Here is a 72,089-nt window from a genome sequence, read left to right on the forward strand (position 1 = left end):
TTTCGTGTACACGTTACAGATCTGTGCAAATAACGATGCTCACGAGATGCGATGCCCATAAAATATTAAACGATAATTTTTCGTCTTTCTGGTTTCCTGTCCTAATTTAGAGTACGATTCTGCTTTCAAAGTAATTCCAGCTGCTTTAAAATCAATGACCAAACACGAACTGTGCTTTGAGCTTGATTCAAGAAGGTTCTTTTGAATGTTCATGTAGTTCAACCTTAACACGAAACATTGGGGTTATGCTTATAGGAATCTTTGACGAAAACATCTCGTTATGTGAAGGATTTCGATTGAAGTGAAATACTTGGAATTAAAAGGTAGAGAAATGTGATGTTCACTCTGGGGATATTAATTCAGTCAAGATGGGGAAAGAGTATTTGAAGTAACTTCGCGACCAATTAGGAATGCATCGTTAAAACAATACATTACGCAAACTGCTTTTGCATTTTGCATAATGTACATTTTGTGCCATCTCGAGAATAATGCTCACTTACAACAGATTATTTGCGCATGAAAAATTCTGAGCTGTTTTGATTAGAAATTCATCACGTTGATACATTTTGAGAATCGTAAAAATACTTTGTGAGTAAGAGGAGTCAAAACATTCCCTCCCGCCCCCTCCAAAAAAAGTGCAGCCAACATCATCCGTTCAATTCGTAGCGCTTCCACTCTACAACCGTTGGAATCATACTGCCGACGGGAATGTTTATGAATTCTTTATGTGGGGGATAAATTTTAGTGCGTAGTGTGAACCCATCACCTTGCCTATTGGAGGACTGAAGTGGTATGAAATATTCATGCCAATTCAGCCCTCCAATAAGCAAGGTTGTGGTTTTTATTTAGCCTTTGGAGCAGAGTTCAGGTTTATGTATCTTTTTCCTCCCCTCCACTCCCCTCATATTAATATTAATGTGCCATAATAGATAAACTAATAGCCTCTTATGGGGGGGGGGGGATTCACATTAAAAAAAATGACCATTCCACGTGAAGGGAGCACAGAAGGCCGTGGATTTATGTTATGTCAACAAAAATCAACAAGTTGATAGGCAGCAATATGAAATTTCTTGGTCAGAAGAGCAAATCTTAATTTCATCAGTGCGTGCTAAATAGGTTCAAACAGAACAACTTCATTCAGCTCATTTTTCTCTTAATCACGTGTTCGTTCAATGTGTGGTATCTCTTCAAATCGTAAGAACTCAGTTTTTTAAAGGCTTAATTTTTCTTTTACGCAGGGTTGTAAGCGATTTTGATCTCCTAATGGAGGCGATGAAACACGGTCTTGCATCACAATTCCTATTTAATGTTACGCTTGGCTCACCCGCAATTCCAGTTTTAATAGGTGGGATAGAAGTGTTTAGAAAAACCTGATTCCGATCAGTTTATTGTTAAAATAAACTTGAAAATGCTTCCTGAGACAATACGTGAAACGTAAGCGACAAGAAAATATCACTTTGATAATAACATTTTACCATCTTAAGAATTATTGAGAAATGAAGCGACAATTCTTATTATCGGCAGATCTGAAAATTCGAAGTCAAGTGATGCAAGAAAGGTAATTATTGCAAAAATAAAAAATAAATTACAATTTGCTAGTCCTCTGTAAATGGCTTCTATAAAGAATAAAACTTCACTCTTACTAATAAATTCAATATGTAATGAAATTGGTTTTCAATTTATTTTAATTTAATTTATTATTATTATTATTCCAATCTCTTAACTACGTTATCGACAGAGTCTCATGCAAAACATCACAAGATGTCGAGTCCACATCCGGTCAAGATGACGTTTAATATTTTAACTGCTTTCTGAGCATGCATTTATTATACGTAAATATGCCAACAAAGCTTGTAATTTAACTGAATAGAATATGGTTTTTGTCTAACGTGTCTGCAACGGTAATAAGTAGAATTCATTTTCTTCGGACGTCATCTGAATGATTGGACTATTGGATTGTCTTTCAGCCTGATTCATTTGTCAGTGATACACACACACACACACGAGCGCGTGCTGGCACATATTTTGTAAACTTTAATTCTGTCTGCCGGTTGGATGGAGAAGAAATTTAGCATTCAGTTTCCTGCTGTAACATTTTAACGTGATTCGAAGGTTTGAGTGGGCCCCTCTTTCTCTTTGGGGAACCGATAATCCTTTGCGTTTTTACTTAAACAGCGAGAACTAGATCGCTGAATTCGATGTACTGATAACGAAAACTTCCGGTTATTATATAAGGGTTTTGTGGTGTATCTCTGGAGGATGTCACATTATTGGATGTTGCTTTATGTAAATTGCAGTTAATTACACCCACCCCAGTACAGCCAGTCCTCGAGTTACGACGTATGCGACTTACGATAGCCGTCCCATTAAATATTCGCCAAATATCACCTCACTCCTGCAACCATAGACCAGTGTGTTAGGATAAGTAGTACGATTGCTTTGGAGATGGTGAATTACTGTATGTGTCGCTGCACTGAGAATGAGAATTGGGGGGAAAAAGCTGTGTTTTCTTACAAAGAGAAAAAATTACAAGCGCTATAATTAACAATGACATCGCTGATTTTTTATTTATTTATTAATAAGAAACTTCTTCTTCCCCTCATGTTTTCTATGCGTAATAAAATGGTTACGTTGGTTTATAGGACTGACGGTTTCACTTTCTGTTTGCGTTTTCCGCGTGGCTATTACATCATCTCGAAATTGGCTACCGTAAGTAGTTAAGTGGAAAGATGCTTACTCCTAACTTGAAAGCACTTCTGCGTTAAAGTCCAACTTTTCCCATTAAAAAAAAAAAAAAAAAAAAGACAGCGGACGGCACTTTTAAGAAGAAAAGAGACTTCCAAACACAGGAAGCAACTCTTCTTTAGTGTGGGTGGATGTGCATTTGTGTGTAATCGACTATTCGATTAATATTTTGTTTAAAACCCCATCATTATCCTTACGTACAATAAAACAAACTGCCACAAATGAAATGTTTATTTATTTATATCTGAATCACAATCAAAATCACTTAACAAAACAAACTTCATTCTAACAAAAACCATTGTGAAGTATCCTTTTATAAATCATTCCGTGTTACTTAATGCGCTATTCTCTTGCCGCCTACTATTTCCCAAAGTTTAATTTTTGACAACTGCTTATTTACAGACTTCATTAAAGCCTTCTGCAGAGATTTCGTAATTTTCGGTTTGAATTTTGTAAACAGCATCTTGCCAAGGATTCCTAGAAGCTTATTAATTACTTTTCCTAAGGCGCTCCCTCCTAAAAGGTTTTCTAGATCAAAATTAATTTTGCTGAAATTTAGATCCACGACACTTTTTTCTAACTTCAGATATCCATCAGAATTCAAAGACAGACTGGAATCAATGCCTACATCAACGCCATCTATTTGGAGATTCATTTTCCCATCTCCATCGAGAGGAAACACGCTCAAAGCAGTACCATTCAACACATATCTTTCTGCCTTTGCGATAATTTGTGGGATCTGCAGGACAAATGAGAGCGAAAGAGCATTGAGATTGGCATCTAATTTTGGCGTAGAAAAATTCGAAAGACCAGAGACACGCACATCTCCAATGTTCAGAGATACATCGAAGTATTGCTCCTCTTTATTGACGCTCATGCTTTCAATGGTCAGAGGTTCCAAGACGGGCACGTTAAGTTCAGGGATTCCAGTTTTCATTTGGCCTCGGAAGTTTTCTAAGACTTGAAGTATGTACTCATTAAAAGACTGGTCATTGTCGTTATGGGCTGCAACAAAATCATAATTTTATTAGAATGTTGAAAGAATACTACAAACAAGCATTGTTAAAATTCTCAGGAAAGTTACGTAATTCGAAAAATGTTTTTTAAAAACCATTCAAAAGAGTTCCTGTGGATTTCCAGAATAGATAATAGAAAATATGAAATCTTATACCGTGTTTTCGCTCAATTAATTAACTTCCCGGTAATAATAACCTTTGAGGGAAGCTCTCTCCTCTCCCAATTCAGTCAAATGTCTTCACTACACTAAGCAAGCCGTCAGATCAGCAGCATTGGGGGTTAGCGCAGAAACAATTAAGGCGCAACGAATTTGCTTCTTATATCTGTCAACTGCGCAAAGTAGCTCACGGAACACTTTCGAGGCAATACTAAAATAGATCCGTTCTATTTTTGGGAGCTGTTGTTGCCTGGATACTGACAAGTGCAGAGTCGTGTACTGAAAGCAGGGAACTGGGAGATGCAGGTATAATGGCTGCTCTCATTAGCAGATAGATACTACGCAATCGTGTGATAGAACTGTCAATAACGCAATGGCAAAATACAAAATTTTTGAAGTGGTTCATCAGCAAAAAAGCAGAACCTTAATGTGAAAGTAATCCTTAACGCAGTGGGTCTACAAAGCACTCGGCCTATCAAAACACGAGCTGAAAGATGCAGAAGCTTCTGCGGAGAGGCAAATTCATTCCCACCATCATTAATATTTTTTTGCTTTAAAAGGCTCAACAATCGCAGTGAAGTGTTAGAGTCATCAGTGATGTAATGCTTCGGGAAAATTGCGTGACATCTGAACCTACTCGAAGAAACTCTGCAAATAATTGATCGAAAAAATTCACTACTTAAAATAGTGAATTTTGTCATAAAGGGGAAGTAAATGACTGATAATCGAATATTTGAAGCTGTTCACGGCTAATGAGAGGAATGACGTTACGTAGGCCCATGGCTCAGTAAGGATGCTGGCATCCCGTGGTGATGGGACTGGGATTAAGAGTAATGATAAGCAGACCAGAGCAGATTTCGGCTACTTCACAAAGATATTTGTAAATTAATTTTATAGTAATCTCCATAGATCCAGAAATATTTACAAATACGTATAGAAATTCTGACGGTAATGGAATATTATTATTACATAACACCTCCAGGGAGTCTAAGGACTCATTGAGGGAGGGCACCTGCTCTCCGTCTCCACCACTCCACTAACCGCAGCTACCTTCATCATATACACCAGCGCCACCTACCGCTGATCTCCACTACTATTTTCACAGACAATCACAAACATCCAGGGCAGGATTCGAACCCGCAGACTTTTGGCTGGAGAGCGGATACGCTAACCACTCGACCAACCAGGCCGGCAATTATATTAATGTGAATTACCTGCGAATTGCTTCCGGAAATATTGTATAAGATTCGGGTTCTTGCAGATAGGCTCACATTGGTCAGGCTGGAAGAAAATGTAGATATCGTGGCCAAACAAAGTCTGGTTTAACATCGCACGCTTCATGTGCAAGCCACAGCATGGGGTGGTATGCAGCTCAAGAACTATTCCAGTGTACTCTTTGGGAGAAGATTTCTTATTGTGCAATTTTAAAGAATGAAGAAAAGTTATTCGCCCTTATGAACGAGAAGGAGCGAGAACCTCTTGATATGAAACGGATTTGAGTTTGCATGACATGTGCAAGGTGGCTCTCTTAGAATATTGCAAGTCATTCTCCTTAAAGCATATTTTCTTAGCTGGGTGAGTTCACTTGCTGTAAAAAGCGAGTGATTCTGATCAATAAGATCATTTTCAGACAAGAGTTTATGCGTTTTCAAAAAAGATCTGCGCTAAACCAGCAACGACGCAAGCTGCCTCTTTGGAAATGGATCCTCTGATTAAGTGTATAACTATAAGCAGCTGGACTCTCAATAATAAATAGTTTAAATCATAGTTTAAATGAAGAAAACTGGTTAATAAACCAGCTTCTCTCATTAAACAAGTTTGCTGCTACTTACTAGCGTAACTTATCTCTTTGGCACGGATGATTCGGCACCTCTAAACTTGTTGCGTCAAGTGGTCGATATATGGCGAGTCCAATGTATTGAAACGTCGTACTCTCTGTTAGATAATCAAAGTGACTTTATCTGCCTGAATGTGAGTGGAAACGATTATTTGTTTCCACTCACATCAGAGGTGTAAATATACCTTCTCTCAATGCAAACTTGTGTTCACTTATGAATCTCCTAATAAGGCCTCGTGGACTACCGGGTATGGACGCATCTGTGCAGCTTACAGCATAGCTTTAAGATTCCTGATGGGAAATCACTGCACCGTACACCTCGCTTAGGGAACATATTTAAAATTTTCACTTTTAAAAATTCGTTATAAACTATTTTTAAAAGCACCATCTGTGTTTAAATTGTAAAAAGATATAGAAAACTTCGTTGCACGGTGTGATATCATTATCCTGTTTATTGGAAACCGGAAGTAGTTTGGAAAAGTGCCCTGGTTTTACTAATAGTGTTACTAATGCTAATATAGTTTTACTAATACAGTGTTTCTTGGGTGGGATTCGCATAAAAAGGGGGGAATACAAATTATGATTTGATTACGCCTTGGCAAATACTAATAAACACATCGAAAAAAACTGTTGTTTGTGTGGGAATTACTGAAAGTTTCAGTAGTGTATTAACAGTGGAACAGTGAAGCTGATGTGTTGATTCGTTGCTATGGATTCAGTCACAAATTGTGAGTAAAATGTAGTCCTAAAATAAACTTTTTTTTTTATTGGAGATGATAATCATTAAATCACAATTTACAAGAAAAAAATTTGGAATCCGCTTTCGGACCACCAACCCCATTTCAAGTAGCAACGCATTTAGACGTAATGATAAATGCAGAAGCATCAAATGCTATGAAGCAGTTTATGCCTGTCTGTCTGTCAGTTGGTCGGTTTGTCCAAAAACGACTTTTCACGAACGAAAACTTTTTCACTTAGCCCTCGAGAGAATTATTCGAACTTAAGATCCAGACAATGGTATTTGGTGAGAAGAACATGAAACAAAAGAGACAAGTGGATGGAACTGATATAGAAACTGTAGAACAGTTTACATATTTGGGAAGTTAAATGACATGTGACTTGGACTCTAAAAAATAAATAAAGATCAGGATTGTAAAAGGAAGAACAAATCTGAAGGCGGCCATGGATAACATCTGGAAAAGTAAAGGGATCAGCCTGGAAACAAAAATAAGAGTGCTGGAAACATGCATCTTTAGCGGTGGACTGTATGGATCTGAAACGTGGGTGTTAAATAAGGAATCAAGAAAAACATTTTGGCATTTGAAAGAAAACTTGTTACGGGAAGATTCTAAGAATAGGATGGGTACAGAAAATCACATCACAAATGAAGAGCTCTATCGGAAGATACAACCAAAGGAGAGACTAATGCAGAATATTATAAAACGGAAGCTGCAATTATCTGGACATATCTGCAGAATGAGCGAGTATCGGGAGATAAAGAAGAGGTAGACCATACAGAGAATGGACAGACGACATAAAGGACTGATGTGAAATGGGGTTACAGAAACTGAGATACTGTGTATTGGACAAAGAAAGGTGGAAGAAGATAGTGAACTAGGCATCGGATACCAACAGGCAGTGAGCCCATGGTTTGTGATGATGAAGACCCACCTTGTCCTATCTCTGACTCTTCAAAGAGACGATGAGACGCAAATATATTTCATCAGTATTATATGTCACTTCAGAAAACATTACTGCTGGCTCATTTACAATATATATATATATATATATATTATTTTTTCCATTCACACAGATCGACTTACGTGTATGAGATGTAAGTCGACTTTGGAGCAATCTTAGTCGTCAACGATTTTTACGCATTTGTCCCACCAAGACATTTATCCGATATAAAAGAAATCGGCGTTGAAGTGTCTTTAATCAGGAAACGACAGCGAATGGCCCACCTCTTTCAGCTGCAAATATCGCTTGCCAATCAAGATGCTCCAGAGGACCGGAGCATATCGGAATATTGTCCGATATTATATGATGGCGTACGGCAAGGTCAGGAGGGACTGTTAAGTGGGGCTCCAAAACTCTTCTTCCAGTTGTGCCGCAAACACTCGGCTGCGATGACAGCTTTTGTGCTTTCGCATCATCGTCTTCCTGCACGGAGTTTGCAATGAATGGCGAGCACTGCTTGATCCGTCCGTTAATGCACAGAAATCAGATCACCCTGTGCACGTCTACATCTGGTTATTTTTCGAGATGATGAAGTGCAGCAGCACGAAGCACATTTGATGCCAGCAAGCAGTCGTCGGGGGCAGAAGATGGTGCAACCGCTTTCTTCATCCATTCAAACTAATCAAATTAATGCTAAACTGAAAGCTGAAGAGATGGCAAGGGAGAACGAGAAGCTGTGAAATAAATAAATATAATTAATATCTCTAAATTTATATATTAACGTATTAAAGATATATTAAATATATATGTTGTATTTTTAAAGATTTTTTAAATATTTTAAAAGTAAAATATTTTTTAAGATATTTTAAATTTTATGATATCACCTTGTAAATGGTTTCTTTCATGGAAATAAACTCCCCTCCTTGGAAATAAACAACAACGAAAGACGAAAGTGCGCGTCAAAAATAATAATTGAGATTCAAAACTTGCTGATGAAAGAAATAAGAATTCAAGCATGCGAACTCACCTTGAAGAGGTTGGAAATATAACGTTGTCAAAACCGCGGACATCAGCTGAAATGTGATATTCTTCATATCTTGTAAAAGAGCGAAGAATAAACACTACAAATAATAATAAAGACAAACACAAATTTCTTTCACACTTAAAACTCTATGGCGAGTCTGAAGAAATAAGGGACGAATTGACACTTTACTTTATCTTATCGTCTTTCTTGCGTGTCTTCTCACAGGTGTGAAAAACAATGTGAAACTTCCTTGTTTCTTCGCTGAAACCGTGACACACACACACACACACACACACACACACATACACAGTGATAACCTAACTAAAAATAGCGTTAACTTGCTATCTACTTTTAGTGCAGAGAGCAAGCTAACGGAATTATGGCGTCATTATCTGAAGACATATTTGGTATACCCCAGTAGGGTTACTGACAAATGATTACTTTAAATGTCATCTCAGTGTGTTGATTATCTACAAATGAGTTCAATAAATGCACTACTTAAAAGCTTTTTTTAAGATGAATTTTCCCCCACCAGGTCCCACTGGATGATTTATGATGTCGCTTCCGAAAAGAAGCAAAAGTAACTTGATAGTTCCCTAGAAATTCTATAGAACGCTTTGTATTGCAGTGAGAGGGTTGAGGTTTAGGTGATCCAAAAGGACTGATATCGTCTAGGGATCGAACACAGTCGTTTTAGTGCCATTTGGAGCTTTCACGGATGAGGTGGTGTCACACCGGGAAATAAAAAGTATCTACCGCTTAATCACTACAAATATCCCTACGGCAACGATAGCAAAACGAAGACTCAATCCAATCAGCTGCCGTCAGTTTCACCTGTCTGAAGCTGCTGTTAATTTAAATTTTCTAAAGAGGTGCACTGAGCTCCATTTAAAAGGCTTCCGATACAATAATTTGTGCAAATTAATAATTTTTATGGTGATTTGTTAAAAGATATCAGTCCACACCATTTTTAAGTAGCGCATATGTAAGTGATGAGAAGCGCACTTGAATATGGTTGGGGGGGGAGACGTAATTATGAGTTTCCCACGGCATTTAATATTAAATGCAACTGTAAGCGGCAGCACTCTCTGCTTCAAATATGCAGCAATGAAGGCAACGAATAAGAAAAGAACAAGTCGAAGATGATGCTCATTAATAATATTTAGAGATATGTTGCGGGGTAAAAAACTACTTCAAAAATTTAAGTCTTATTTTTATTTTAGAATTAATTTTGCTTCTTGATGGCGAAATGCAAAAATGCGATTGGGAAATAGTTTCCTGTAATGTGTAAAGATAAAACTGAACAAACACAAATTTCAACATCGTTGACCAATTCTATCGTGCAGTTGTTGGTTCGACATTCTTAATATAGAAAAAAAAAAAACACGAAAGTAATACTTTCGTGTTTTTGGTGGCGATTACACCAAAAGTTGGCGATCAAACGCCAACTTTTGGTGGCGATTAAACTGGAAACGAAGGTTTCTCATTGGATTTCAGGGCTGCTGAACTCATTTAGGAAATCGAGTAAAATATTTTGACAGATCCAAGTGTATTCTTTCAGTTGATCATTCAAGGGGGAAAAAACGTTTTTAATTTTCTTTAAAAATTTCTTCTACGAAATATGACTAAAAGTTTCTTTCCGGATTGATTTCCCCCTCCTAACAGAACATGTACCTACTGTTCCACGCTCGCCCCTTCGCCGTCCCTAGCGAAATAATAAGATAATTAATAAGATAAATAATAATTCAATTATCAATATTGTTTAAAACGTGCCTTGGTTTTTTTTTTTTTTTTTTTTTTTTTTTTTTTAATCGACAATGCTACGAAGTCAACTTCCTTTCAGTGCTAATTTCAATTTTCTCAAAAGAAAAAAACTCACACCTGGGGATAACGGAAAATGGGAAACAATTTTCCGATGTTTGTCGACAGAAATTTCAACGCAGAATCAAAGTTGAGGTCGAGTTTTGTTGTGGTGTAGAAATTCATCATGTCCACTTCCCGAAAGTCTATTAAAAGAAAAAGAAAAGCAGCACGCACACATCTTGATAAGAAAGGAAGAAAGTACATTCTTGAAGTATTCTTTAAATTTATTCAAATAAAGTAAATTTTAACATCGAAAATTTTTCTGTGGCACTCTTCCATAGTTTAAACACAATGCCCAAAGTGTTGTCATGCGAATTCCTCCTTTTTATAATGTAGGAAATCGAACAGAAATACAGTCCCACTTTATAAGGTATTACTTCTCCTTAACAGATTCTACAGCTTTGAAATAAACGATGACTGACTGCACAAATTCCCCACCTACACCTAGGCGAAGGAGCTTTGTATTAACCGCAGTAGAGTCAACTGGAAACAGTGGGTTTTTGTTTATTTTTTTATCACACATCATACTTCGACATTTTTAAAATTAAGTGTCAATGATACGCAATTTTTGAATTGAATTGAACACACTGAAGTCCAATGTTTTTCTGCAACTTTTCAGTGCACCCACAGGTTTCAAACTTATTACATATCTCAACATTGTTATTATTATTATTATTATTATTATTAATTACATTGCAAAGAACATTTATAAGCTCTTTTCAACTAAAGGTGTAATAGTTAGTCTCATGAAAGGAGGTAGGTTTTATATAAAGGAATATCGGGTTTTTCATCCGGCATAGCATACAAAGAAGCCTTTGAACATACTCGTTTTACAAACACAATACACTCGTTTCTTAACTTTAGTGAAAAAGATTCACTAACCAATCCCTTTTATTACTAATTAAATAGTCCGAGGAAAGTTTGCCATTTTAATCAATTCCTTTATGCACCAATTTTTACGACAAAAATTTTTTTCCTGTTCTTTAACTTTTTTTTTTTATTTCTACATTGTTCTTTAACTTCCTTTTTTAATCTTTACATTTTGTGATCTCTGATTGGTTTCAATGCGGAAATTCCACTCATTTTTTGTTGTCCATTGTTTTATTGAATGTATTATCTCTCTGATGCTGAATGGTCTCATTTCTTATTTTATCTTATCTGATTTTCCAAGAGTTTTTGGTAACGAATTGATGTGTTATTTAAGATTATTTCGATATCTCGGCACCAGTTTCGTTAAAAGATATGTTCTGATATAATTTGATTTGCACCCAAAACAGTTGTTAATCATTCTGATGTCAGAATGAAATTAATAATTAAAAAGTGCTTTACAGTGTCGTTTCAGATTTGTGAGTTTACTTTCTTGCTTTTTCTTGTTTCTAGTTTTCTTGCTATTAATGAAAAAAAAAAAAAAGCAATATTCGCACCGGATTAATATTTGCGATCTTCTCTTCTAATAGAATTGAAAATATTAAATTTTATCTAAGTCGAGGGAAGGGAATCTACCGGTTCTTGTTCCATCCCATCTTGAACTAAACACTCAACTCTAATTACCTGTCACGACCAAGTAACCTTCCTGGCTTTGCGTGAACTAACTGACGCTGTGAGTGAACAGGTCACCCAATCTCTGTAGTTCGCTGTGTCTGTTGGTGCGCTTACTCGGTTTGATGTGCCAACCAAATGGTACGTCAGTCTCTCAACTATACTACGAAGACACCGAATTTGTTTGAATATTAAAAACAACCTACACACACACACACACACACACACACACACACACACACACACACACACACACACACACACACACACACACACACACACACACACACACACACACACACACACACACACACACACAAATAAAAATAAAACATCCAAAATATCACTAGCGTCAACTAAACTTCAGACGAACAGAATGCGACAATAATACACAAAACGTCGTCCTAAAATTCACAACAGCAAAGCAATGGGGAAAAAAGTGAACAGATAACGTGAATAAAAAAAAATGGCCAACAACTTTCATTTGTTAGTTGGACATGGAAGGAAAAAAAAAACAGTAAAAAGGTGATACAAAATAAAAAAAGGCATGACCCGCCTTATTCTCTACACTCGGTTTCGAATGGCTTCTGGCCTTTTCTGAATATGTGAGGCAATAAAAAAAAAAATCGCATTGAAGACATTCAATTCAAGATGTTGCAGAATTCGAAGTAATTACAAAAGAAAAAGAGTCCAGAAATTATATAGTAGACACTTCTCATCTCCAGGTATCAGGCCACCGCCATCATGTCTATTAGAGGTCGAGAGTGGTATGAAAATTGTTTGAGCTCTAGAGAAAGGGGATCGGAATTTCCTCATCTTTTGCCCATCATCCACAGTGCTAAATGAATCACTGATTTACAGCCTTCCGTGGGTGATTATCGCATTAAAATCTAATGTATGTGTGTGTGTATATATCAGGGGCATATCAGGAGCGTATATTCAGGGTATACGAGGTGTGTGGTGCACACCCACTAAATAGCAATTTCACCGATATTACATTTCTGCATTAATTCCCGTTAAAGACTCTTTTAATTGTTTGCTGGCTTCGCGTGATTCCTAAAATTAAACACAGTATACTATTTTTTTTTTTTTTTTAAATAACGAAACCTGTGGTGCGTTCATAATGAGAAGAAACACACGTATAAACTACAGTGAAAATTATTTAATTGTAAATATTTCATCCTAATTTAGGATGAAATATTTACAATTAAATAATTTTCACTGTGGTTTATACGTGTGTTTCTTCTCATTACAGTATACTAATGCTCATGAAGAGGAGGCGTTTCGATGTGTAAACATTGCATCACATTCGTGTTAATAGCCTGGGTGTGAGGTCACAAATACGGACACCTTTGAGCCCTTTAAAAAGACGTGCAGATGGCGCAGCGGGTCAAATTCTTAGCGTTAGTGATTTTTAAACGGCACAGAAGGTAAGGCAGGGTGTGCGCCGAGACAACAGCACCCAGAAGTCGTTAGTGGCTCTGACTGGTTATTGTGTGAAGCAATCCATTTGAACGTTGTCAATTGTCATGATTTGCTGTGTTTGCTTTCTGAGTTTCATCTGTTTTGCGTGAAGCGTGAACTGACGTCTTTATGACACTGATATAGAGAAGTTTTTAATATTTATTTATAATTTTCTATAAATAATTTATAACATTTTAGCTCATATTTACAATGGGAAACATTGTAAATATTGGAAACAGTGTTGACGATGTACTGAGTGTCCCGTTTTCTTCCAGCGTTTTCGTGGATTGTATAATTATAGTCGAACTTGTGTATAAATAAATAAAATGAGTTATTTCAACCTTTCTTTGGTTCAGCCCAGAAAAATAATAATTTCCCAAGTGCATACTTTTTCCGATTTCTGTGCGTATATTATGGCTGTATATTATTTAAAAGTGATATCAAAATTCAAATTATCCATGTCTCATTCCAGTGTTTGCCAATGATAATCTAATCACACCACGAAGCGTAAATCTGTGCTTCTCACATAAACGGCGCGTGTGAAACATAGCAATTCAAAATTATATGAATTGATAAATTAAAGTATTCAAAGTTATCCTACAATTAATTGCATTGGACCAATTAATTCACTTCATCTTAATTAATTCAATTCACTGATGCACTCTTAAATCTTTCATACATCGATAAAAACACAACACTATGAAATTGAAGTGAATTTTTTAGCGAAGGTTGCATTCGCCACACTACTGAACACCCAAAGTAAATGGCACGCGTCGCCACTGATATATATATATATATATATATATATATATATATATATATATATATATATATATATATATATATATATATATATAATTGTCGTCACTACTTTATTACAAGTGTATTGTGATAAAAGTGTGATAAAATGCATCCGAAATCTTGAATTTTATTCTTCTAATAATTATCAAAATACGTAGAAACCTTTGAAGATTAGAATTCTCATAACGAGTTGGTGTTTCAAACCGGAAAAACCATCGCTTAAAACATTTTTGTTTTTTGTTTTGTTTTTTAATAAGCCTTTCTTTTACAGTATGACATTGTTTCCCATACGCGTTTCCTTGTACGGTACCGAAAGTAATTCATGAAGATGTGTTAATCTTGTCTGCCTAAGATTTTTAATGCGAAAAATTCCTGCTCCCTTCAGAGCGAACTGTGGCACTGCTTTCAAAACAGTCAACTGGAACACGTGTTACGTCTCCTTCGCAGCTTTCTCTGTCCCACATCGCAACCTGATGACGTCACTGGAAGTCCAACGACCAGTATTGCGGGAACATAAGCCACCTGTTTGCATCGATCGCTGCGTACGACATCAGTAGGAAATTCCCAAAACGAAGTCTGTATTTTCTTGAAATAAATAACTTCCAGCGCATGCTTGCTGCGAGATGTGACTTTTGCCAACAGGCTGTAGTACTGTGGGCAAAAATCCTAAATGAAATAAGTACTGGTTTCCTACCGTTTTAAAAGCAAACGGAAATATAAGATCCTAAAAATAAAACGAGTAATGAACAAACGAAAAGTTCGTCGATAACAACATTTTTACTTAAGTAAAAAGAGCTAATAAGCTTCATTTCGGCAATGAAAACATTACTTAAATTAAGTAATGTTTTCATTACTTAAGTAACTTAATGGTTGCACCTGTAGAGTACATAAGTTCTTTTCGCTATACACTTTGGTATTAGGTCTACCTACTCACTGATGAAGCCTCAAAAAAGGCTGAAACCGGTCTGGGTAGTGACCTCCCTCCATAATGTAATAACAGCATACATTTCCTAGGAAATGTGTTTTTACATTATGGAAACTACCTAAGAATAGCGATCTGAACTTCCTCCACCTTTGCAACGAGTTGTCCGGTATTGTACTACGTACTAGGATCACTTGCATTGGCTAACGCTAGTGTCGCTGATACTTTATAGTTTACTATACTCGGCAAGAAACTCTCTGATTCCAATCTTTGAGTTTCTTATTCGGTTTTAAAACTATGTGGGATTTAATATCCCCTTAATTTAAGTAAACAACATTTTTAATTAAAAAAAATTCAGAAATGCACCTGAATAAAGAAGAATGCATCTAAATTCATGACCTTCTGGTAAGGTTTTATTTATTTATTTATTTAGCCATTTAAAAAGGTTTGTCACTATCCTCATCTTAACCAACGTGTCAAACCTTGCCAATCTTAGATGTCAATCATAAACGTGTGTGTGACAAAATGACAAATGAGTGGAAAAGGTGTAGACAGATTTAATACAAAAAGGATTCTTCAAGACAGATAGCAAACTATAGGGTGATTCGTAATTTATTAAAATATCGGAAAAGTTGGCTGAGGGCAAAACCCTTGAATCTGTGAAGTATGACACTTTATCGACACCCACGACTTTATGAAGTATTGGTCTTGTCTTAATAATTTACTAATTTTATACAAAAAATCACAGTTGGATAAAGGACATGGATACACTATGATATTGTTATTGCACTTTGCCAATGCATTTGAAAGGATACTTCAGTGAATTCAATTATTCATGGGATTCATTAGTGGAGAAAATAGGGACAGACATGAAGCTGGTATCATGGACAAGAGGGTAGCTGATTGACAGACATCAAATAGCAATGTATGGTGGACAAAATACACCAGTGGTTTACTAATTATTATAATAAATAAATTATAATATACAGATGAGATTGCACTTACTAGAAATTGTTGAGGATAGTATGGACGTGATTGGATAATTAAATTTCACTTGAATGTTGAAAAACGGATGACTAAGCAAAGGATAATGAAATTGTTCTCTCTCTCTCTCTCTCTCTCTCTCTCTCTCTCTCTCTCTCTCTCTCTCTCTCTCAAGGCTTGTTACGGCGGTGTCTGGACTTCTGTGTTGCGATTTGGTCACCTGAGCTACTTGAAGATGTGGGAGAAGAATTAAAAGCAAGTGGCCAACATGGAGACTGGTCTATAAGCGAAAAAGAGGGGATATGAACACAAATATAAATGGTTTTATAGATGCTGAAGAAATGTTTCAGCACATGACTTGTAGGGGTGAACAAGAGCCATCCCTGGAAGTTGTATTAATGTGCAGTTAAAACATGCATGAGTAAGACATGTTTGTTTTGCATGGAGAGCAGTGAATGGGTGGAATTGTCACAGTCGACCGGGGGAATTTTTGGCCATGAACGACTTTAATGAGCGATATAATAGTCATCGTCTGAATAACGGTTAACGTAATCCCCAGTAAATTCTTGCTTGTGTGGGTATTTAATTAATTCCTCTCTGAGAATGTGACGTTGGTCACTTGTTGGATTATAGCCTACTTAAAAGGCCAACTTGTAAATCTAGCTGGTCTAGTGAAAACAGCTTCTCCAACAAACAGATTCTTGTTCAAATCTCACTGTGGTGTGGGTGTGATGTTTGTGAAATCCACCACCTAATGTGCTTAGGCTGTAGATGAAATCTGCACTACATATCTTGGGGAACCAACCTTTTGTGGATGAGAAGACACTTAAAGGCATTTGCAAGATTTTGTATTTTTTTAAATTAGAGTGGATTTAGAGATCTGCTGTAGGTAGATTTTGCGTCAACAGATTATGCATGAGCTTTTCATTTTATTGGTGAGTCGGTTGCAACTTCCTGAATTCAGAATAACAATCCTTGATTATCCATTTTTACGAATTTTACCACATGTTCAGAGTCAGGAAATAGATTACTTGTGGCAGCTGATCTGCTTCCGCAAACTTTCCAGAGTTTTCTGTTTTGTTGTCTGTGAGATCAAATAGAATGAGAATTTTGATGAACGTCGCGTAGTGAGCCGAACCATATGGCATTTTTTAAGTGATCGTGTTTTAGAATGCAGAGGTGGTGGTGTGAGGTGGGGGGGAGGGGGATGAGCTATCAAACTTAAACCTGTAAGCACAGAATGATAACTAAAATAGAAATGGTGTTGACAAATTTTTCATTATATTAAAATTATTAATAATGTTATCATTATTAATATTAATTTTATAGAGAAGAGTCTTCAGTCAACGAGTTCGGGTTTCGGATCTTAATATTTTTGGTTTCAAAAATATTAAGACATTAACGCATAGCACAATTTGGAAATTTAAGAACTATTGAGTGAATACAATAGTTATGCAAAATAAATATATTTGTCTTTCGCTAAGTTTATAGGTTAGTATAATTTTAAGCTTTAGTTTCTAAATGTATTTTCTAATTACTGATGAAAATGCAAATTACTAGTTTTTATTATTGGTTTTCCCCACCTATTCTTAAATAGCCATCGACACTTCCTGAACAAAGCCCGGGGATATTTCGTCATATCCCGGAAGCAATGAAATTCTAATAGAAGCATCGCACAAGAATTCTCATGAAACAGTTTATGCAGCTGTGAGAACTTGGCGTATACAGCGGCTAACGAAGAAATCAAGGGCAATAATACGACAGAAGATTACGCAAGGTCAACCAACATACAAATCCTTGATTTCAAATCGTTGCACTGAGTGAGGTTTAGGGGAGAAATGCTCAGTTCCACTCACCTGATTTACTTCCTTCTATAAAGATCAGCAGATGGACTTTGATGCTTGTGCAATCCCATTCTCGGAAAGGAAAAGACAAACTGTACATTTCTTGCTACGCTTCTCGCACGGAAGTAAACATCCTTCTTCATATAAAATGCATCGACGTTTCGTGACTTGTCAGCGTGCGTGTTTTTATCCAACAGGAGAGCGTTCCTATTTCTATAGGTTGTTGGTGTTATATACGATAACGTGTACAGCATCTAACAAATCTTTAAAAAACATCAGAAAGAGTAACTAAAAGCAAAACTCGACCTGTTATAATGGAAGTTCGATTTGTCTTTTTTGTCGGGGTGCTAATGCTCTTCGGAGTGCCCGAGTGCATAAAGGGTTCCCGTAAGTATTTTTGTCTTTAGATTTTCACATAAAGCCTGTAATGCCAGTAGTTATCAGCGCCATCATAAGTCCATGTTGCTCTCTCTCTCTCTCTCTCTCTCTCTATCTTTAGCAGAGACAATTACAAAATGGATATCAAAAATTTGAATTACTTTTACTTAATAGGTCGCACCGCCACTAGGTGGCGCGATCTGTCCCACAAAATAATAAGTGGAATATAATAATAATAATAATAATAACTGTCCGCAGAAATGACATACTCTTAAGGTCCACGACCTGTCCAGATTGGCTTTCGTTAGCATAACTTTGGGATCAGATGTTCAGTCTTATGCTTAAATATAAACTTTTGTGCATGAACTGCGTATTCTGCGTCTTGTTTGCGAGATTAAAATCCCGAGTTTCGATAAACAGAATATACTAATATATAATTGGATAAAGTTGCCATCGCGAAGCATTGCCTGGTTCAAATTCCATGTGCAATGAGACAATTTTTTTTTCTGATTCCTCTTCAAGTGAGAAAGTAAGAAGCTAAACATAAACAGCGGAGGAAAAAAACGGATTTTTTAATGCAAAAACTCTTTTTTTTTTAACTTCTTCCACAGAATGAAACCAGTCCATTTGATGGACCAGCATACTGTAGAGCTAACCACCTCATGAGCCTAATCGATTAGGTTTGAAAGCCCGTTATTTGGCCTTAAATAGGTCACTAGGCCGATACAGAAAAGGAGGCGCGGAAGAATGTAATCAATAAATATGTCTCCGATGAAGAGCTGAAGGCAGAGTTATTACTGCGTGACATCATCGTTTACAGTTTCTATTTTATTTATTTATTTATTTATTTATTTTTACACTAGTCGCATATTTTTTTTCAACAGATAAAAATGATGCACACATTAACATAGCTTAACATGATTTTATTTCCCCATAAAATGCACACAGCTTCAGCTAAAAATTGCAGTGCACAACAGAAAGGCGTAAGAGCTTTAATTTCTTACTTCCAAGTCGCATTTTCGTTAAATTGGGAGAAAAGAACTGCTTGCGATGCGCGCTGCTTCGGCATACAGAAGAATTTCTTGCTTCTCATGTAAGAGTGTGTTATATGCCTAAAACAATTCTGCGGACCACTAAGTTACAGAGGCGTAGCTGGGGGGGGGGGGAATCCGCCCCTGGCGGCACTTTTTTGGCGTTTATGAAATCTTGCCTTACTGTCTATAAACAGCAACTGATTGATGAAATAGACTTCGACACTGTGATCGACGATTTTGCGAACAGAAAAGCAAGAAAAATAACATTTTAGAATGTTGGAATTAAAGTTTTTCTTCAAAAATAAACATAGTGATTTTAATTTATTTCCCTATACGTCGTTTTGACTTTTTGTATTTTCTTTAAAAAAAAAAACTATGTGGGAATTACCAACATTTCGGAAAAATTGTGCCATTTATAACATAATAATTCTAAAAGAATGTTTCGAAAGATATGGCAACATAATTAATTAAATTGGAAGTAAACGATATCATCATTGAACAAAGTTTTAATTTTTATTAAACAATAAATAATATGATACAATTATATTACTACTTATTTTTAATGAGATGGATGAGCTTCTCGGCCATTGCAGAGTTGCTGGATATCTGGCTCAATATTGGTCAACTTCAGTCGAAGATCGGCACACACACGAAGACGATTTCTGTATTTTATTTTTATTTGAAGTAGAGATGAAATTTCTTTCTCACAAAGACAGGTTGTAGAAAACCGCATGAAGATTTTCAATTCTTCTTCAGATAATTCGGGAAATTCACTTCTCACTGAAGACGAGATCCAGAATCGAGCCAAACCAAGATCACGGAATTGCATTTTAACCCCACTGTCACTTGAAAGCTCAATTAATTCGTTTTTCGATAACGAAAGGTCGTTCTCGTGACTGCAAGCCTGAAATGGATCGCGAACCCACAGAAATTTCTTATAAAAGTTTTTCGGAAAATATGTTTCAAAATTCTGTTTCAGATTTTTGAGGTGGTCACAAACCCTTTCCATGAACTCAGAATGAACAAAAATATTATTTTCCACTAAAAAGGATTCCAATGTTGGAAAAGGTGCAAATTGTCTGTTTTTTTACATAAATCCATAAAACTAGTTTTTTCTCGAATGCCTTTATTTTGTCGTAGGCATCAAAAACAGTTAAAGAATTTCCCTGAAGGGAGAGATTTAGTTCATTTAATTTCGAAAAAAATGTCTGAAAGATAGATAATGTTGATAGCCATGCTTCGTCAACAAGGAGTGATGCAAAATCAGAATTAAAACACAAGGTTATTTCAATTAAGGCACTTCTTAATTGAAATAACCTTGTTAGTACTTTGCCCCTGGAAAGCCAGCGAATTTCAGAATGAAGCAAAAGTTGTGTATATTCACTGCCCATTTCATCGCAGAGTACTGAAAATAATCTGTTATTTAACGGTCGAGCTTGAATAAAATTAACTAGTTTGACAACGCTGTCAAGCCGTGCTATACAACGCTGTATAGTACGGTTTTAAATTCTGGTGGCATTCCCTTGGAGGCTAACGCTTCCCTATGTATGAAACAATGCACCCAACTCATATCCGGAGCTACTTCTTTGACCTTAGAAACAACCCCACTATGCCTGCCAGTAAGAACGCGAGCTCCATCTGAAAAGAAGCCCATACATTTTCCCCACGGGATCCCTTTGTGTATTATGTAATTATTGAGAGTGTGAAATATTTCTTCTCCAGTTGTTCGGGATGACAAAGTTCTACAAAAGAAAATATCATCATGAATGGTGTTATCATGCGCATATCTTACGTAGCATATTAAATGCGCATCATTTTTAACATCAGTAGTATCGTCTGTTAGTAACGCATAATAACGGCTCTTCTTAACTCTTTCGATTAACTGAGATTCTATGTCACCTGCCATGTCATTAATTCTGCGACCGACAGTGTCATTTGAAAGAGGAATCAAATCAACATATTTTAGTAACTTGTTGCCAAACATAGTTTTTACCACATCTTTTATAGCTGGGAGTAGTTCCCTGTTTTCGCTATGCGCAAACTTAAGAGATAGGATGCTTCCAGTGCTTTGCTATTAATGGAACCTATGGCTGAAATTATATCTTTCCCATGATTTCCCATGATCTGTCCCTAAGCGTCTCTGAAAAAATTCAACTGGCTTATTTTTCACATCACAATGTTTAGTTTCTAAATGTCGTCGGAGTTTCGCAGGTTTCATGCACTCGTTCGACAACACTTCATAACACAAAACACATTGAGGTTTCTGTTCACTTTCAGCTCCACACCAAGTAAACCCGAATTCTAAATATGAACTGTTATATTTCCTTCGGTATTTTTTCTTCGAACTGCTTGTTTCTTCTACTTTAATAGTATCAGATTTACTGGCTGTTACAACACGTGTATTACAATTAGGGTCAGCATCACCTGTTTTATTTGCCCTTCTTTTCAAAGTCCTAGTTCTAAGCCACTTTTCAATTATTAAAAAACGTTTCCGAAAAATATATAAATACTGAGGTTAACTCACGACACACTTTGTTCAAGCATCACTTAGCACTTCTGAAGATATACTGAGCCTTGGTTGAAGGAGGGAAACCTTCAATAATAAAAATCAATGAACAACAAGCAATTGGTTGAAATGTGGATAACACATGTTTACTTCAAATCTGACAAAACAGCAAGGGAAGGCGGAAGCAATAAAACTATATTGTTTTTCACTTTACCCCTCCTTTATTATTCGTCATTCTGCAGCTGCAAATTTAGCGGTAGAATGACGAATAATAAAAGAGGAGTGAAGTGAACAACGATATAGTTTTATTGCTTCCGCCTTTGAACATTCTGACGCTATTTGTTGGTTTTTTTAAGGCTCCATTTGATTTCAATAATTTTTACTTACTTATTCAATTTTAATTTGTTTTGTTCGGATAATTAAAAAAATATATATTTAATTAATTAATTTAAGTCTGCCTGCGGACCACAGGTTGAGAAACACTGCTATAGATCATCACTCATTTGAGAATGTGTGTTAACTCGTGCTCCAGGAACAGTGAAGAAAAGAAGCGAAGAGAAAGGTTATGATTGGATGTTTGTGCTGTTTCATCTTCTGTCTAAAAGATGCTGCATGGACAGTGTTATCTACATTCTGCTGACGCATACAGCCTCTTTGTTATTGGAGATCTGTTTCAACCACCTCATCTCTAATATCGCAAATTTTTTGGGTGCAACTATCTTAAAGGAAGGTTATAATAGTCTTATAATAATAGGAGAGCCTGTGTAGCTCAGTGGATGTGGCGTTTGCATACCACGGCGCTTAGCCGCACGAAGGAAGACTTGGTTTCGAGTCTAGTCGGTGACTAGAGGAAATTTTTCTAAGCCTTCTTTCTACCGGTTCCCGAGTTAGTCGATCACTGGCACGGGCAAGCCGGTTTTTCGTCCTGTAAACTCAAGAAAATCGACCGTAGAATCCACATTATTTTCAGACATTAAATATATTGTGTTAGGATTAGGGACCAAGAGATGGCGGCACATTTGAGCCGTCTCTCTTCACTGTGTACCGCTTAATTAGTGATAGCCTTGGGCCATCTATCTCTGATTGGTACCAGTGGAGATTGAACTGCCCACTCAGTCTCCAAAAAGTTAGATAAGGCTAAATGCCCTCGCCTACTCCCCGTATACGGGAATAAAAAGGCGTTAGCTGATTTTTTTTTTTTTTATAATAGTCTTAATTTACGAAGCCGTAATAATTATGATGACTAATAGTGAGAGACTTATATTGGCTAATCACTTAAAAAGAGGTTAGGCGGATAGTATTGTGGGTTGCTGGTTATCACTCTAAAGGTGACCAGAGAGCGAAGGAAGGCAACAGTTAAATAACTTCGTTCTCTCATCAAATAACACCTTGCTAATACGACAATCTTCCTTCAATTGTTGATAAAAAACACACTATTTATTTTCTTCGCCTCCTTCTCAATAATGATATGGCAGTTGTTTGTTCTACGCTAGACTCTCTCTCTCTCTCTCTCTCTCTCTCTCTCTCTCTCTCTCTCTCCTATTCATTTAAATAAGGCTTCAACTCTTTAGTACTGTTCTTTCAATGTTCATTGATAAGTCAGACAGATGATTCAAGAATAATTCATCCCTTTATACACAAGATTAGATTTTATGGAAAACTAAAAGACAGATTATTGCAGTTTAATTTTATCCTTTTCATGTTCGAAACTACACGGTTGAATTCAAATAACTTCTGCTGTTACATTTTTCTGAATATCACTATGCTGTCAACTCGACATCCTTTCAATTTCAGTTTCAACTAACGAAACCAAAATGCCTTCTCAAGGCAGTAAAGAGGGAATGCTTGATTACTATAATTTGCTTGTAAGCTGGAAAGTCTTCGCGTTTCTCGTTGTATGAGCATTATCTTTCAGCTGTCAATTGATTCTTGCCATCAAACATTCCAATTGCTGTACGTAGTAATGGCTAGTAACAGTCCTTTGTGTCGGAATGAATTCATGATGGATTATCTTTTGTGACCGAAGAAAACGATCAGTCTGGTTTGATAACATTTTTTTTTTTTTTAAATACGAACCTTTTATTTTATTTATTTATTTATTGTGAGCTTGGTGACTATCATTCTGCATTTTGTCTCTTGGTGTCAGGATCACATGAGAAACACGAACTCTCTGCGCGTCAAGTGCTAGTAAACTGGGAACACCATTTAGGGACTACCGATAGTGGTGTCTACTTCTAGGATCATCTGCTACATATATACAGTATAATGCCCCATCTGATAAATAAATAAACAAACAATGAGCTCGCATTACTTGGGACAAGCGTTATGTTCTTTTTAAGATCAGTCTTGTATTCTAAAAAATAAAAATCAAATTAACTTTTGCATTATCTTTCACGAGCATGTTAATATAAGTTTACTTAAAGATGGGAGTTCTTCCCAGTGATATTGCAAAATCATTAAGATCATTTCAATTTAACAATTCTGAGATTTTGATTTACTTTTTTCGCATATAATGCAAATAATTCATTCTTCTTACTCTTTTTCTAGATGATCAAGAGGGAGATAATTCTTTGAAGCAGTACATGCGTCTAGTTTTGAATAATTTTCGGGAACAGATGCGATATGGAGTTCCAGAACTGAAAATACCAGTCTTAGAGCCCCTTCAGTTGGATGACATTAAAGTCCATCAAAAGAAAAAGTCGTTCGAAGTGAATTTGACAGTACAAAATCCTCAAGTCGAAGGACTGTCTGGATTTTCCATTCCCCAGCTGGACGCCAGCATCCGTAATTTAATGCTCAGCTTCGAACTTAAGATTCCGAAAATTAGCGTCAGGAGCGACAACTACAACATGAACGGAAAAATTGCCCGAATTTTCCCTTTAACTGGTCACGGGAAGATGACGCTGACCGTATATGATCTCGTTATTAAACTGACTGCTGCTTTAGTGATAAGTGATGGAGTCCATTTGCAAATGAGCGAGAGCGCCACAACCATAGATCTTAACTTCAGCCGAATCAGTTTTGACTTAGAAAACCTCCTGGGAGGAGGGTCGTTTGGAAAAGTAGTAAATCAGATTCTCGGGCTCTTTGGTAAAGGGGTTTTTGAAAGAGTGAAGCCAAAGCTTATGAAAAGACTTCGTGATTCATTACTGAAATCTGCAAATCGTCAACTAGGGAAATTTAAGTTGGATGATATTCTTAACGGGAACTTCGGTTAGCTATACGCCATTGCCATCTTGGAAAATTTTAATTACTCTTTGAAACTTTGACGATTTAACTGAGTTGTGTTCGATTATGTCGCTGTCCTAGTCATTGCTTTGTATTAGATTTTTATCCAAACGCATTAAGATCGATTGTATCTTAATTTATTAGTTTGCATTTGATTGGAATGAAAATGGACGATTTTATTACTGGAGACAAACCATTGCAACGCCCGCCTACACTTCGCAGTGACTTTTGGGAAACTCTGTACATTGGAAACAATTATTTTCGGTTCAAATCCCATCTGATGAAATTGATGAAGGTAGCAGGAATTTTTTTCTCCTGTACTGAAATGCACTAAAAATGTCCTTGTTTCTTAATGAGTATTTATTTTTATTTACACCATTGAAATAAAAGCTCTTCCTGTTTTGTTTGATTTATTTATTTTATGAGGGAAGACGGACAAAACAATTTGGGAACGTTATGGCAGCATCTCCCAAGATAAACGGAGGAAGCTGTTTTCTTGGCAATGTATAGCTACATAGCTGTACACATTCATGCATCCAGGCTACCTACAAATACAGCAGTTGTAAAAAAGTAAACAAAAGTACAAAATAAAATAAAAAAATTCCGAAAAAAAATCTCTTAGCCCACATAAAAAAGTCACATAAAAATTCTAGTGCGTAGTTTGCTCTGTCTACTCCAGTCCATTCTTCTTGCACGTGCATCTCCAAAGTATTGCGCTTGTTGAAACTCAACAAGCGCAATACTTTTAGATCCCTCCCCATTGTATTTATTTCCGCTTAGGAGATAATCATGTGCAAAACATCCTCAGACATGTTGTGAAATCTGCAAAGCTATCTATGAGGCAACCATTCAGAACGAGAGAGATTATGCACCTGTTTAGATAAAACTGGATCGATAACTTATAAACTCCTTACAACAGTTGAAGACCTCAACCTCCAATTCACTTTATAGCTCGCTTTACCGTATTTAATTTTGGCACAAAAGAAAAAGGTGAGTGTATATATATATTACTCTGTCTTATGACAGAAGACCGCCCGTCATGAGATAGAGTCAATTTAGAAATTATGTTTTTTGAATAATAATGCGTGAACAAATAGAACGTCCCACTTATGCATCGCCCTGTAGGAACCAATGGGTTATTTTTTTTTAAATGTTTTCTGTACGAAGGCTATTCACTAAGTTTTGTATATTTTGCAACTTTTGATAAAATTATATATATATTAATTTTTATTTATTTATTTATTTTTGTTCATTATTTAATATCATTGCCGAACCTGTTGGCTGAGTGGATGTTCGAATCCCATTGTAGCACATGTTTAGTGCATGCATGAAACACTCTGAAAAATAAAAGTTCCATGTTTAGTAATTATCTAACCGTTAGCCACGGTACTGAACATAGACTGGTTTACAACTCTTTTCGTACCGGATTCAAATAAAATATTGTTTTGTTTAAAACAAAAAAGTCGCGATTAAAAGACATTCTTTATCTCTCACTTTTCTTTTCTTCTTCTTCTTCTTCTTCTTCTTCTTTCATGTTGCACAACATGAAAGAAGAAGAAGTGGATTAATGTACTTGTTTAGTTGTTTAAACAATCCCACTTAATGCTAAAAAAACTATACAATTATGAAATATAGTTATTGGGAAAAATGTTTATGTAAAATAGTTTCTTTTCTTTTTGCATTGAATATGATCGTTCTTAATAAGCAAGACATGGGCTAGAATTATTGTAATGAATCGTTATTCATACTTTAAGTTAAATGTATTTTATTATTTTTCTTCTTTATATGCGAAAATTTATTATTTTAATGCCGGAAAAATTATTTAAAATTAACTTAAAACTATTTAAAATCACAGGAATTAGACTGAAACTATTTATTTTATTTTATTTTATACGAATGCCTTTCATAATTTAGCTCTGTTGGTAGTTGCTTTATGCTGCTTTCGACTATAGCAGAATTCAAACAATTTTGTAAACACGTCACTTCAATCACCATAGAAAAGAATGATGTCGGTCATTGGCACGCAAAGAAATCATTCAAAATCTGTTGGTTAATTCCTGCGTTAAAAAAAATGTATCTGTAAAGATAAAATATTTAGACTATGGGACGCAATCTGGAGAGAAAGAGGAAGATTATACTGAGGTCGTTGACTGCTTAAAAAATATTCAAAAACTATTATATCAGCGTGTATATAGTTATGTGGAAATGACGCTTGTATCCGCCCAGCTAGACCTCCAAAAAAAAAAAAAAAAGAAGAAGAAGAAGAAAAGAAAAGCCGTTAGATTCGATTCTGGTAACCACTAGAGGAATTATTTCTAAACCTTTCTTTTGCCTTTCTCTTAGTTAGTTGATTCCTGGACTGACAAATGTAGTTTTTATTCCCGGAAGTCGGGTTGTTATCCATACATCTCAAAAATTGACCCTAGGACACTTTCAGAAAATAAATACGATGCCAGGAATTAGGACCGCAAGATGGCAACGTACAACTAAAAGAGCTACATCTACTTCCTTTGAGGAATGAAAGCAGTTTGAATATTTTTATTTAATATAATTATTTTGAGTGATAGCCCCTTAATTATGAGTTCAAATTTCACTTCACAAGTTTACTTAAGGCAGTCAAAACATTTTCTTTCTTCGAGAAGTCCTTTGAAAACGGGCCTTCTTTTTAAAAAAGGGCGTAGCTCCTTTTAAAATGATTGAATTCATTTACTTATTACATGCCCTTAGTTATTTTAATTCAATTAAATTAATATTTTGCTTTTTTTTTTATTCCTCCCACTGAACCTTCCTCGAGCAGTAACCATTTAAAACTAGTCATAAATACACGTTAGGGAACAGCAAAATTCACAAATGCATCCATTTCATAGCAGTGCATGAAAAAAAAAAAAAAAAAAAAAACTTATAGTACTGACATTTTTCTTGCGTGATTTTTTCTCCAAGCGGGTATCGAACCTGGCGGCCGCCAGAGGGCCCGAGCTCGAAGGGGGCCTTGAGCGTCAACTTTTTAAAATGTAGAAATTATTAACATTTTTTTTTCTTTTGCTATTCCTAGGTCCTTTCTATTATATGTGTTTCATTATTTGTTATAGTGAAGTCCTAATTTTCTGTATCATATGCGTCTTTAACTTTACTTGAGCAAGATTCGCATAAAAATACAATCAAACTGCTTCTTTTTTCCTTATTATGATTTTTCTGAGTGCCTCTCTATGTGAACTATACAAACATATCACCATCTGTGATGTGTTTGTATAGTTCACATCTCCGGCAACATATCACCATCTGTGATATGTTTGTATACTTCAATATCAGATACGTATCTGCTCTCCGGCCAAAAGGCTGTGGGTTCGAATCCCGCCGTGGGCATGGATGTTTGTGATTGTCTTTGGAAATACTAGTGGTGGTGGGGCGGTAAATGGCGTTGGTGTAGTTGCTGTCAGTTGGTGAATTGAGTGGCGGAGATGGAAAGCTGTAGAGCAGATGCCCTCCTCGATGAGTCTTTGAACTCCCTTGAGGTGCCTAATAATAATAATATACATATATAAACACTTTTTAGGACCCCGTAAGTATTTCCAGGGCCCCCAGCCGGTTTAATCCGCAACTGCTCCAAGCGCTTATTTTTTTACAGTTGATCGCTTTATAATTATCGCCTATACAAACTGCACGAAGTATACAAACATGTCATATGTTTGTATACTTCGTAAACCATCTGTGATATGTTTGTATAGTTCACATAGAGAGGCACTCAAAATAATCATAATAAGGAAAAAAATAAGCAGTTTAATTGTATTTTTATGCGAATCTTACTCAAGTAAAGTTAAAGACGCGTTGTTTGTTAGCACCAGTGGCGCACTCCGGATTTAATCTTGGGGTGTGTGTGTGTGGGGGGGGGGGGTTGAGTAGACGATTTGTGAATACACACTACGCACCGCGTACGATCTATGACTGAGCATCTGCAATGATCGCTAATTCATAAGTAGTATAGAAATAGAAGACACGACACAATATAAATAAAACAAATGAATTTTAATTAGGAAAATATTTTCAGAAAATTTACTAGTGTTTTTTTTTCCTTTTTCTTTGGAGGATTCCAGGGCCCCCTTTGGCCCCCACCTCTGGGTGCGCCACTGGTTAGCACTGTGGGTGGAATAAGTCAAATATGAAACTTCTTTCCAGCCGCTTCTTGAGACCTCCAGTAATCAAAACGATGGTCTCATACCAGGCAGTGAAATTCATCACCCGGTAGACATTCCAAAACATCCGTGTTCTCAGTGGAATTCAATCCGGAAACCTGTTGGTCGAAGAGCAAATTGCTTCACTCGGCCACCTAGGCATGTATGTGTGTGTGTATATATATATGTGTGTACACACGCACGATTCAATCTAATTTCTATCAATGACACAATAAAAGGTCAAGCTAGATAAATATATGTTCACATTCTATTAATATCGATGTAGAAGCTACGCTCATAACCTAAAACTAGCAATTTCAAGGAGTTTAGTAGAACTGGTTAGTGAAAAATTCTTGTAAAAAACACAAAAAAAACCCACTTAGCTAACGTAAACAGGTATTGCACATTGGTGATGCCAAAATACTGCATAAGTGTCTTTTTAAATCCAATACGTCATGATGACACAGTCGTAGTTTATCAGAAACGACAGCTTGCGATATAACACACGTAGCAAGCGGAACGTTACCATAAACCAAGTACGTACTCCTGCGATCATCAACTGCTAAATTCGATTACATAGTCCGTTTTTAATCTCGCTGTTATCTGAATAGTTAATTCAGCATAGATAAGATAAATATTCACCTTTCATTAGCTCTAAGGAGTATTTCTGAAACTTTTTGACAAGTCAAAAATTTTAAATGTTACATTTTTTTTTAAAATTAAAACGTTGTTATTTTGAATAGGGAATGAGTATAAATCAAAAAAAAAAAAAAAACGAAAGAAAGAAAGAAAAAGAAAAGACAAAACTTTTGTGGTAATGGGGCCGCCCCTGTGTTCCGACCTAAGGCTGCAATTAGGTTTTAGCACAGTCATGAAACATGAATTGAACCAAAAAACAAAGATGATGAATCGAATAGATTGTGGAGTTAAAAATTAAAAGTTTCAGAACTAAAAAAAATATGGAACAACAACAAAAAATAATAATAATAAACTTGCAACATACACGAAGCAAGCAGTGTAACGATGTGCTAAATCTACAGTCTATTTGATTGTAGATTTAACACATCGTTCGTTACGTTCATGTCTGCACTCACATATTTGTTCTTCAAAATCAGCATTTTCCCAAATTACATATTTTCCGGATTTTTTTTTTTCAACCAAGCAAATCTGGCACCAAATACTTATCATCCCTTCCTTCAAAATACACATATTCGGGTAGGTCTTATTAATACTCTTTTAATATAGAAATACAGTTTAATTAGAAGCTCATTTTAGCCTTAGGTCAGGGCAGCTGTTTTATCATAAAAAGCTTTGCTATTTTTTTTTTTCATTGTTTAAAATAGGAGCGACATGAAAAATTCAAAAAATGTATTCACAAATCCCGAATTTCAAAATCATGAACATGCACAGAATGCGTATTTTGTATGAATCAAGTACAGTATTTCTGAATTGCGCCATTAGATATTCTTGTGTTTTGCACAATCGATCATATAGCATCATATTGCAATGTGACAAACGACGTCATGATTACAGCGTGACTGATTCACAGCCTAATTATTAGGAAAAGTGATTCAGGGAAGTAGTTACGTACTGGAAGAAATAGTGGGAGAAAAGAAAATTTAGAATTTCATTCTAGATTACCCATAAATAAAACAAACGATACAAGCTTGAATTTACCAACAGAAGCAGCGGAGCATGTTGAGGGGGGAGGTAGGGAAAAGAAAAGAAAATCTGAACCAAATATTCAGTTGGTTGCTGCTATAGACCAGGGGAAACAATGGGCGATGTAGAAGACATGCATCAGCAAATTAGCGCAACGAGTGCAAGAGCTAGAGATTATTATGGGGGATTTTAACTATGGTGATATCAATTAGAAAGAGGAAATATCAATTGGCAAAAAAGGAAATGGAATTCATACACCTTCTAAGAGGTAATTACTTGAAACAGCATATAACAGAAGGGACTCATGTGTGAGAGTGTTGGATCTGGTCATGGGTTCAGAAGACCCATGACCAGATCCAACACCTATACATAAGTAAGGTGTCAATGCAACCTCCGATTGGTGAGAGTGATTATGCGGTATTGACTTGGGAGGATGCAAAATTTGTGGAATTTTCTCTTAAGAAGGATTATAGACGGAACTACAGGTTAGGTAATTATAACAAGCTTCGGAGGCAGGCAGCTACAGCGGCCATATAGCGTAAGAAATTGCAGGGAAAATATGTTAGAAATACATGGGGGGGATCTGAAGGAAGAAATATCGGAATGTATTTCCATGATCAGGAAGATAGGCACCAGATGGATGAGTATTAGTAGCATTAGGTGTGATCTGCAAAAAAGGAAAATGTTATGGAGGATTTACAAGGAGAAAGGTGATCAGTACACTCACAAAACAGTACAAAGCTCAGGCTAGAAAGGTTACCAGCATAGTAAGGAAAGTTAAATCAGATTATGAGACGACCTTAGTCAAGAGGTCAAAGGAAATTCCAAAGAATTCTTTCGCTACGTGGCAAGTAAAAGGAAGAATGACTTTGGAGAGATAACTTTAGTGGGTACTGATGGTAGCAAAGTGACTGAGTCAGATCTAATAGCAGAGTTACTGAGTGGTCACTTTTCAAAAGTGTATCATCTAAGTTTAGGTAGTTAACTGATATCAGAATTGAGGTTAATGAATCAAAAGTACTTAGGATATTGCAGAATTTAAATGCAAATAGTGCTGTACGTTTAGATGGGATAACACGATGAGATTTGCACGAGAATGTACAAATGAATTTTCAGTGCCCCTTACTCGGCTATTTAACTACGTTTGAGCTCTGGTAAGGTCCCTAAAGAGTGGGAGGAAGGTAAAATAGTTCTTTTGCATAAAGGAAGCTCTAAGACTGCGGAAGGAAATTACAGACCAATCACCATATTTGGAGTGATGGTAAAAGTATTGGAAAACTTGGTTAAAGACAGAATTCAGAAATATGTGAATAAGAACATGATACTCTATGGGGACCAACATGGTTTTATTAAAGATTGGTCTTGCCTTAGTAATTTATTAACTTTTATAATAGATGGCTACACAGTGATACTGCGGGATTTTGCTAAGACTTTTGACAGGATATCCCATGGAATACTGTTACGCAAATTAGAACAAATAAGGGATGGATAGTAAACTGTTGATGTGGATAAGAGAATGGCTCATGGACAGATACCAAAAAGTAATGTATAGAGGAGCAGAGTCCATAATGAAGTAGGTGACCAGTGATGTGCCTGAAGGCTGCGTGCTTTGACCGTTATTTAATTTATAAGTAAATGATATAGGAAATGGCTTGAAGAGAGATATCCAGTTGTTTGCTGATAATTGAAAGATGGGTAGCTAAATAATTTATCAAGCTGATTTAGAGAGCTTGCAGAATGATTTAAATAAGCTGGCAATATGGACAAAAGATAATGGATATCAGTTCAATGTGGAAAAGCATGACGTTATGCATTTTGGGATTAAAATATTACAAGCTGTGTACCAGATTGATGGAACTGTACTCCAGGAGATTGATGAGGCTTGGGACTTTTTTGGGTTAGTGGAGAGAGAGTTGACGTTCAGAGGACATATTGCTAAGGGGTATCCAAGATATTTCGCAAGATTACTTGGTTATTGAAGAACTCACTAAAATGCAGAGATAAAGAAGTTATTATTCCTCTTTATAAGGCATTGATACGTCCACATCTGAATTACTGTGTTCAGGGCTTGTCGCCTGAATTCCTTGAAGATGAGAAAGTGGTAGAAAAAATTCAGAGGAGAGTGACCAAGTTGATAAGAGGTGTAGGGAATGCTCCTTACACTGATAGATTGAGAGTTTGTGGATTACAGAGGTTAGTTGATAGGCAGAGAAGAGAGGATATGGTAGACACATTTAAGTTACTAAAAGGTTTTTATAAGATTAATGCAGGGGAAATATTTCAGCAGTGGGACAGTGGTGGAAGTACAAGAAGTTATCCTTGTTAATTCAGTAAGAGTGCGGTTAACAAGGGCGTGAGAACTAGAATTTTTGGTTGCAGAGTAATGAATGAATGGAATGCGTTGCCTGACTCGATTGTGAGTGCTTCGTCTGTTAATGAATTCAAGAAGAGGCATGATATATATTATTTTGATAGATTGGATTTCCTGCTATGAAACTTCTGACTCCATGGAGATGCCCGTATAATAATTTTTTTTTTTTTTTTTTTTTTTTTATTATTATTTTTTTTATTGTCTCAGTATAAGTTACATACAATAATAATATTTACAGTATTTACAATAAGGATTATAAAGAATTTTTTATTTATTATTTTTTTTTATTTATTTTTTTTTTTTTATGTCTCAGATGAATTGCATACATAGTTGCTGTAGTAATTATATGTATATAATATTTATAACGCATTACAAGTGTGTATAACAGATACTTGCAAGTTAGTAATTTTCTTCCTCGAAGCTTAGCAGAGCTTATCTGAGGAAGATAATAGATGACAGAGGGTGGTGGTTTCATGGTTGTGTTCCTATGGTGGTCACAAGCCAGGTGTTGATTTTACTGTTTGTTGGTACGTGTTTGAAAGACTTTGACTGCTATTACAGTTTTTTTTTTTTTTGTGCAAATAGGGTTGGATTTAGACATAGTGTGTTTGTTTCTTTGTGTTCTTGTAGTGGTAGTTTTTTGAGAGGAGGGGTTGTCGTAGGTTTGTGTGTGTGTGTAATAATAATAATAATAATAATAATAATAATAATAATAATAATAATAATAATAATAATAATAAATAGAAACGAATTTCAGCTACTAAATATGAACTTAACATGCAAATGCGCCATTTTCATTTGGAATAAGTTTCGCTCTAGATGGTTCGCAGATATCTTATCATTAATAGTGAAACAAGTAGAGTAAAAAAAAAATCTCTACTTCGTAAAAATAGTAACAAATAATAACAAAAATAATTTTATTAATTCCTGACAAAATTCTGACAAAAACAGTTTTAATTACCTGATAAAGTCGAAGTCATTTCAAAGTGAGAGGCAGCCCATTATTATTTATTTTTATCTTTTTTTTATTCACAAACCAAGTAACGGTATGTCTAGTGCTAATGAAACAGCTTACAATGATTGCGCTTTTGATCGCACAAAATATTTTGTCCAGAAATGGAAGTTATTTCTCTCTACGAGTATACACAGTTTGACAATGAATTGTCAGCGATGCAAGCCACTTCTGCCCAAACTTTGAATAAAAGGCAACGCAGTCGGGGAAGGGAGGTGGAGGAACATAAATAGCCTCTTACCTAACTGAGTGCAATGGTGTCAACGAACTGATCCAAGATATCCTCAGACTAGAGTAAACGAAATTACTGTTGCTGTTCTCTTATATCAAAAGGACGAGTTTGGTTGGATGCTCACTGATAGACAGAAACAGATGCAACAGCCGGTGGATTGTTGTTGTTGCGATAAGAATGTGGACATGAACGAATTCGTGTTGGATGCTGCCACTGACAAAGAAAAAAAAAGCTGAGTGCACATTCTTTTGGTTTTTAGGCACAAAATGGAATTCGGTCACCCTGGTGAGACCGTATTTCATTTTGTCACACCAGGGTGACCGTATTGGTGCTCTCAGTAGATGCCACTGCGGTCTTCAACTTCATCGATGACAAAGTCACTTTTAATGCTGTCTTTGGAAGGTGAAGTCAGAATAGAGTAAAAATTGAAAGCAGGATTCAGAGAGTTCATGCAGCAGTTGGCTCCATCTTCCGGAAACTAAAGAAATGTTTGAGGTGACATCCCTCGTGTTAAATTATAATGGCGAGATTGCGGTGACAGTATTGTTCCGCCAACAAAACACGCAGTTTCTAATGTAAAAAATAATTTTTCAGATTAAAGAATTTCGATGAAATTCCTCCTTTTTTTGCTGCAAAGGCATGTATACGTTCCTTATCAAAAATAGGAAGAAATAGTTTTCAGTATTCCCAGATGCATATTGCTACTTGATGACCAGGATCCATCGTCATGCGACTCTTCAAAGCACTAGACTAGCTACTTCACCGGTCTGGTTGGCCGAAAAGATGTCTCCTATTTTCAGTGAAAGATGTGGGTTCGAATCCAACTTTAAGAAAGAATTAGTTAGTTGTAATGGCTAGAGAATTGGTTAGTGTAATTTTCTGAATAATGATTAATTTCGTAGTGTTAAAAATGTCAGTATTATTATGTGCAGAAATATGTATAGAAAGATCAAAAATATTTGAAAAAAGGTGAAAGAAGAATGAAAGATGAAGATAGAGTGAATATACACAAGCCATCCTATGCAGATGAAAAACTGCATGGTATTGGTTTCACCAAATTATTGATTAATCGCTGTATGCCTCCCATCATTCATGTTTTATTTATTAATTCAGTTAGTCGATGTGGTTGTGGCTGCAGATGTGGAGTTGATTTTCCCGTTTCTACCTCACTGACATAAACTCGACCTTAAACACACACACACACACACACATACACAAAATTTCAGTAATTTTGGTGGAAGCCCGACAATACCTCACAAAACGTAAAAATAATACGATGCATAATTTTATTCCTTTTCTTTAAGTTAAGAAAAATTAATTTATATTTTAAAAAATGCACATTAAAACTTTTATTTCGTTCTTGTTTCTTTAAGGGTATATTTTTTTATTTTTCTGCAGTTCTTTTTTCCTTGTTTCCAGGTGGTAGAAAGAAAAAAACCCAACTTGCTTTAAATGGAAGTCGCTTTCTTTGCTTTAACATTGATAACACTGCTTGGAATTTCGCAATGTTCAGCGGACTTCAGTAAGTATTTCAGTTCGTCTCTCTTTCTAAAGATTTTCACATGTGTGACATTACTTATACAATTTTAAACTTCTTATCACTTTTAGTGAGACTTTCTACCTTTTGTGGGTGCATAAATACTATTCTCTCTCGCTGATAGCAGAAAACAAACCAAAGCATATAGCTGATGCTTTGGTTTGTTTCGAAAGGAATACACGCTCTCATAATATGGCTAAGCAAGTCATATTATGAGAGCATCTAAGAATATTAGCTGCTGTCATAATAAGCAAAGGTACATTTTGGCACGATGTGGTGTTCTTCCTGAAGCATCCGCACCATCTTAGTTTTTCAGTATAGTAGGCAGCTTTCTCATGGCGGAAGGTAGTGGGTCGCCCGTAACTTGTACGTCGATAACGACTAACTCGTCTCCTCTCTTTACTATAAGGTCAGGCTTCCTAAATCCAGGGTTAGTACTATAGTGGGATTCTGCAGCAGTTATCCAACCGTTGAGTTTTTGGTTCTAGAAAATAGTTCTTCAACTTAATCTTTATAATCCTCACTATCGCACTGTGTCTTCTGACAAGTACTCCATTTGTGCGATAGCAACATTGAGCAACGGAAGCCAAAATTTCTATACTCTGCCAGTCTGTTCTGCAGTTCTTGTCATCTCTTCTTCCCAGAGTCGCACGAGCTCGAGTGAGCAGAAGTGACTTGATAAAAGTTCCTTGTTGGGTCTCTAGGAATGATTCCCAAATTATCTAACCCTTGCTACTCACGTACATTTAGTCATAGTCAGTTGTCAATTTATAACAGGTTTACAGCTTTACGCGGGTAGGATTTGCCTTCGAATAACGTTAGAAGCATTACAAGTGTACTGCTGTCTCTCTCTAAATCAAGCTACAGGCTGGAATGCTATCGTCGCAATTTCAGCGCAATGAAGTAAAATATTGTGTACAATCAATAAACAGTGTTGATGTGACTATTGGATCAAGCGTATTTCATCAAGAAGTGGTACTTTTATAACTGTGTTTGATGCCGGCGAATATTAACATTAACAGAACTTTTTACTGGCATTAAATTATTTCTTTCGTGTTGCAAAAGCCAAAAGTCTGAATATCGGATATTTCTTAATATGACCTTTATTTCTTAATATAATTCAGGCAGTATATGATTTATGGGAGTGATTGGCATAATTAAACGAGGAAGCTAATATCGAATAACTTATAGTTAAATTCTTCAGCGCATGTCAAGGAGTTCCATAAATATTCAATATTTAATACGTATTTCGAAGATGGATTAACTATTTCTACAGCCTGGCGCTGACTCTTCATATCATCATCGTTTATAGTTCGATTCCCAGTTGCTATCGGAAACTGATGAAGGTGTTTCACTTTCATCAGAGAGTGCTGCAAGATAACTCTGAAGTTTTTTTTATGTTTGATTTTTATCAGCGCCTCCTATAAGACAGTTCATTAAGACAAGAAATGACTGTCAGTTCCTTGAAATCTTAAAAGACGAAATAGACAGGATCGGGTCTTTCAAATATAATGATGCACACTGATACAGTTCTTAGTAAAAGTTAAGCAAATTCTGCAATATTGTCAGTAACTATTGATTAGAAACCTTTTCTAAGTTCAAAGGAATATTTGCTCGAAGAAAATGCACTTACAGATATGAGCAAATACTTACAATAGAGACACAAGGGTGGGAGGCTGAAAATTTATGATAAACACCTAGAACAAAAATGAATTAATTTTATGTCTTCTTATATATCCTAAAAGAAAAAGAACAAATTATTACAATTTAATGAAACACGGGGGTTAAAATATTTTTAACATATGTTCTTCTTTTTTTTTTGTGGTTATATAATCTTTTTTGTTCTAGGTGTTTATCAGAACTTTCATCCCTCTTCCCTCGTATTTTATACGACTTCCGTAACCCTAGAGTATGGGTAAAGTAAACATTAAACATAATGCTTCTTAAATACTGGTGCGTATTTATCGAACTCAGTGATATAAGCGAATTCATTTTAAGCATTAAATATGAAATAATTTCGCGACTGTTTGCTGTTGCAGTCCCTTGTTTAAGCCAAGGCTCACAAACACGTGTGGATCTGCGGAAATGCTCCATGGGGGGGTTGAGTTAACACTAATCATATTTGAAATTTCATAATCGCATGTCGAAGTTACAATTGAAAATAGAAATAATTGTCGAAATTCCTTTATTTGTAAAAGAAGGAACACTGCTGTTACAGCGGCTACAGATGTGAATTTTTGTTCCTTTGACTTTAATAACTTTGAAAAGATCTATTATTTATTTATTTATTATATTTTCTTCCCAGAAGAGGAAGTAATAATCAAAATCCCAAACACTTCCGGATTTTCCATCACGCCTCTTTAGTGGCGTACCGAAATTACTGAAAAGAACATCTGCTAACTATTTATTTATCTGTCCCATAATGCTTTGTGCCTAATTATTTTTGTCAAAACCTTTGAAATGTTTTCTTTGATTTTAGTTCTCTTGTTATTTTTTATTGTGCTTTCCTGCAGCTGTAATGTTCTGTGCAGAAATATCGTGAACAAATTCACTCGCGTGGTGGCTGCTGTTCATCTAATTCTGACGAGACTCGGAACTGCTTGCTCTGATGAAGGGACCACTTCAAAACTTTTATTTTTTCCTTTTTAAATTGGCACTTAATATTTTCATACCTATGCAGCCATTCACGAAAGGTGAATATATTTATATATATTTTAAATTAATGACAAGAGTATGCTTTTATGTGTGCAAAAAATGTTTCGGTAGCATCCAAAATGAGATTCTAAAGTTTCTTTCTCCCTTTCAGAGCAGTATTCCGATGACTCATTCAGGAGATACATCTTTCGAGTTTTGGAAAATTTCCGTCAAGAGATGCCCCATGGAGTTCCGGAACTGAAGATACCGGTTCTCGAACCATTTCAGCTGGAAAATGTAGACGTTCACAAAAAGGAAAAAGCATTCGATGTGACCCTGTCGGTCCAGAATCCGAGGATAGAAGGATTGTCGGGATTCTCCGTCCCTGAACTCGATGCCAACCTTCGCGACCTTCAGCTCAGCTTCACACTTAAGTTACCCGCGATCTCTGGAAGGAGCGAAAACTATAACTTAAACGGAAAGGTGGCTCGCATTTTCCCTCTCACTGGTAATGGGAAGATGACACTCACCGTCAATGACATCGCAATTAGGTTGACAGCAGCACTAACAGTGACAGACGATGGCTATTTGCAGCTGAGCAATAGCGGCACTAGAGTGGATTTGGACTTCAAAAGAATCGCTTTTGACTTGGAAAACTTCCTTGGAGGAGGTTCGTTTGGCAAAGTAGTGAATCAGATTCTCGGAATTTTTGGAAAAGTTGTTTTCGAAAAATTTAAACCAAAAATTATCAACCAACTGCATGATTCCTTAATAAAATCTGCGAATCGCAAACTATCTAAGATCAAGCTCGAAGACATACTTCAAGGAAAAATCAATTAAACGGTTAGATCGGCGATGCTATTTTGTAGTTAAAAATGTTTAATTTTTGTACCTATGTTGGCAGCAATTCTAAATAGGGTAAGCTAATCGATTACCGTAAATTAAGTGTTAAACAACGACTCTGAATTGAAGCAATAAAGATGTTGCACTCATCAATTGTGAATAGAGAAATGAATTGGGGAATGGGGAATCCATCTATGGACGGTTCTCAAAACATTTAGATATAAGCATTGCAGACATCAATATTAAGTAAATATATCAAGACAATATTGCTATACTTCCTTAATATAAAATTTCTTAATATAAAATGTTTCCTTAATATAAAATTTCTTAATATAAAATGTTTCCTTAATATAAAATATGAGATTCTAAAATTTACTTTCTCCCTTTCAGAGCAGTATTCCTGCTCTGAAAGGGAGAAAGAAAACTTTGCCCATAAACATCAGATTCTAATTAAATATCACTAATTTTTTTCATGAGGATATTGGTAATAAAAGATTACAGATCAGAATGGAATCATAGAGGGATAAAATGATCTTTAATTGGCATACACACGCACGCACACATCATATTCTCGAGCCGACACCGTTGCATAACTGAAAAACTGTTGCGGCATTTCGTCTACAATTCAGTCTGCAATCCAAACCGTACCAGAATATGCATCTTCATTTTGCAATCAGGATTGTTTTTGCTGCTAAAGATCCCTCCCTCTCTCTCTCTCTCTCTCTCTCTCTCTCTCTCTCTCTCTCTCTCTCTCTCTCTCGGACAGTAGGACTGTCTTTGCTGACACAACCATTAAAGTCTCTGATCTTTCTTTAGATGCCTCCGATGTACGACCCCCCCCCATAGACGAAGCCCCACTAAAAATCAATGATATCTCCTATTTTTCCGTGCTCGCGAATGATTGGCCTTTCCTTAGTTATTTTTTAACCCTGAATGGTATATGTATTTGCTCGAGATCTCCAATTCTGCATGTTTTGTTTTGTTTTTATCTCTGATCATAATTTAGAAGTGCAGATTAAAACAATCAAAACTAAGTTTTATTTTAAAAAAAGTTAGCCACAAGTACGTACATAATCAAACTCTTCAAATTAATCCCAAAAGAGAGAAACCCTTGAGAGGAAACAGTAACTTTTTGATCTCTTTTGCAACATATTTCCGTATGCCATCCTCAATTGCTGACGTTATGCTCGTTCTGAACCAAGCGGACAGATAGCGAATTAGCTTATTCACTAACCAATTGATAGCACTCAACCCTGATATTTTTGTTTCGACCCCGTTTAAGTCAAGCAGCTTGAGATTCAACAAATGTCCACGTCCGGTGCCGAGGTTAACTTCGAAGTACAGATGCGTATTCACGTGATGAATCCTGCAGTTAGCCGTCATAGATGGACCGAGATTCATGAATTTCACGTGTCCTCTGTAAGTAATCAGCAGCTCTCCCCCTTCTAAATGCACACTGATACGCGCTCCCTCCCCTCTTCTTTCAATGGAACAGGGTCCGGCACGGTGAAGTGTGGACAAGCCGTGAAGAAGTCCGTCGAACAACTTGGCTTCGCCGTGCACATTGATCACAAGAACTCTTCTGTTGAACCCTCTTGTGATGTTTGGCAGCGCAAAAGGTTCCAAAAGGTGGCTGAAATTCCGAATTGTTTCTTCTAACACTGAGTCAATGTAATTATCGCAAGGAGGGAAGGAATAGATTTTCATTTCCTTTTCTTCTTCTTTTTCTTTTGGTACTTGCTTTAGTTTTTCCTTTTCTTTCCCTTTTCGTAATTCTTTTTCTTTTTGTACTTCATTTTCTTTTTCTATTTCTTTTGATATTTCAACTTTTTCGTTTTCTTTTGGTACTTCCTCTTCCAAACTTCCTAAAAAAATAATAAATATATTTTATAAAAGGAAAATTTCAATGCCATAATATACGAATAAAAACCACTTTTTAGATTCTTTTTTCTGTCTATCGGAATGAAATGAAAAGGACGATAAGTCGTATTATTGCTGGATCCAGAAGCACTTCTAAAGAGATTCAAATAATATACTTTTAATCTGCCTTCATAAAGTTAATGTAATCTAAAACTCTGTGAGCTTAACGTCTCCAACAAAATGTCCGAATATAGGTTGCAAATAACAATTTCACAGAAAGCTAGCAATACTCTTATGCTGGTATTAAGTTTATTACTTTATTATGTAATCCTTAAAAAAAAAACGTGAAAGCAGTGGTCACAACAGGCACATGTTTTTGCCTTTAGCCTTCAAGAGCTGACTCTAAATAGGACGAATTACCCTAAATAATACATCTAAGTTCAAGTCATGTCATAATACGAAATATCTTCATAACGGAAGGTGAGTTAGTGATCGCATATGGAAGTGATTGAATCCTCTCTCTCAAATAGGTCTCAGGACACGTGCAATTTGCAGACATAATTATTGGTCTCCTAACCTTAGCTGATTAGGCATACTCCAAAATCCCACCAGCCAATCAAATCTATTAATAGCTTAATAAGGATATTTGTTTCTTTCCACGCCATTCTGTATGGCAACAGTCTTCCATCTCCTCTGAAGAGGTCTACAAAAGCATCCCGTGTCCTCGGAAAGATTCATAGCGTATTCCTTCTCATTTGACCAACCTCGCAAATGCTGAAATAAGCCAAACTGATTCACGAAGTACAATTTGAACTTTGATCTTTGTCAACCTGGTTCGCTTAACTAATTGTTTCTTCTCTTCTCCAGCCCACAAGCAGTCTCACTGTAGCACAGATGTTTGTGAATGTCTTTAGATGATAAGAAATTTTTATCGCACAATCCGAGACTACTTGAAAAATTTCCATGTTTGGTCTCTTCAATGGATTTTGGGATTATTTAACTCTTTACGCATCCTCAGTGGTAATGTACCACAGGCTTACATCCTTTTTAGTGTTATTGTCATAAAAAATAAAACTCTCCATGTGATTTTCCGATGGGGTGGACAAATCCACAGTTCTTTTCAACATATATTTTTCATATATCAGCTTGCGAGTTAGCTGCAGTGTACATGGTATTCAGATAGCGAAGGGCGTCAAAAATGAGAAGTGGCCGACGTTTTAGCCAATCCAGTTACAGAGAAAATGATGAGCGGACAAAGTTTTCTGTGAAGAGAATAATTGAAAAAGAGCAAAGGTGAAAAACGAATAAAAATACAAAAAATAAAAATAAAATTAATAAAAGCAGAAATAATACTTAGCCCATCAACGGTACTTTTATACTACAGATTTACAACGTTTCGTGAGTCAGAGTAAAAAAAAAATACGGAAGTATTCACGTAATTTACTTGAAGAAATAAAAGTACAGCTCGATATAAAAACATGAAATAGATTAAGTGGCAATTCTCCTTGAAAAGGCGTTTTAAGTTTCTTCTTCTGTCCATTGAATTTAATTATAAAGAAACATTAGTAATTAGTTTTATAATTAAACTTAAATTTATTATAATTTGCAATTAATTTTTAATGAAATTTTTCATTAAAAGAATTGTTAAAGTTAAAAATGAAGAATCTATCTTACCTATTTCTTCATTTGAAGAACAAATGATGACATGAGAGGATAAAAGCAGCCACAGAAACAGAAAGGCAGGCCACATATCCAATTTTTAGTTGACTGTTTTGTCGGGGGGGGGCTGACGATTACAAAACTTGAAATCTTGGAATAAAACAAAACCAGTCAGTTACAAAAATTGGATGTGAGAATTTTCCATTTTAAATAAAAAAAAACATAATGATATTAAACAATGATACGTTAAGAACTTTTTTTTTTCATTTATAACATAAATAAACAAAAATAAATTAATAAAATAAACTTAAATTAAACTGAAAAATATGTAAGATTACGAATCAACTATACACCAAGTAAAATTCAAAACGCAATGTATTGAAATGTGATCTTAACGTATTTCGATTTCTAATATGGTTTACTTTACATGGAAAATGAGATGTGCGCAAAAAACACATCTGAACTCGCAAAAGAACCGTTTTGACATATTTTAGTTTTCAGAAACGGAGAATTACTGGACTATTCTCTGACCCCAGTCATGAAAAGTTTTCGCACATTCTGCAACGCTTCAATTTCGACACTTCTCACCACTCCTCCTTGGCTTTCTAGAAAGTCGACTGCGCTTCTATTACTGAGTTGCATACTGCCTCTTTCCCCTTTCCGCACTCAGCGCCCTATCAAACATGCTGGAAAATCTCATCAGTACACGGTTTTAGAATTTCTTCCCTTTCTTCTAGGCCAAGTGTTTATTTTTTGTTGAAATTTAATACCCGACGAGCTGCCTCATCGGGTATTTAGTATCTTCCACATTTCGTTCAAAAATGTCTTCGTCTGCATAAAGAAAAAAAAAAAGGGGGGGGGGAGATTTAAGACGGATCCTCGCTCAAAAAAGTAACTTCCATTCCTCTGACTTTCCCAGTCGATCACGTCATCAATATTTTAAGCAGGATATCCGAAGAGTGTTTTTTAAACATTTTAAACAGGCGCATATGACGAGACGGTATCATGGGCATCGTCTGGCCGCGCCAGCAAATGCAACATGGCGGAACAACTGTAAGCATTGTCACGCGTAGAGATGAGCAGCTTCATCCGGTTTCTTCTTGTAACAATATTGCACTGGAATCCATCGTCTGCTAGGAAAAAACTCTTCCCGGCGAACATCAAATCGTCGAAGCAGGTTTTTATTTGGTTTAAAGCATTTCTAACGCCACTTCACACACACACACACACACATACACACACACAGAGTGGTACGGTTATCTTGACGAACAGCCTCGCAGTTCTGATCTTGAACTATAAAGAATTCCGTCTCTTTGGACCACCGAAGGGGAACGCGCGTTGGGCAAGCGATTTAGAAACGATGAAGGCGATGAGCAGCAGGCGCCGTTTCATAGGTTAAAGCGACAGGCATCCATTTCTTCTTTTCTTTTTCGCTGGTATCGATGCTACGGTAACACTTTATGACACATGCAGAAATATCTCCGTGGAAAAGAAATGTGTACCAAAATCGACTTCCGTTTCATGCATGCATCTCTATCAGAATAAAACTGTTCCCGTTAGAATATCTGATGGCTTACTTCTGAAACGTCTTGGTGTGTCGAAAACAAATATGCACCGGAAAATAAATAAATAATAAAATTAGGAACGTGAAAACAAGATGGAATTAGACTGTTATAAGAAACGAGTGACAGAATGAAATTAATTTCAAATACAGTGAAAGCATTTTCCAACTAGTTGCTGTTTTTAGATAATGCTTGATTTGGAAGAATCCGCGCTGCACTTGAAGAGCATTAGAAAAATAGAGAAGTTTTCCAAATGATTAAACGATTTCGGGGATCTGTTGAAAACCAGTTGCACTCACCTGTATTAACGGAGAACTCGAAATACTACACAAATATTTTCAGTTGTTAATAGCGCTAAACTGTGGTCTGCAAATGCAGCTGCGTGAGTGTATGCCAGCACGCTTTTAAAAATACCTGCATCTCTGGGAAGGAAAGAACGAAAGAATCTCACCATGGGATTGTTTAATGTATTTTATGTAAATAAATAGGCCATCGTGTTGTAAATTTAGTTCATTCTTGGGTTCGCACATATTAAACCGCAGCCACACAAAAATAAGAGACATCTTTTATGGTGCCATTCTAACAACCGACTTCAAAATGTGTACCATAAGGGAAGAGGAAAAATCGGGAATTTTGCGTGACAGGTGACGCTGTTGACATGTGGTGACTTTTCGTATGATGATCGAAGCATTTTTCAATTTTGAAATTTGCTTTCAAATTGTATTTTTTTGTGTGTGTGTGTGTGTGTGTATTACCTTCTGCACACACACACACACACACACACACACACACACACACACACACACACACACACACACACACACACACACACACACACACACACACACACACACACTTTAAATTAAGTATACACACTCATCTTGGTTATTCATATATATGACCAGCCTGCCTGTTTCTGACTGCACTTTTGAAGGAATGCCGCTCTTAGTGGTTTCCTTGTATGTGGATTGTTCTCATTGACATCGCTGTGTTTTCTCACTAAACGCACCTTCACGTAATTATTACCTGAGGATGACCTACATGGCGACAATGTGACCCCAATGGATCGAGACTCTTCCAGCAAGAAAACGGCCCTTGTTACGCGGATCGCACTGGGCGCAGAGTTCGAATGATATCCAAGCGTTGCGTTTCCTCTCCTGGCCACTTATTCTCCTGATTTGAATCCCATTTGTGGGATCATGTAAAACGCAGCATCCGCGGTCGATGTCAGTGTCCCGCCGCTTATTCCAGGACGTTATTCGTTTTAGCTTGTCCAGAATACCTCAGGACACCTTCTGTGTCATAATGGGGTCAATGCCAAAACGAGTGCAAGCGGTTATCTCAGCTCAAGGAGGTCCAACGCGCTACTAGGTTGTCATAACGTTTTGGCTCACAAGTGTGTGTGTGTGTGTGTGTGTGTGTGTGTGTGTGTGTGTGTGTGTGTGTGTGTGTGTGTGTGTGTGTGTGTGTTATACAGTTCATTTAGAGAACCATCATTATGATGGAAAAACAACTTTTATTTTTCGCTTACAGAAATTATAGACAAGTCTCGGTATCCTACGGCGATTTGGTTTATGGTGATAGTGCGGTGATTTCAAGTTAAGCTATTTACATGTGGGCAGTTAGCAGATGTTATCCGTTAATTCAGTGTAGTGGAGTGAGCCGAGTTATGATTTCCAAATTCACTTTCTAGTTGACCTCTATCTTTCTATTGGGTCAGGTAGAGGTATGTCAACCCGTACCTGACCTGATAGAATGATAGGTAGATATGGTAAGTCGATAGTTAATATAAAACCGTTGGATCGACCTTACAACTGGCGTTTTTTTTTTTTGTTTTTTGTTTTTTGTTTTTGTTTCTTATGGAAACTGTGAAGAATTTCCAAGAAAGAGTAATTTTCCCGACCTAGAGGAGGTCGGGAAAATTACTTATGCTTTCAAATGACCTGTCAAACATCTTCGACCGATTTTATGTTTTTTTTTTGTGTGTTTTTTTAAATCAGAATTTCCATTGCTTCAAACTTGTTACGGATGTAATCAGGTCGTTTTTAATAAGGGCATCTACAGTATTATACGGGTGGTACGTTATCACGATTCGTTTTTGAGGGAGAAGGAAGAAAAGAAATTAAGAGTAATATTGTATTTTAATTGTCAAAGCCCCACACCGTAGATACCCCCGATAATTTTGGAGCATCTTTTCGTTCATTCTTTTTTTTTTTTTTTTTGTTAATTGAAATTAGTGCCGTAGCTTTATATTAAATTGCCATCTCAAAATTTAGATTTAATTTTATTGAGAAATTTTATTTCAAACTCTACACCTAATCTCATTACATAAAAATAATTTTACGAGGCATCCAAGCTTTGATTTAAACTTATTCTTCACATTATCCTTAAAGTTATTACATTTAGTTGGTTTGATTGTAAGTATGCAGAAGCAAACTATAGGCTGTGATGACGCTAGTATACCACCGTTAAATTCACGTGTGTGTTCTTCTGGCAAGTTTACCTAATTTGTTTGAATTAAAAACGCTATGAACTCTCTATAAAATCGGTCAGTCTTATTTCATTTGAAAAATCTTTATGAAGGTTCCTCATGTTCCAGACGAGATTCGACCGTACAGCAAACGTCTGGAAATTATCGTCACGAGAAAATTTAGCCAGTGCTTGTGATTACAATGTTGTCCCACAGCTGCTCAATTTCTCGGATCAGGTCGAAGAACTCACAAAAAGATTTAAGAATTTTTTATTTTTTTTATTAATTTCTGAAGAATAATACCTTCTTTCTTTCTACACTTGATGGATTTCTCAATAAGATATTATTTTTATTTTGTCCCGCACAGTGAACAAAAAGAACTCACGTCAGACGAAGCACCTAACACACCAAACATTCGGTTTATATAGGGGGTGGGGTGGAATATCCCATTCTAGTGACTGACGAAAACAGCGAAGGAAACCTCAAAATTAGATATCCGTTGGTTTCCCACATTTATTTGCTCAATCAAAACACCACAACATCCGCATAATAATAATTCTAAAAACAAAAGTCAGAGACGTACACACACACACACACAGCCTGATTAGGGAATAAGGAGTCTCACTCTGTCACTACTGTGGATTATAACAAAAAGGAAAAAAAAGACATCGAGGATGGTAATCAAATAAAAAAAAAAATACTTGAATGAAAATGACAGTAAATAAATAACAATGTTTTCCGAAGTGGGTATGGATATCCCCAGAGGTACGCAAAAGATCTTTAGGGATAGGTACGAACCACTTTTTTTTTAAATTATTATTTATTTTATTTTCATATTTTTGTCTTCGTATTGTCTCAGATAAGTTCAGGCCTGTTCTGTAATTAATTTTTAATAACTAAAAAAGAAGTTTTAAAGAAAATGCCTCTCTTGGCGTGTATCGACTGACCGTTAAGCCAGCGTCTTGGTCGACGACATGATCGCGTTCCAACTGCGTGGTTCGAACTGTTTGCATTAAAAGTTTAAATTCAAATTGTATTCGAACCAAGCGGTCGGAAATCTCCGCTAAATTTCAGACTCATTCGTATCTTAAATTGTAGCAGTCCTCAGTGATTGTTTCGCCTCCCGTAAGTACACCTTTAATCGTGTTTGTCTCAAAAGTTGTTACTTTTTTAGTAACTGCGTTGTAGGTTTGACAAATCTTGAAGAGCAGTTATATGTAATTAGTATTAATATCCCTCCTTTGCATTTCTTCAGCTCTTTAATATATATTAAAAATACTAATTAAAAGCGATTTATATAACTTTAAACAGGACCTTTGAAACAAACAGTACAAAGAAGGGAAGGAAATGAATATGACTGTGGGGATAACTGTGAAAAAGAACACGTGGATGCATCAGGATCAAATATTTGTAATGGAAGTAATGAGTGTGAGCCATTAATTTATTATAACGGAAATGTTAAAAAAAAAAAAAAAAGAAAGAAAAGAAATGTCTTTGTAATTATTCATGTTTGAATGAAATTATTATTATAATTTCTCCCAAACTGCCTTTTTCCGAGAGGGGATACGCCGGTGTTAACATTTTGAAAAGAAACTTGGGTACTGAAAGTATGTGTAAGCTTGTGTAAACCATTGTGTAACCACAATGCAGTGTTTCAAACACTGCATTGTAGCTTTCCAAATCACCACAACCACTTGGCCTTTTCGCCACATGTTGTTAATGGAGATGGAGTTGGACACCACAGCTCCAAATTAGATAAACTGAAACCTTGAGATATCCAGAAGTATACAACATGAACCGTGCAACACTGTCTAGAAGTCGTTTGGAGTTAAATTGACTTCAATAACGCCACAAGGATATCAATATAAAATAATCGATACTACAAGACTGGTTTGACCTGAGATAGTTTCGTACAAAAAAAAAAAAAAAAATTCTCGTGATAACAAATTATGGAACCGAAATCTGTCATGAGATGGCGCTCAAACTATTACTAGTCTCCGGAGAATCAAGAATACCGTAGGGGAGGGAATTTGCGTTTGGTTCCTGTTTTGCGTCTTGAGGTGCTCTAAATCAGCGCTTCCCAAACTGTGGCCCTCGGTCCCCTTAGGGGCCGTTATGTTTATTGAGGGGGCCGTGAAATAATGAAAACAAATTTAAAATGTTTTAAGACAAAGTGTTCCATGTCAAATGCGTATGTAAGATGCTAAAAATGTAATATTTGCATTTGAATTTTGCAAAAAAATCAATAAAAACAAAAACAACAATAAATATTATAATAATATATGTCTGTATTAAGAATTTTTTTTCGATGGGGGCCGTGAAATATTTTATTTTTTCCAAAGGGGCCTTGACATCCATAACTTTGGGAAGCACTGCTCTAAATGACAGTCGATTATCAAAATAAAAAAGTTATTTATGGTTTTGATTAATACAATTTCCTATACCCGTTATATATTATATAACGGATATATAATATATATATATAATATATCTGTTATAATATACCTCAGTTTAAAATGCAATAATCTGTTAATGAATTCGAGTCTTTAGTTTAGATGGGAAATTATTACGGGTGTACTCATTCGAAGCGGGTCTTCTCCAGGGTAGAGTGCGCTACATTTCAATGGATAACCAATAAAATTAATAACGATATATACAGCACTAGAACACAGAGAGTTTACTATGAAAATTGTTCGATTTAAATTGCTATTTTACTTCTTTCAAAATAAAGAAATCAGAAAACTGCTTCTACGCTGCTGAATGGCAAAAAAGTTGATCTATCACAATGATTCCAAACTTCGTTTTGGACGATCTGGAAGGAATAATTTAAATAGAACGAGCTTTTCAATGTTGTCAATTAATTACGTGTTATGTGACACATTCTCGCATACTTTTTTTTTTTTTTTACAATACCCTTCAACAGCAGTAACAAGAATTCTGCTGTGCTAAACAGGTGGAAGTTATAACTGCAGAATTCAAAACTTAGTACATAGTCAGCTGGAGTGTCTGTTGTCTGAGAGTCGTCACTGCGTAGAAATTTGATCCTTTTCCAGGCACAGGCAATGACGTTACCGAAGAAAGGCATTCACAAAGGATGTTCTCAACAAATAAAGCGAAGCTGATCCTAAATGAACGCTTTGAATTTGTGTACAAGGGGAGATTGAAAAAAAGTGTTTTCTGACATTTATGAGGAGAGTGAGAAGAAATGCAGTGAACAATTGGACATCGTTGTCCTTGCATTGGTATGCTTTTTTTCCCTTTTCACCTTTCTATTGAGAATAGTATTGTGGTATGAACGTTGAGGAAGGGGTAGGAGTTCCTGTAGCTTCATTTCTTAATGTATTTCGTGAGTCAGCGTTTGTTTTGTCATTAATAATTCTCAGCTAAATTAGTCTGTGCATAATTTGTTTTTATATCTCGCTGCGTGTTTGAAAAACCACCAACAGTGATTAATCTGAAAATATCGGATGCTATTGTCGTATTACAGCATTTTCCTGTCCATCTGCTCTTGTCAAGGAAATTGGAGGAAGGGGTTGTGCTACGTTGGACAATCAGCTGTTGCAATTGTCTTACACCCTCCCTCTCGATGGCCCGACTGTTCATAGCCTTCTTGACATGAAAGCTCTTCGGTATTTCGATATGCTCATAAAATATTTTACCAGGTAATTAATTTATCAGCTAAGATTACTTCTTTATGTTTCTGCAGTTGTATTTTCGATTACAAATCTCACACTGAACTTGTATAGCACCGGGAAAAGCACTTGTAAGAAAAATTGTTTCTCATTGAGCTGACTTTGCTCTATCATTTCAGTCAAGTGATTTGCGCGTTTGACGCACCGGTAAGGTCGTTACGCTCCCGTGCGACGGCACTAACAATACTATGTTTGTAGTATAGTCCAGGCTGACGCACCCCCCCCCCCCACACCACCACCACCTTCAGCAGTAAGGTGTTGTTGAACCAAGATAGTGTGTGTGTGTGTGTGGCCGGTTGTCACGGAGCATTTCCGGCTGCAGTCAATGCGGACGTTTCATTTGGATAGAAAGCACGCATGGAAACGGTGCAACGTGTCGCGATGTGATTCACTATTGACAGTACATCCTGCAACAGGAAGTGATCAAGGTAATTCCTTTCTGCGCCAAAAGCATGCCAGCAGCAGTTGCAGGCTGTCTTTCGACAACCAGACCTTTCTGCATCATTGACATCAATGTGTTTTGAACTGTTTGCGCTACCCTTTATCTTCTGGCACGAAATACAGTTCTTCCCTTGTAGAAGGGCTGATAAATGCCGCTTCAGGATGGTAAAACTCTCAACGCTAAGATGCTTCCCCCCCCCCCCAGTCATCGAGCACTTCAGGGATTGCAGTCTAACGCTTAGATTTTTTTTCCCAGTATTCTACGATCCATATGACAGAAACTTGCAACCAAAAATTGAGCAAGTAGAAATCATATAAATTACCGAAACCCACTGCTCTGCTTTCACAAGTGTTTTCTTAGCAATGAAAAATGAACTTCAGAAGATTACAGATCCCATGTTCTAAGTGCAATGCTTCCAAAGTACAATGAAAAATATGACATCTCGAACCCTCTCCGCCATTCTTCGGATACAATTCAGCCTGCAGTAATTATATATATCCACAACTGTTTCTTTATGAATTGTGTGTGTGTATATACATGTGTGTGTGTGTGTGTGTGTGTGTGTATACATAAGGACACACGCATATTTATAATTTCTCCCCTCCTTTTTTTTTTAGTTCAGGTTGCACTCCACCCATGCTGTCCACTTTGTGCTAAAATGGAAATTCTTCCAATAATCCTTTCTCTCTGCTAACCACAGTCCGAAGATGTTAGTAAAACCAAAGCACGGTCCGCTTTTACTACGATTTTGTCCCTCCGTAATCTTAATCTTTCTGTAATCTTATGCAGCACTAAAAATGCATAACGAATGATCCCGTTAGACTTTCACGTATCTTAATTTTCAAGTACTAAACCTTGTGTCCTGGCAACTATTTCCAAATAAAGTAGCCTCGTGACCAGTATTATTAATGCAACTGGTGTACAGTGGCCTACCCCTAATTCATTTAGCTTAAACTGTACACTTTGTGCGGGTACCTGAAATGGCTTACTAACAATAATTCTCTATACTTGGGCATATTATTTTTAAATTGCTCAGTGCATCACGATTGCAATAAAAAATCTCTCATAAGAATTGGTTCCTTTCAGAGCTTCGTTTTAAATTGCTATTTGCAACTGATTATTACAATGACACGATGGGATTTCAGACTTTAAATTCAGAGGTCCTGTCTTGTGTCTGCTTTATCCTCGTTCCCCTTCCGCCCACTTTCATCGTGAAGAATGGATTCGTATGTCTATCTTAAACTATGCAGTATCTTTGCGATAATGCCTCTTGTGCCTTAATTCATTCGATATCATGAGGCATTCGGAAATCCAACAGGATGCACAATGATTACCACAAGTGGACATATAGACAGAAATCTAGATTTTAGATTCTAATTAAAGAATTAGAATTAATAAATACATTTACAGTATTTATTTATTGTAGTCCATGATTTAAATCTGACTAGCTTCACTTTAATTAGCATTTGGTGGGCTTGAATTAGGGTAAGGATTGACTTACTGCAATTCAGTTTACTTACTAACCTCCAAATTTAACTTGTGTTCAGATATATAGGGCAGTGTAGTGAACAGCTAAAAAAATACAATGAAACAAAGCACTGGATTTGCAGTTCGCATTTTATTGAAAAATACAAACAATAAATGAGAGAAGTTAATTACAAACAAATAGTTACTACATAAACTGTACAATATTCGCCATAATTTCTCTTAACTGTGTTTGTACTATATACCGGATAACTCCTTCAAATGTTTTGGTGATAATTTTGATCAGGATATTAGCTATTGGGTCGAACATACCAAGTCCTCTAACTTCCACTGATGCACGCGCAATCTTTCTGACCTTAAATTGAGTCAGAGAAGGAGGTAGTTTAGTTCCATTGTTTGGCTTGATTTCCATATGCATATTAACTTCGTCAGTCTGAGCCAGAATGGTAATATTCTTGCGAAAACCCATCAAAGAGAGAGTTCCGTTATATCTCATCTTCAGTTGGCTTACGCCCAGAAGAACTTTGTACACCTTGGTAGCCATTTTATTGAGAACGACGCATTCGTTAAGGCGACTCAGCGTCGAAAACCCTTCCAGAGTTCCGTTGTAAAGGTCCACCTTCGCTCCAATAGTGAAAAAGGCGAGCTTTACTTCGAAGCCTAATGAATCATCGTCGAGATACACTGGCTCAATCTGCTGAATGTAGTCCTTCTTCAGAGACACTAAGGCTTTGTCGATGAAATCCGAACACGATGCCTCTTTGTTTTCTGGCGGTGGAGCTGGTGGGAAAAAAAAGAATAAATGAATGAAAGTGTGGGCTTACATGATTTACAAGATGTCTATTACATATCGTGAGTTCCTTGATAGATTTCAGTAAAATTTGGTGTGGGTGCACTCGTCAAAATTCATTGCAAAAACATGAAGTTTAATCTAAACAGGGCAATCATTATTCATTAAAATGCTTTAGTCAATACGAAATTAAAAAAAAAAGATATTTTCTGAAACCGAATTAATTGAGCGTAAGACTCATTTTCGTAGATCGGTCTTTCGAACCTTAAGCCGATCACAGTAGCTCAGCAGGATACGCATTTCAGGGTGGAACCTGAAGAGAGAGATCCTTAAATTTTGAGAGCACGTGACAAACAGTGTTGCATCAATGTAATGTTTGTTTTATTTTTTGTTATTTGTTTGTGAAACAAATAAATTTGTTTTATATTTGTAAGTTTCACACTGCATATTCAGTGAACGAAGAAAAGATCTCGGAAAGAATGAAGAAAAAGCAAAATATATTTTGTACTCGTAGAGTTAAAAGTATTTTACAACACCAGGAAATGCGTTAAATGCATTGATATTTTATCAAATATAATTAAAAACGTTTTGTTCTGAATTAGTTACCGCCCAGGTTGGCCGAGTTAGATACCGGAAACGCTAATTGTTAGACGTGGATTTGACACTACAGTATTGAATTCCACTGAGTAGTAGATGATTTCTGTCATCCAATGCGAGGACAACCAGGCATATTAGAAATTGGTTTCTAGATCAGAATTTCTATAGCAGGGATGCAACCTTACGGTAGTTTTTTGTACCACAGTGGTAGAGAAGAAAGACACTTTACAAGACCATACTTATGCACAGGCGCACGAGGCTCTAGCTGGGGAGCGCCGAAAAATTAAGGCCAATTTAAGGGCCAGAACAATGGGAAGGGGACTCAGGAGCACTCTAACGACTCGGGCCAAGCCCGCCTCGGGAAAAGTTTCAGTAAGGCCCTTCTTACAGGATTTCAGCTACCGACTAGAGGAACTTTTTTAGGCCTTTCCTTGGCCGGTTGCTGAGTTAGTCGATGGCTAACAGGCAAACAGGTTTTTATCCTCGCTTAGGAGCAACTCAGAAAAATCGAGCGTAATACTTACTGTGACTTAAAATTCTATGTTCATTATTACTTCACTAGAATTAGCTATTATTGTTGTCAGAGCTTTTTATTATTATTATTATTATTATTATTATTATTATTATTATTATTATTATTATCATCATTATTAAAAAAAAATCCTACCACCTACTGCTGAAACTTCGCTTTCCTCTCTTCAGTTTTTGCATATCAATGCATTAGGTTCGCGCTATTTACGTAAACTTAATCTTCTTTCAGTTAACGGTTCACCGAAATGCGAAACCAAATTTTTACTTGTAACTGTCGCATATTATTTTTTCTTTTATTCATTTTCTTGTAACATTGTGTAATAGCATGTGTGCATCTTGAGTATCAATGTGCTAATTCTGATAGATATACGACCTCAGCCTTTTTAAAATTGAACCGTTCACGAGATAATCGTAAATGCTCACCACAAAGTATTTTTATTCTGTCATCCTGTAAAGGAGGCTCTAAATTACGATCAGTGGGCGAAGTTCAGTTTCCGCTGGATTGAGAATTGCTAGTGCTGAGAATGGTCAGTGTCGCCTGCTTTACCTAGCTTAAAAAAATCAAAGACAATACGCGATTAGTTAGTAAGTAATCTCAACCTTAGGTTGAGATTACTAACGCTCCTTAATTTAAGCAACGAAATTCCTTTGAAAAATATTAGCCACGTGATCGTAAAATTTTAATCACTAAAAATGCAAGCAGGGATTAATTCCTCATTGATTACATCTTTCAAAAACTTTTCAGAGATTAAAAGTGATTTACTCGACTGTTCATATATTCATATAGAATCAGTTAACGCCTTTTTTGTTCCCGTATAGCAGTGTTTCTCAACGTGGGGAAATTCGCATATTTTGGGGGGCAATTAGAAAACGTACATGTACATATTTATATTATACTTTTTCAGAACTTGGATGACTATTATGTAGGGGGGGGGGGGCACCAAGATCTTTGAGACGGTGAGGTATGGCGTGATCCAAAAAACGTTGAGAAACACTGCCGTATAGGGAGTAAGCGAGGCCCGTGGTTAATAGTCAGCTGCTGTGTATGCCACATGGCAAATGTATTTTAAATTTTCCAATTTAATGAATTATTATCAATTTGACTTTCGAAGTGATTTTGGAACCGGAGTGCTTAATTGATTTATAATTTAATTCAAAGAAACTTGTTGATAATATCGACAATGGTTTCAAACTTCATCTTTTGCATGGTTTCAATATTTCAAATAATTCTGTTTTCAGGATGAAGGCTGCTGTAATCCTATTTACGTTTCATATTAAAAAAAATAAATATGTATAATTATGTCATCTGCTGTACATCGGTTGGAATGTCAGAAAAATGAACAGAAATAGAATTTGTGTCACCTAACTCTCGGCTCACTATCAGCATGCATGCAGTGCTGCGCTTAAAGTGAATGAAGAGCCTCTAAACCCAAACTAGTCCCTCTTCAACATTAATAAACAACGATTCCACTATCGCAGTATTAAAGTTCTCGTTGGAGCACCAACGCGGAAGTTAAACAGCTTTAAACCGGAAATTTCTCCCAAACGCTGGTTGCATAGCATGTTAAAAAAAAAAATAATAATAAAAAAAACTTACCGTACACGCTGCTAAAGAGAACTGCAATAAGAAGACAGTGAAGAAACACCCAAGTTATAAACGTATGCATCGCCACGTTCTTCACTTTAAATCTAAAACAACAACAAAAAAAAAAGCATTATTTATGAAATAAAATAAACTTGCGTTTAAGCCTCAAAGTTAATCATCATCGACCTTGAACTTAAATGAAGGGAAACAGACGTTGAAAAGTAGTTAAACTAACTTACTGATTGATATTATTGATCTCAACTGCAAATGACTGCTGGTATTTTATCCGTCATCTCAGAACCACGATTCGTCTTATTCTAACGTGATAATAATATTTGGTGTATATATTTGCGTATGTTTCATGATTTTGTAAGACCTTCAGCCCAGCTTTCAAAAGCGCTTAACAGAACCCCCTCGAATATTATCTATATTTTTCTTTTCTGTGGGTTGCAGTGACAGCTGGAACGTCGCCTTTCAGTTGGCCATGTCCTTTTGATAATGCATTTGTAAAAACACAAGCAACAGGGGGATTGCTAATTAAATTATTGCATTTTTTTTGTTTGTTTGTTACGCCATCAGAAGTAAGCAAAACATGCTAAATATCGACTCCATGAAATATACCATTCTGTGTTCATTTTGTAATAATTTTCATGCATGATAATTTTTCAATGTAGAAAACCGGGAATTCATTCGTCAGCAGCACAGTTCTGTTATTCGCAACACCTTTAAACTATAAATGATCGTTCATAAGAAAACGAAAGTTTCTAATTCACGACTACGCCGACTATTTTCGCGACTTCATAGCAGTTCTGCAGGAGAAGTTTTATTCTATAAAGAAAAGAGAAGCACTTGTACCGGAGATATTTCATATTGTTACGTAGAGCAAATTTCAGGTGAAATGAAGGACTGCCGGTTTCACACACGAGAGGTTGCTGAACCCGTATTTCATTTCAATGAAACTGTATGCAGGATAGATTGGGGGAAGGGGGGACAGAGAAGAAGCCTATTGACAATTGTTCTTGAGCACCTGCACGTTTAAATCCTTGAGAAATGCTAAAGGTATCCAGAGCGCAGATGCAGGAGAGAAAGAGAAGAAGGTAGTAGCAAGTTAAACCGGAGTCTAGATCGATATTAACCAGATGTTCGCTCTTGTGTTTATAAGTTTGGAATTCTGTGACTGACGACTCAGCCGACTGTCAGCATGGTTGGCCGAGTGGAGAACTTTCGCTCTGCGTGGATGTTTGTGAGCGTGTTCAGGTTACAGACGAATTTCATCACCCATTACTTCCATACTGCTTACTAAAGGTCTGAAATTTCCTGTCTGAGTTCTGGAGCAGGGTTTCTGGATTAGGTGGCTTTAGCCCATCCACCGTACTAATGCACGATAGGTTTATAGCCTTTTGTGGGTGGGATTCACATGAAAAAAAGCACCGAACCATCAACAGAAACGCTTGCTAATAGAATTCCTCAGGACCCCTGTCCTGAGAGATTCCATTAGCAGATTTCGTTTTCTCCACAGCAGAAGAATTTTTAGGGAAGCTTTTCTTATGCCACCCGAAAAACAGGGGACATTTCGACGATACTGGATCTGAATTTTCTGGAAACTTGGCACATATCCAGTGATGGGTGATATAGGCAAAGAGATTTTCTGATTTTCTCTGTTCAAATAGTTTGATTGCAGAAAATAAAAATCAGGGACATAAAGTCAAAGACATCAGCGTGATCTGGAGACCCGGAGAGGGATAGGTAATGAACATAATCTATTATTTTCTTTATAAATTTTTATCACAGAATATCGAAGTTAGGAAATTCTGTGATTTCCTCTATTTTCCTGCAAAATACGAATTTCTGGGGTGTAATGTCAGAATGCTTCAATGCACAAGCATTACTTTTGTGTCATGAGGAATCATGTAGGGCTAATTTTTGGACAGTTAAAATGAAAGTTGTCGGTAAATTTCATACACAAAGGTTGATAAGCCTATAGTACATTTATACCATGGATGGATTAAAGTTTGAATGGATTAAGTCCAACGCTTCTAATAAGTAGGATGGTGGTATCACAGATAAGGATGAAAATCATGTAATACTGTGAATCATGTAAATAGTGAATGTGAAGTAGAAAGTCAAAGTGGAATTCGGTGGAATTCCCCTTTGACTTTCTACTTCACATTCACTATTTGACTTTCACATTCTACTTCAGTGGAATTCGACCTCATAGCTCAAAGTTAAGAATGTTAATAAGCGAACCGGATTGAAATAAGATATGCTTGGGATTAAACATATTTTATTACATACAGTCCAAGTATTAATTATTTGATAAACTTAAGTGTACCGCTACAATAAATAATATTTGCTGATATGTCTTTATAATCTATTCGTATTTTCCAAATATAAATAAAGCTCTCTACCGAATTAAGAACACGAAAATTCATATAGCTTCTTCAATCAGGAGCCCTATAGATAACTGTAGGTCTCCCACCCTCTTCTACATGCAGTACTATTGGCAGGGTGGCCGGCATTTTCCTCTGACAAGATATGTGCCTTTTGCAAAGCTTTTCGTGTCACGACCTAAATATTACGATATTTAAGATTACATTAGGAAAGATGAGAACTGACTTTGTGTTCTGGTTATTCATTTAAATTAGTTATTTCATGCATATGAAACCTATAAACGCATAAATGAATGCAACCTGAGAATTAGCCTGAAACATAAGGAGTACCTTGAAAAGTCGGAATTTTTTTTATAATTTAGTTTAAGACATTTGCTGCGGATTTTCAAAAATATGCTGAAACAAAGAAGAGTATTCTTACCTTCAACTGGAAAAATTGGCGGATCCCCTTGTGTTCCTCTTTCGGGCGCCCGGAAGAAAAATAGAGACCAAGAGTTGTTTTCTTTGCTTAAAGTAATCGTAAACGCTAACATGTGCAGATCGACAGTTGTGAAAACCCTTATGTCAGCACATTATTAGAACCATTCTATGCTGGACATATAAACTACCTCATCGTAGAAAAGATAAAAATGTGCTTCATTTGTGAAACTCAATCCGATCATAGCTACAAACAAGATAAATTTAAGCGACGGCTGCAACACACATTGACTCCGCAGAAAAGATTATGCTTTTTTTTTCTCTCTCTCTCTCTCCAATAAAACACTGTCAGCTAGATCTTATTGAGAGTAAATGAATATTATGTTAGGCTGATGCTGAATTGCGCGACGCGTTTTCAATGTTACAGTTTAAAACATTTGACATATTCATCGAATATGACAAATTCTTTATGTGGATGGATACTTCTTAACTTTCGCAGTAAAAAAAAATGCATGCGCAGTAAAAAAAAAAAAAAAAATAGACTGTTAATTCATTTGATAAAATAAAACTTCAAACTAACTTCTTATCGCATTCGGAACTAAAAATAGTTTCCATCCGTTGCACAAGTATGCATATGCAACGGATGGAAACATATTGAACGTTGCACTTAAGTGAATCTCTGATTTAAGGGGTATAAAGGTATATATACTGTCTGTGTGTGTGTGTGTGTGTGTCGTTTAGTTGAAAACTGCTGCCTCAGGTCTAACTATCAACACGAGTTAAAATTTCATTAAAAAATTAAATATTCAGAATTGTGTTGACAAATATTCATTGGAGTTTAAGTATTTTACTTTTATTTTATTTTGTATTATCATACCTTGATTATTAATGTTGGATTATCTTCACATTACCTTACTCTATCTTAATTTCGTTTCATTTGTCTTCATTAATTTTGAATTTTGTTAATTGATTTTAAAGTGTATGACCAAAGAAACCTCGTGAATAAAAATAAGAATTTAACACACGAATGGTTAAAAATTTTGACATTTCTATTGCACCTCATTTTGCACACTTGCGAAAATAAACGACCACATTAAGTCCAGTATAATCCGAAGAAAAGATTCTAAAAGGCTTCGTCTTGACATTGAATGTTATTAATATGAAAATTTGCAGATTTCTATTTCATAAGTAGTGGAAACTATTCTTGCGCTTTGAAAATTTAGAAGTTACAAAAGTGATCTCTGATTTATGGCATGACATGAATTGCCGCCTTAGTATTGCTCTATTTAAAAGTTACGAACCCCAAAGAGTACGTATTATACAGGATGTCCACATTGGACCTCCGTAGTTTCAAAGAAACGGTAAAAAATCGAATTGCGGGAATATTTAAGGTTTGGGTTGCTCAAACGTTCCAGAGACTCTACAAGTTTCATCCAATTTTTTTTTTACAAAAGCTTGATGATTTTGACACCATGGTCCATACACTTAAGTAGCAGAAACACGTTGAAACTAGAGAGGTTCAATATGGACATCCTGTATTATGCCTTTTTATTAGATCTTCAATTAAGGCTTCATAATCTCGATCTCGCATCACAGTTTGCAACTCGTTGGTTCCCTTAAGGTAACAAAAGTTACTTCGATGTTCTTGATTTTACACACACACACACACACACACACACACACACACACACACACACACACACACACACACACACACACACACACACACACACACACACACACACACACACACACAGTGGTGTCGCGTGCCCATTTAGGTTGGTGTGTTGTCGTGTGGCTACCATCGCTACAAAATCCATGTCTGTTTGACCATTTTGATTGCATTTTTATTGATGTATGAAAGTTTTAAGAGTGCATCAGCGCTTATCTTAATTTCTCCAATGCAATTAATTGAAGGATAACTTTGAATACTTTAATTTAGCAATTCATATAATTTTAACTATGGAAAGCATGAAGGTCAATGAACAATAGCTATGTTTCACACGCACCGTTTATGTGAGAAGCACAATCAGGGCCGCGCCAACCCGAGGGTGCACCGTACCCGGGCGATAACATTGATAGGGCGACATTTTATGTAGCTAATATCTAATTTGGATTATACAAAATGCAGTATTAGAGGCGGCCGATAAAAGTTTGCACCAGGGCGACAAATACCCTTGGAGTGCCCCTGAGCGCAATGGGTTTACGCTTCGTGGTGAGATTAGATTATCATCGGCAAATTCTAAAGTGAGACACAGAAATTTGAATTTTGATACGGTTTATAACTACAGCCATAATATAAGCACAGAAATCGGAAAATTTAATCACTTGGGAAATTTATTATTTTTATGGATTCAACCAAAGAAAGATTGAAATAACTCATTTTACTTACTTATACACAAGTTTCAACCTCCTTCAACTAAAATCATACAATCCGCGAAAGCTCTGCAAGAAAATGGGACATTCAGTAGATCGTCAACACTGTTTTCTATTGTAATTATGGGCTAAAATGTCATAAATTATTTATAGAAAATTAAATATCAAAAACTTGTCTATATATATGGCGTCATAAACACGGCAGTTCACACTTCACGTACGCAAAACAGATGAAACTCACAAAACAAACACAGCAAATCATGACAAATGACAACGTTCAAATGGATTGCTTCACACAATAACCAGTCACAGCCACTAACGACTTTTGGGTGCTATTGTCTCGGCGCACACCCTGCCTCGCCTTCTGTGCCGTTTAAAAATCACTAACGCTAAGAATTTGACCCGCTGCGCCATCTGCACATCTTTTTAAAGGGCTCAAAGGTGTCCGTATTTGTGACCTCACACCCAGGCTATTAACACGAATGTGATACAATGTTTACACATCGAAACGCCTCCTCTTCATGAGCATTAGTATACTGTGTTTAATTTTAGGAATCACGCGAAGCCAGCAAACAATTAGAAGAGTCTTTAACGGGAATTAATGCAGAAATATAATATCGGTGAAATTGCTATTTAGTGGGTGTGCACCACACACCTCGTACACCCTGAATATATATATATATATATATATATATATATATATATATATATATATATATATATATATATATATATATATATATATATATATATATATATATATATATATATATACCCTTGGTATGTTGTATAAGTAAAGTCAGTGTAGTATTATTGAAACATAAAAAGAAAGATAAAAAAAGGGAGGTAACATGACCATATATATATATATATATATATATATATGTATAGTATTTTTACCTTAAGTATATACTATGTTATACAATGTTAAAGATACCAAGCAATTTTATAAGCTAGGTTTTAATCCTTTTCCCCAAGTAAACAAACTTTCCCCAAAATTGACAAGTAAGTCAAGTTTGTACCTGCACGTAGTGCATGTCTGAGGCAACTCGTGGTAAAGGTGGAGTAAGCTCCGATCACTTTCCTTAGTATTTTCCCCTAATGCAAAGCATATCCCCTTGCAGAGATGTATAATGCTATGCATTAAAGGCAAGGGCCACTACCCAGACCGGTTTCGACCTTCATTGAGGTCTCATCAGTGGGAGCCAGACCTAAAAATGCCAAGGTTGAGTAATGCAGGGCTTATAAATTTTACCTAAACAAGTTGCCACAAGGTGCTTTGACTTTATTAAATAAAAATCTCAGGATGAGAGTACGATGTAGAAAGTTTTTTACCTTGGGTATATACTATGTTAAAGATACCAAGCAATTTTATAAGCTAGGTTTTAATCCTTTTTTTTCCGAGTAAGCAAACAGACAAGTTAGTCAAGTTTGCACCTGCATGTAGTGCAAGTCTGAGAGCTTATAAATTTTACCTAAACAAGTTGCCACAAGGTGCTTTGACCATATTATAAAATTGTTTGGTATCTTTAACATAGTATAACATAGTATATACCCAAGGTAAAAAACTTTCTACATCTTACTCTCATCCTGAGATTTTTATTTACTGAGGCCAAAGCACCTTGTGGCAACTTGTTTAGGTAAAATTTATAAGCCCTGCATTACTTCAACCTTGGCATTTTTAGGTCTGGCTCCCACTGATGAGACCTCAATAAAGGTCGAAACCAGTCTGGGTAGTGGCCCTTGCCTTTAATACATAGCATTATACATCTCTACAAGGGGATGTGCTTTGCATTAGGGGAAAATACTAAGGAAAGTGATCGGAGCTTACTCCACCGTTACCACGAGTTGCCTCAGACATGCACTACGTGCAGGTGAAAATTTGACTTACTTGCCTGTTATTAAAAAAAAAAAAAGATTAAAACCTAACTTATAAAATTGCTTGGTATCTTTAACACACACACATATATATATATATATATATATTTTTTTTTCATCATATGGATATACATATATATATATATATATTTTTTTTTTTCATCATATGGATATATATATATATATATATATATATATATATATATACAACTCGAGGTATCTTTAACACACACACACACATATATATATATATATATATATATATATATTCCTGAGCTTCTACTCGGTTGTAATGTTACATTTTAAAGAATAAATATTTAATGACTTAAACCGAGATAAAATATGAAATTTTAATGAAAATGATACAACTAGTTTCAGCCTTTTACAGCCTTCTTCAGGTATCCACTAAATGTAGAACACAGTAATAAAAATTGAAGTTATACAAAAAACTGAGAATTACAGGCAAAAAATGTAATACGTAATTGCCACAAAAACGTGGCAATTTTGTATTTTTCCAAGTTGTTCTATCTAACGTTCTATCTAAGTCATCCTCAATTCTGAAGATTACCACAATGAAATGCTTCAATTGCTTGAAGACAACATCACATATTCAATTCTTCAGGATGATCCAATAAGGGAACTACAAAACCGCACAAACAATCTGTTAAAGACTAGATTTGAACTTCCTCACAATATTCGCCTTTCTTTACGCTCTCTGCACCCTCTTATATCACGCATTTATGGAGTTCCGAAGATACACAAGGAAAACCCTCATCTTTGCCCAATTGTGGAAGGAATTGATGGTCCTACTTATAAGCTTTCGAAACATCTTGCAGAATACCTCAAGTGTTTCTCCAATAAATCTTCATCGTTCATCAAAAACACCACAGACTTCGTTTCTCATATCAAAAATATTCCTATCAGTGAAAATAATATCATAGCAAGTTTTGACATTATTTCATTATTTACTAACGTCCCTACGGAGGAGGTATTAACATTACTAAAGGACAAATTGTCTAAAAAGATATTTGCTTTATTAAAGCATTGTATTCAATCAAGCTACTTCAGACATAGGGACTCCATTTACAAACAAAACCAAGGCCTAGCAATGGGCAACCCTTTATCCCCGGTTCTAGCAAACATTTTCCTGGAAGATTTGAAACGAAAGCCATATCGTCCTTCTCACTTAGCCGAAACTTTGGAGACGTTATGTTGACGACATTTTCATCATATGGAGTCACGGACACACACATCTCTCATGGATTTTCTTCCTCATCTTAACAACCAGCATTCTAATATAAAATTCACTGCCGAACTAGAACGAAATAACTGCCTTCCATTCCTGGGTGTATTTCTTACACGATGCTCTGATAGATTTAAAATCTCTATATACAGAAAACCCACTCACACCAACAGATATCTGCACTGTCAATCTCATCACTTTCCACCACAAAAGCTCGGAACTATTTCTACCTTAGGACGCAGAGCACGCCTCTTTTAAATGAACCAGATGAGCTCAAAAAAGAAATTAATCACCTTTCTCTTATCTTTAAACAAAATGGATATTCTGAAAAAACGATTAAGAAATTTCTTCTGGATCCTCCTAGGCAGTGTACTACGGAAACTACTGATTTTAAAGGTAGCATCTCAATACCTTACATTAGTTCAGTCTCCAATAAATTGGCTAAAGCCCTTAAAAAATACAACATCAGGACGTTTTTCACTACACACTCCCTAAAGTCCGTTTTCTTATAAGCCATCCGAAGCCTATTCATCATAACCCGAAATATCCAGGTGCTTACAAGTTATGGTGTGATTGTAATATTCCTTATTTTGGACAGACTAACAAATCTGTTCAACTTCGTATAGAGGAGCATAAGAGAGACATCTCCTATGAAAGAACACATGCATCTGCCCTATCCAGTCATGTTCTTTTCTCAAACAATCCTCATGATGATATACAGAGTCACTCAGTTTGCTGGGATAAATTCGTAAACATTTTTCGCTGCAGTGATGAGTTTGAAAGGAAAATCGTGGAGTCCGGGGAAATCCTCCTTAATCCTGAGCATTTGAACAGCAATTTGAGTTACAACATCCCTAATAGCCATGCTGCAGTTGTTCAATACTGGCGTTCACGAGAACTTGCAAGCTCTCATGCAACAAACAATAGCGCGTTAGATAGAACAACTTGAAAAATACGTTTTTGTGTCAATTATGTATTGCATTTTTGCCTGTAATTCTCAGTTTTTTGTAACTTCAATATTTATTACTGTGTTCTACCTTTAGTGGATACCTGAAGAAGGCTGTAAAAAGCTGAAATTAGTTGCATCATTTTCATTAAAACTTCATATTTTATCTTGGTTTAAGTCATTAAATATTTATTTGAAAAAAAAAAATATATATATATATATACATATGTTAAAGTTTATATATATATGTGTGTGTGTGTGTATCCTTGTTCGCCTTCTGTTATATACATCAATTAACAGATTATGCAATTTCGACAATATGAAAGGATACAAGCGATTGATTGATTGACGAGTACCAAGCATTTCACGCCTTATTGTTTTCACTTAACTTTGAATAACTCAAATCAACTGCAGACAGATAGCTGTCCAGAGGCCGACTATATACCACAAATGTCGAACCATTGAAAATTTTTATTATTATTATTATTATTGGATACCTCCAGAGAGTCCAGAGACTCATCGAGGGAGGGCGCCTACTCTACAACTCTGTCTCCGCCACTCAATCCACCAACTGACCGCAACTACTTCAACGCCACCTACCGCCGACCACCACCACTAATATTTCCAAAGACAATCACAAACACCGATGTCCATGGCGGGATTCGAACCTGCAGCCTTTTGGCTGGAGAGCGGATACGCTACCTAGGCTGGCTGGCCAAATGGTTAGATTTATAAAGAAAATAAAAGATAAAATATATGAACATCTCATCAACATCATCATGCATATCAAGGATTTATGCCTAAAGTGGCCTGTTCCGGCCTTAGAAGTCATCGTTGAATCTTTTAAGAGGACGTCCTGGTTTTCTTTTTACTAATGGCTTGTACTTTAAGGCTTGTTTTTCTTTCTGTTTTCATTCTTTGAATGTGTTCCATCCATTTATCTTTATATTTTTAATTTTTTTTCTATTACTTATTCCTGGTTTTCTTTTTACTAATGGCTTGTACTTTAAGGCTTGTTTTTCTTTCTGTTTTCATTCTTTGAATGTGTTCCATCCATTTATCTTTATATTTTTAATTTTTTTTCTATTACTTATTCCTGGTTTAATTCTTTCATAATTTCTTCATTTCTTTTGTGATCAAATGGAGTATACTTTGCAGTTTTTCTCATAAACTTCATTTCAGTTGTCAAAGACAAACAAATTAATCTTTGTTTGTCTTTTTGTTTTATTGTCCACATTTCACTTTCATACATTAGGCTAATGTATTGTATACTTTTAGTCTGGTTTGTTTTTGAACCATGTTTGGTGAACATCTATGGAAGACACTACTGTCTTAAACAGTAATCTAGAACCTTATATAACTTTGACAGTAACTTCGTATCACTGGTTCTTATTTAAGATTTGTAGTCACTATCTGTGATATTCTTGCATTCTTTATACTTCCATTAAGAAAAATAAGTCCTAGTGCTCATTGATGCTTGTCATTTCTCACTTTATTATTATTATTATTATTATTATTATTATTATTATTATTATTATTATTATTATTATTATTATTATTATTATTATTATTATTATTAACCTACTTTTTATTCCACTGAAGAAATGTAAGCTGGTTCATCAGCTGACTCATATGTGGCTATTACATCTTCTGCATCCATACCCGATTAAATCCATTTTTTGTATTCTGGTTTAAAAAGAGACCAAGCATAACATTTAGGAGTTTAATGATTGTCAAGAGATGGCGCCACTAATGTCTTTTATTTTTCTAATTTGTTATGTACGTAGTACATAATTTGTTATGGTATATAAATAATGTTTATAGCCTTTCGGTGTATTTAATGGTCTAAAATGCAATACCCAATGGCGCACTTCGCATTCTTCTTGATGTCATAATTTACCAGAAAAATCACCTTAGACTGATATCTTCTGCCAATAGCAACACCTATTCTTGCCACGAAAACACCTGGGCAAGAATCGCTTTAGCAACAACCAACAAAGCTTTTATTATATAGATAAGCAAGAATAATCGCTTGCAGTTATTCGAGAAGTGGCGTCACTGGTGCTTTCTTTTGTGTGATAATCAATTATCATAGTGCTCTTAGGGGTAACATGAATAAACGGAGAGTAAATTACTCTTGAAGTAGGGTTAACTTCGAAAGTTATATCTACCGAAGTGAAAAGTTCAGGTTTGAATTTATTTCTGGAGAATCAATCAGGGCAACAGATTTAGTAGCAACTCCCGTAGTAGGAAAGCGGTGTGTGTGTGGGGGGGACAATTGCCGTTTTCTATCTATCTATAGAGCAGGGATTCTCAACCTATAGTACGCGTACCACTGGTGGTACGTGAGCTACTACCTTACTGGTATATCTAATATCTTGGATTAAATATAGTGGTACGCCACTAGAAAAAGTTGAGAACCCCTGCTATAGAGAATCTCTGTGCATGTGTGCAATAAGTTAACCTCGACAGTTAATCAAATGCGTATTAATTTAGTGAAGGATTTTGTTTGTTTAAAATGAGTAAAGCTCGTGTGAAATTTTTTAGCATTCACATCAGTTAAAAACATACTAATGCTAAGAAAGCTCTTTTTATCTCAAAGAAAGATGCTGGTGAGATATATATTCATCAGTTTTATTGTAGAAATTCAAAAAGGCAGTCTTGAGCTGAAAACATTCCGTAATGACATGAAGGCAAAGCCGAAAGAAGAAAAGATGAAGGAATATCGTGACAAATTTAAAACAAGTTTGAGTGGGGAAGGATAAGCTGGGGTGCTGCTGACAGTTTATCAAGAGAAGTAAAATTACTCATGAATACTGAAAGGGAAGTACATAAAAGAACTGGTTTTAATAGACATCCGAAAAGGAAATTATGACAGACACTTGCGACCATCTCGTAGTCTCTGACCCGAACAGTATTATTGTCTGATATTATGTGAATGGTACGGTCGATTTTTCTTGAGTTTCAGAATCAAAAATCGCTTTACCGAGAAATAAAAACCTACATGCACGTGTCAGAGGTCGATGACTCAGGAACCTGCAGAGGAAATGCTTACAAGCACATCCACTCAGCGTTGAATCGAACATTAACAGTCTTTCTTTGGTGGCCTAGCACTATGGATATAACCCCCATTTCCAAAGGTTTACTTAAGCCTCGGAAATCTGCTCTTTACATGTTGTTGTCTTTCCGAATCCACTTGGCAACGTATGACGCGAAAAGTAACAAAAGTGTATCTGTGCAGGGATAAAGTAACAATGCAGCCCGTTTTACCTGAGGAAAAACTGGACGAAGAGTTTAAAAGTACAATACAACGAATACAGCTGAGCCTTTTACTTTGACGTCTTTAAATTTGTCACTCGAAAATGAAGTAGAATTCAAGACTGCCTGATGACTCTTGTTCAAGAACTTTTTTGAAAAGTAGAATGAACAAATAACAAAAGTTTAACGAACACGATGCGTTTGTTAATTATAATAATTTATTAGTGAAAGTAATTTTAAAATCCCTAAGGGATATTAAAAATAGTGTCACTGTATTAACTCGGTGACAACAGTCTAATAAACCGGACCAATGAACTGTGCCAATAAAATAAAAAAATAAAAATAAATAAATCAGCTAACGCCTTTTATTCCCTAATAGGGAGTAGCCAAGGCCTTTATACCCTATCTAGCTTTTGGAGACTGAGTGGGCAGTTCAATCTCCATCGATAGCCAATCAGAGATAGCTGGCCCATGTCTGTCACTAATTATAGGTGGCTACTGATGAAGAGACCAGCAAACAAGCGCTGCCATCTCTTGGTGCCTAACCCTAACAGGATATGTTATTGTCTGAAATAATGTGGGTACTACGGTCGATTTTCTTGAGTTTACGGGACTAAAAAACCCCGAGTTTCCGGGAGGAAAAACCCGCTTACCCATGCCAGAAATCGACTAACTCAGGAACCGTTCGAAGATAGGCTTAGAAAAAGTTCCTCCAATCAGCGACTAGACTTGAACCTACGTCTAATTTCGAGCGGCCAAGCGCAGAGGACGCAAGCGCCACTTCCACTCAGTTACACAGGCCTCCAGTATGAACTTTTGAATCAACAATTGCAATGTTCTAAATCACAAAAAATAACAGACGAAGAAGTAGTTAATCCAAAAGAAAAAGAAAAATATATAATAAATATTGACTGGAAACAAATGATATTAGAGATTTTGTGGATACTTTACTCATACACTAAACTAACGCTGGAGAAAATATATAAGGCTACAAGGAATCAAAATACTGCAGGCCTTAGATAATACAAAATATAATTTCAGATGTACTAAGCTTTATATAATTAACAACTAAAGCGACACTAGGAACACAGCTTTGGATGCTGAATATGGAGGAACAATAAACAACCTTACAAAAGATAAGAAACAAATTAACTTCTGCAAAAGATCTTAAAAAACTGGCCTCTGATTAATTAGAAACTGGATTGTACTTATAAAACCACTGCTTTTTGAAACCATAGAACAGCTTCATCAAAGAGGCTAAACCTTTCCAAAGGCTAAGAAATGACATTGACCAGTTCTTTGTACATTCCATCCCTGAACAACAGGAAAAACGTCCCTCTCCAGTTGGACCACAAGCAAATCAGAAGTGGTTTGGCATCATAAAGATATTAAACACACAACTGTCCTAGATTTGATCATATAAAATTAATAAATAAAATGTTTAAAACTGAATGTATATTCAACACATTAAAGACCATACTAAACACATTATATATAAACAAGGGAAAAGAAATTCAATCAGCAGCTACATGCTCATTGCTACATTAACAGTTAACAACCAAATTATGGAAAAACTTGCTACATATGTTATTAATAATAATAACAATTAAAAAATTAAGTTATAAGAAGGTAACGTTTGAATGCTAAATATTAAAAAAAAAAAGACTAAAATGATGAAATGCGCTAGAGGGATTAAATTGATAGTCGGTTGCGTTGTGCTAATCAAAGCTTTCTTACACAAAATGGTAATGGTCGTCTTTAGTGATCTGTTTCAAGCATTTGGTACACTTTGAACATGAAATACTTCTTTTAAGAAACGCCAAGACATATTAGAATAAGTGTGTCTCTGTACACATGATTTAGAAATTATCTCCACAGCAGAATAAATAATAATAATAATAAAAAAAACTCATTGCATCATCCCGCAGTACGGAGTTAAACGTAGCTGGAGTTCTACAGGAAGCTAGTCTCTCTCTCTCTTCTTTTTCTTCATAACCCTGCATGAAATGCAGATGTTAAAGAAAAAAAAGATGCATGAAATTCAGTATCTCTGAGACAGAATCTTCCAATATGCAGATGATACAGTTGAAGTATCCATTTCTATGGACGTAAGTACTGCCGAAACCCACACGCAATACGCCAGTTTGGTCCACCATAAACTCCATCCACGTCATTCCGACAAGACAAAACCAGTATTCAGAAACCAAATGAGTCAGTCATTATAATAAGTATGAAATAATTTGACCTCCTGCATATGAGTCTCATCCATCAGTAAAACTACCACTACTACACAAGACACAATACGATACTTTGGACTTTATCATGAGGAAGATATGAAGGGGAATAGATGCATAAACTCACAAAGTAAAATCCGGTTCATAGTAACCAAGCTGCAGCAGTAAAATGTAATGATGGTATTTAGAACAGTTGATGTTAAAAAATGTTAATTTTTCAATTAGTGTCTAAATATTTTATTTAGACACTAATTTCGTAAAATAACTATTTTACATCTTCAGGAGTAATAACAATTAAAAAATTAAGTTATAAGAAGGTAACGTTTGAATGCTAAATATTAAAAAAAAAAAAGACTAAAATGATGAAATGCGCTAGAGGGATTAATTTGATAGTCGGTTGCGTTGTGCGTGCCGCTGGTAGTATCTTCGTGTGTTAGACGTTTTATGAAAGAGTTCCAGACCAAGCGTAATATCATGCTTCGTTTCTTGGTGCGCTGATGCGCACGCATATACCAGTGGCGTACCCAATACCACCAACAAATTTAAACGAAATTTGGGATGCAGCATTTTTGACATTGTCAATCCACCCCGATCAGACTAAACATAAGGAAATTATTGTCGCTGAGGATTCTCTTCTTTGGAATACCGTTTTTTTTTTTTTTTTTAATGTATTTTGAGAATTTCAGTGCAATCGGACTAAAATGAAAGGAGTTGCAGGAGAGGAGACGGAAGAAATACTTTTCTTCACAGATTTCTCCACAGCTCTTCACTATACAAACATTTTAGACCACATTTCGAATATACCTCATTCTAATTTCTGAAGGTTCCCTAAAAATTTGGGCTTTTAACAAAATGGAGCATGGAATTATAAACTAAGAAGAGTAAAGTAAAATGCCTCAGCTGCTAGCTCGTATTATTCAACGGAACTGCATATTTTCAGCTCTTTCACCTACTTCATAAAATAAGTAATATTTCGTTTTAAAAAAGCCGCTAACACCTTTCATTCCCCTTTAGCAAGTAGATGAGGCTGTTTTAATCCAATCTAACTTTCGGAGACGGAGGTGAAAGTTCAGTCTCCAACAGTAACCAATCAGAGATAGCCTACCCAATGCTATGACTAATTATAAACAACATCCGATGAAGAAACGGCTGACAGGTTCCGCCATCTCATGGTCCCTAATCCTCACATTA

At 36.0% G+C, this 72,089-nt stretch overlaps 4 protein-coding genes across 6 annotated transcripts; 2 read left to right on the forward strand and 2 right to left on the reverse strand.

Moving 5' to 3' along the window:
• Window positions 1-2,961: 2,961 nt before the first annotated feature.
• On the reverse strand, window positions 2,962-18,005 carry LOC150106201 (uncharacterized). Of its 2 annotated transcripts, none has more exons than XM_090392227.1 (2): window positions 17,890-18,005; window positions 2,962-3,750 (listed from the first exon to the last, which is right to left on the reverse strand). In XM_090392227.1, the coding sequence occupies exons 1-2, from the start codon at window positions 17,975-17,977 to the stop codon at window positions 3,080-3,082; spliced, it is 759 nt and encodes a 252-aa protein (XP_090248353.1). In that variant the 5' UTR covers window positions 17,978-18,005; the 3' UTR covers window positions 2,962-3,079. The 2 variants fall into 2 exon arrangements, with proteins under 2 accessions (XP_090248353.1, XP_090248354.1); XM_090392228.1 differs by lacking the exon at window positions 17,890-18,005 and adding an exon at window positions 8,464-8,690.
• A 120-nt stretch (window positions 18,006-18,125) lies between these two features.
• LOC150106202 (uncharacterized) lies at window positions 18,126-25,425 on the forward strand. Its single transcript, XM_090392229.1, has 2 exons — window positions 18,126-18,264; window positions 24,343-25,425. Exons 1-2 carry the CDS (start codon window positions 18,192-18,194, stop codon window positions 25,011-25,013), a joined length of 744 nt encoding a protein of 247 aa, XP_090248355.1. The 5' UTR covers window positions 18,126-18,191; the 3' UTR covers window positions 25,014-25,425.
• A 444-nt stretch (window positions 25,426-25,869) lies between these two features.
• On the forward strand, window positions 25,870-39,636 carry LOC150106203 (uncharacterized). 2 transcript variants are annotated; one of them, XM_090392230.1, is made up of 3 exons: window positions 25,870-26,013; window positions 35,889-35,991; window positions 38,813-39,636. In XM_090392230.1, the coding sequence occupies exons 2-3, from the start codon at window positions 35,922-35,924 to the stop codon at window positions 39,478-39,480; spliced, it is 738 nt and encodes a 245-aa protein (XP_090248356.1). In that variant the 5' UTR covers window positions 25,870-26,013; window positions 35,889-35,921; the 3' UTR covers window positions 39,481-39,636. The 2 variants fall into 2 exon arrangements, with proteins under 2 accessions (XP_090248356.1, XP_090248357.1); XM_090392231.1 differs by having other exon boundaries at window positions 25,907-26,013; window positions 35,868-35,991.
• Window positions 39,637-52,767: 13,131 nt separating this feature from the next.
• Window positions 52,768-59,246, reverse strand: LOC150106204 (uncharacterized). Its single transcript, XM_090392232.1, has 3 exons — window positions 58,968-59,246; window positions 56,169-56,260; window positions 52,768-53,433 (listed from the first exon to the last, which is right to left on the reverse strand). The coding sequence occupies exons 2-3, from the start codon at window positions 56,236-56,238 to the stop codon at window positions 52,841-52,843; spliced, it is 663 nt and encodes a 220-aa protein (XP_090248358.1). The 5' UTR covers window positions 56,239-56,260; window positions 58,968-59,246; the 3' UTR covers window positions 52,768-52,840.
• Window positions 59,247-72,089: the final 12,843 nt, after the last annotated feature.

This window comes from Typopeltis vanoorti, chromosome 5 (genome assembly GCF_054136105.1).
Source record: "Typopeltis vanoorti isolate ZY-2024b chromosome 5, IOZ_Tvanoo_1.0, whole genome shotgun sequence".
Classification (NCBI taxonomy): domain Eukaryota; kingdom Metazoa; phylum Arthropoda; class Arachnida; order Uropygi; family Thelyphonidae; genus Typopeltis; species Typopeltis vanoorti.

What these genes read in the sequence shown, in the direction of transcription:
- LOC150106201 (XM_090392227.1), bottom strand. Translation starts at nt 17,977, where the DNA reads ATGTACAGTTTGTCTTTTCCTTTCCGAGAATGGGATTGCACAAGCATC. An exon ending in TATAGAAGGAAGTAAATCAG is followed by an intron (nt 3,751 to 17,889) that starts GTGAGTGGAACT and finishes ATTTTGTTGCAG; the next exon opens with CCCATAACGACAATGACCAG.
- LOC150106202 (XM_090392229.1), top strand. Translation starts at nt 18,192, where the DNA reads ATGGAAGTTCGATTTGTCTTTTTTGTCGGGGTGCTAATGCTCTTCGGA. An exon ending in CGAGTGCATAAAGGGTTCCC is followed by an intron (nt 18,265 to 24,342) that starts GTAAGTATTTTT and finishes CTCTTTTTCTAG; the next exon opens with ATGATCAAGAGGGAGATAAT.
- LOC150106203 (XM_090392230.1), top strand. Translation starts at nt 35,922, where the DNA reads ATGGAAGTCGCTTTCTTTGCTTTAACATTGATAACACTGCTTGGAATT. An exon ending in GCAATGTTCAGCGGACTTCA is followed by an intron (nt 35,992 to 38,812) that starts GTAAGTATTTCA and finishes TCTCCCTTTCAG; the next exon opens with AGCAGTATTCCGATGACTCA.
- LOC150106204 (XM_090392232.1), bottom strand. Translation starts at nt 56,238, where the DNA reads ATGCATACGTTTATAACTTGGGTGTTTCTTCACTGTCTTCTTATTGCA. An exon ending in TCTCTTTAGCAGCGTGTACG is followed by an intron (nt 53,434 to 56,168) that starts GTAAGTTTTTTT and finishes TTTTCCCACCAG; the next exon opens with CTCCACCGCCAGAAAACAAA.